Source organism: Bufo gargarizans, chromosome 10, assembly GCF_014858855.1.
Source record: "Bufo gargarizans isolate SCDJY-AF-19 chromosome 10, ASM1485885v1, whole genome shotgun sequence".
Lineage (NCBI taxonomy): Eukaryota > Metazoa > Chordata > Amphibia > Anura > Bufonidae > Bufo > Bufo gargarizans.
Window position 1 is genome coordinate 40,255,834 of NC_058089.1, and position 72,089 is coordinate 40,327,922.

Here is a 72,089-nt window from a genome sequence, read left to right on the forward strand (position 1 = left end):
AATAAAATTTCTATGAACTCGCCATGCCCCTCATTGAATACCTTGGGGTGTCTTCTTTCCAAAGTGGGGTCACATGTGGGGTATTTATACTGCCCTGGCTTTTTAGGGGCCCGAAAGTGTGAGAAGAAGTCTGGGATCCAAATGTCTAAAAATGCCCTCCTAAAAGGAATTTGGGCACCTTTGCGCATCTAGGCTGCAAAAAAGTGTCACACATCTGGTATCGCCGTACTCAGGAGAAGTTGGGCAATGTGTTTTGGGGTGTCATTTTACATATACCCATGCTGGGTGAGAAAAATATCTTGGTCAAATGCCAAATTTGTATAAAAAAAATGGGAAAAGTTATCTTTTGCCAAGATATTTCTCTCACCCAGCATGGTTATATGTAAAATGACACCCCAAAACACATTCCCCAACTTCTCCTGAGTACGGCGATACCAGATGTGTGACACTTTTTTGCAGCCAAGGTGGGCAAAGGGGCACATATTCCAAAGAGCACCTTTCGGATTTCACAGGCCATTTTTTACAGATTTTGATTGCAAGGTACTTCTCACACATTTGGGCCCCTAAATTGCCAGGGCAGTATAACTACGCCACAAGTGACCCCATTTTGGAAAGAAGACACCCCAAGGTATTCCGTGAGGGGCCACTGGCGAGTTCCTAGAATTTTTTATTTTTTGTCACAAGTTAGCGGAAAATGATGATTTTTCTTTTTTTTTCTTTTTTCCTTACAAAGTCTCATATTCCACTAACTTGCGACAAAAAATAAAAAATTCTAGGAACTCGCCATGCCCCTCACGGAATACCTTGGGGTGTCTTCTTTCCAAAATGGGGTCACTTGTGGCGTAGTTATACTGCCCTGGCAATTTAGGGGCCCAAATGTGTGAGAAGAACTTTGCAATCAAAATGTGTAAAAAATGACCGGTGAAATCCAAAAGGTGCACTTTGGAATATGTGCCCCTTTGCCCACCTTGGCAGCAAAAAAGTGTCACACATCTGGAATCGCCGTACTCAGGAGAAGTTGGGGAATGTGTTTTGGGGTGTCATTTTACATATACCCATGCTGGGTGAGATAAATATCTTGGTCAAATGCCAACTTTGTATAAAAAAATTGGAAAAGTTGTCTTTTGCCAAGATATTTCTCTCATGTACCCTAATGATCCCTCCCCTATAAATAGGAGGGAGATCAGTAATACTGTCCACCACTGATGAAGGTGCAAGAGTGCACCGAAACGCGTTTGGTAAGAATAAAGACAGTATATGGGTCTATAACATCTGAACTATCCAAGAATATCCTGCAAAGAAAATCCCTAGCTGATAATCTATATGAGGACTTTCTACAAAGTAAAACCGCCAGCTGATAATCATCCGAACAGGCTGTAAAGCAGTGACGCAAACACGCAACTGACTGGAGCAACACAGCTGATCCTCCGGTCACATGAGACATCATCCCCTGCATCACGTGGGACACAGGAAGCGTAACCAGGAACCCAGGACGCCGCAGCGGAGAGAGAGGCCGAGGGAGCATCACACCACGTGTGCACCAACGCCATCTAGGACCGGACCATTGCCTGCACATCAGGACACTGTACACACAGAATCTCCCCTGAGACCCACAACTGATGGGGTAAGACTGTTTTATAGTATATACGGCCGCAAATACTTTTCCAGGATTCAAGCAGCAATACCCATAACACTAACAATTTTATTGTGCACATAATTTTATCTTATTTTGAGGAGTTCCTCTGTACAGACTGATCACCTGTACAAGCAGGTTAATATATAGTTCAACAGACTATTTTATATTGAGCTAATAAATCTACCTGTTATTATATATATGCTTCAAGATTACTGAATTGACAGATCCAGTACTGTGTATATATATTTGATATAATTTATATATTTTATATAATAAACCTTCCATACTATACCTGTATTGACAATTATCTATACACCCAGTCATCTGAGTGCCCTCCACTGTCTTATCTTCTCTATAGTATAAATATAATTGGCAATAGGTACTGCCATTTGGAGAGAGCACCAACCCGTGAACTGTGGACAGTAGAGCCTCTGTAACTTTTTATCTACTATTCTTTTCACTTTACTCCTGCCCAGCCTCTTCCTTTGCCCGCCCTCCAAGTCCGGACCCATCGATGAGGCAAGAGACTTGGAGGGCGGGCAAAGGAAGAGACTGGGGAGGAGTAAAGTGAGAAGAAGGCAGAGCAGCCTGGGCACCTACACACTGAACTCCGCCCCTGGTCATTTGCGAGTGCTCATTTGCATATGAATTAAACTTCGTTTTTCCTGCTGGTGCAAGTCTAAAGACAAAGATACCATTATAATCCTGTATAGGTGTGCTCCAGAGCCATGTAAGCGCTGTATATGGCCATATGGAGGCGACAGACTCCTTTTAAGGATCTCTTTCATTATTTTGCTGAGTGATTCCCAGAAGGGGGCCATTCATGGGCATGTATACCAAATATGTTTATATGTTCCTATCTCTTCCTTGCACCTCCAACATTTATCTGAAATCTCACTATTTATTCTGTGCATGAGAGTGGGAATTTTATACCATCTAGCTGTTATCTTGAATTGCATTTCTTGATATGTGTATGATTTAGAGACATTAAATATATTTTTTATTGCTTGTTCAGCTTGGGTATTGTTATGTGGAATCTAAAGTTCTTTATTCCATTTAGTTATGTATACAGGTAAGGTATCCTCATATCCGAGTATTTTATAAAGTTTGGATATTAAATGATTTTCTGAATTCTTTTTATGGAGCATGGATATTAAAGAGGATGCATTTTCTAAGGAACTGGAAGAGATAAACTTTGCAGAATATCTAAGAGTGTCTGATTTGCGCCTACAACAAATTCAGAAGTTCACAGAACAAGATGAAGTCTTGCAAGCATTAAAAACTACAGTTCTTACAGGATGGCCAGACCAGAAAGAAAAAATACCAGATTTGTATCAGGGACTACTGGGGCTTTAGAGATGTAATAAGCATACAAAATGGAATTCTGTTTTAAGGACACAGAGTCATCATACCAAAAAACATGCGCCCAGAAATGATAGCGAGGACTCATTCTAGCCACTTAGGAATAGAAGCATGCCTTCGCAAGGCCAAGGATGTCATCTTTTGGCCACACGTGGGCCCAGAGATTATAGAGGCAATAAAGAACTGTAATACTTGAAGTATATGCGTAAACAAACAAAAGAACCTCTGATGACTCACAAATTACCCACTCTACCCTGGAGCAAACTAGGCATGGACTTATTTTCCTTAACAGGACAAGATTACTTAAGAATTGTTGATTATTATTCAGATTTCTGGGAAATTGATTTAGTTTCTGATACCACCTCTAAAACAATTATAGATTGTTGCCAAGCACATTTTAGCAGACATGGAATCCCTGATTCTGTAATTACAGATAACGGACCACAGTTTGTCAGCTCAGAGTTTGCACGATTTTGTAGAGAGTGGGATTTTGAACATCTTACATCATCCCCATATCACAGTCAGTCCAACGGTAAAGCTGAAGCTACTGTAAAAATAGCAAAAACACTCATAAAGAAAGCTAAACGAGATGGCAAGGATATCTGGAAAGCGGTTCTTGACTGGAGAAATACCCCATCAGAAGGCACCAGCAGTAGTCCTGTACAACGGCTAATGTCAAGAAGGACCAGGACTTTACTTCCGACTGCTCAGAAACTGCTGTTTCCAAAGGTTATAAAAGGAGTGGTCGAGAATCTAACTGAAAGACGCAAAAAAGCAAAGGCATATTATGATAAAGGAGCCAAGGAACTTCCCGAACTAAGCATTGGTCAGCCAGTGCAAATACAACCATCGCCGTCGTCAACTGATGAAATTTGGCGACAAGGTATTTGTTTGGAGAAAGTTGCTCCACGATCTTATAAAGTGGAAGCAAATGGACAGTTGTACAGAAGGAACAGGAAGTTTCTGAGGACTGCGGATGACAAATCTGACATTGAAATAAGTGAAGTGATTACACCAGGTACATCTCCTAGATGAGACAACTCCCAGAGAAACAGGGATGGATGATCATATGCAACAATGTGAAGCTCCTGCTACACCAAGACGTACTAGAACTAGGGTTATTAGGACACCAACAAGATATAAGGATTTTGTATGCTAGATACATTATAAAAAACATTGTCACCTTTGGAATGTATTGTGGTATCCAGTCATCTTATGTTATATATTACTTGATTTCACAAGAAAGGGAGGATGTTAGGAGTTATACATGTTAACATGTTTACTGCCACCTGTAGGCTATATAGATATGACAGTTTATAACCTTTGTTATATTGTTTGTCTCTAAATAAAGTTGTTGTTGAAATACCTCACATCGCCTCAGGAAACAAGCAGTATGTGTGCACAGGCCTAAACATACTGACTGACGGGTCTGCCCCCTCCAACTTCTGGGTCTCCAAATTGGGCACATGGCCTGAGCTTGCCCTCTACCCCTTGGAGGTGCTGGCCTGCCCTGCAGGCAGTGTATTGTCTGAACAGTGTGTTTAGCACGACTGGAGGGGGTTTTCACAGGTTATATTTCCCAATGTTTTGGGGTGTACCCTAATTTAAACAAAAGAAAAAAAAATGTAAACCAAAAACCAGTGTTGGCTACATCCACCGCCGCTTCCACCTACACCGCCACATCCACCGCCTCCTCAACCTCCTACTCCATATGGATCTCGTCCTCCTAGATCAAGATTATTATTTTTTTTTATGTATTTTATGTTATTTTAAGTAATTTCCCTATCCACATTTGTTTGCAGAACACTTGCCATGCTCTTAAACACATTTTGCTGACATTTGCAGCCCTCTAGCCCTTTCCTTGACTTTTTTAGAGCCATTTTAGTGCCTTAAAAGTTCGGGGTTAAGTTTGAGTCAAGTTCGGGTGCCGAACTCGAACTTTTTTGTGAAGTTCAGCCGAACCCGTCGAACCCGAGCATCTAGGTGTCCGCTCAACTCTACTTTTTATACATATGAGTTTTATATGAAATGATGTATGTGTTGGAAGTGATGCTGCTTTGATGAATTATTAGAGGTGATGATTTATTTATGGCATACACATTTTTATTTTTTATTTGGATCCAAGTTCATATTTAAAATATTAGTTTTTAATGCGGCTCCGAATGTTATGAATGCATGTTAACCTCCTCCCGACCGCCTAACGCAGGGATGCGTCCTGCGGGCGGCCTGGGTTATTCCTCCTAGACGCATCGGCGCGTCATCTCGCGTGCGTTCACAGCAACGCTAAGCTGAGAAGTTGATCTACAGCCTGCCAGCAGCGATCATTCGCTGGCAGGCTGTAGATGCAATTTTTTTAACCCCAAAAAGGTATATTAGACGCTGTTTTGTTAACAGCGTCTAATATACCTGCTACCCGGTCCTCTGGTGGTCCCTTTTGCTTGGATCGACCACTAGAGGACACAGGCAGCTCAGTAATAAGTAGCACCAATCACCACACTACACTCCCCCCCCCCCCCCGGTCACTTATTAACCCCTGATCACCCCATATAGACTCCCTGATCTCCCCTGTCATTGATCACTCCCCTGTAAGGCTTCATTCAGAAGTCCGTATGTGTTTTGCGGATACACCGGCAATGTGCTTTCCGCATTTTGCGGATCTGCACATTGCCGGAACTATATAGAAAATGCCTTTTCTTGTCCGCAATTAGAATAGGACATGTTCTATAGGCTCTACAAAAAACGCAGTGTTCGCCCGATCAGGCCTGATCTTGTGCGCACACAGTGACCGATTTTTTTTTTCTGATCACTGCAAAAACACCGTAAAATCGCTGCAGCGCTATAAAGATCACTTTTGAGGGGCATGGCGAGTTCATAAAATATTATTTTTTTTTTGGGCCGGAGCAAAAAGCGCAGCATGCTACGGTATTTTCTCCGGCCAAAAAACGTTCCAGTCCGGAACTGAAGACATCCTGATGCATCCTGAACGGATTTCACTCCATTCAGAAGGCATTAGGATAAAACTGATCAGAATTCTTCCGGCATAGAGCCCCGACAACTCTATGCCGGAAGAAAAGAACGCAGGTGTGAAAGAGCCCTTACAAAGTCTTGTGTTCCACTAACTTGTGACAAAAAATAAAGTCTTACATGAACTCACCATACCCCTCACGGAATCCAAATGCGTAAAAATGCCCTGTGAAATCCTAAAGAAATCCTAAAAATGGTTTGGGTAAAAGGTAAAAATGTGAATTTCTGCTTTTTGAAGCAGCTCTGACTTTCTGAGCACCTATCATGTTTCCTGAGGTTCTACAATGCCCAGACAGTAGAAAAACCCCACAAATGACCCCATTTCGGAAAGTAGACACCCTAAGGTATTCGCTGATGGGCATAGTGAGTTCATAGAACTTTTTATTTTTTGTCACAAGTTAGCGGAAAATGATGATTTTTTTTTTCCCTTACAAAGTCTCATATTTCACTAACTTGTGACAAAAAAGAAAAACTTCCATGAACTCACTATGCCCATCACGAAATACCTTGGGGTGTCTTCTTTCCAAAATGGGGTCACTTGTAGGGTAGTTATACTGCCCTGGCATTTTAGGGGCCCTAATGCATGAGAAGTAGTTTGAAATCAAAATGTGTAAAAAATGCCCTGTGAAATCTTAAAGGTGCTCTTTGTAATGTGGGCCCCTTTGCCCACCTAGGCTGCAAAAAAGTGTCACACATGTGGTATCGCCGTACTCAGGAGAAGTAGGGCAATGTGTTTTGGGGTGTATTTTTACATATACCCATGCTGGGTGAGAGAAATATCTCTGTAAATTGACAACTTTGTATAAAAAAATGTAAAAAGTTGTCATTTACAGAGATATTTCTCTCACCCAGCATGGGTATATGTAAAAATACACCCCAAAACACATTGCCCTACTTCTCATGAGTACAGCAATACCACATGTGGGACACTTTTTTGCAGCCTAGGTGCGCAAAGGGGCTCAAATTCCAATGAGTACCTTTTAGGAGGGCATTTTTAGACATTTGGATTCTAGACTTCTTCTCACGCTTTAGGGCCCCTAAAATGTTAGGGCAGTATAAATACCCCACATGTGACCCCATTTTGGAAAGAAGACACCCCAAGGTATTCCGTGAGGGGCATGGCGAGTTCATGTCAAATTTTATTTTTTGTCACAAGTTAGTGGAATTTTCCGCTAACTTGTGACAAAAAATAAAAACTTCCATGAACTCACTATGCCCATCAGCGAATACCTTAGGGTGTCTACTTTCCAAAATGGGGTCATTTGTTGCGTGTTTCCACTGTCTGTGCATTGTAGAACCTCAGGAAACATGACAGGTGCTCAGAAAGTCAAAGTGCGTAAATTCACATTTTTGCACCATAGATTGTAAACGCTATAACTTTTACCCAAACCAATAAATATACACTTATTGCATTTTTTTTTTAATCAGACATGTAGAACAATAACTTTAGAGAAAAATTTATAAAGAAATGTAGTTTTATTTGAAAAAATTTACAACAGAAAGTGAAAAATGTCTTTTTTTCTTGCAAAAATTTTGGTCAATTTTGATTAATATAAAAAAAAGTAAAAATGTCAGCAGCAATGAAATACCACCAAATGAAAGCTCTATTAGTGAGAAGAAAAGGAGGTAAAATTCATTTGGGTGGTAAGTTGCATGACCGAGCAATAAACGGTGAAAGGAGTGTAGTGCAGAAGTGTAAAAAGTGGCCTGGTCATTAAGGGGGTTTAAGCTAGGGGGGCTGAGGTGGTTAAGTAATCTTAAAGAAGGTATTTTGTGGATCCGTTGTTTATGGACTCGGCCATGTTCATACAGTAAACATAATGGCTGATTGAAGGCCAATGCGTCTTTACAGTAATATATAACCCAGGTTCTGCAGATACAGTGTGAAACGAGCCTAAAGGAAACAACCTCAAGTGTAAAATCGAGGAACAGCATCCAATCAGATTACTTCTTTCATTTTCCAACTTGCCTTGGAAATCTAATAGCTGTAATCTGATTGGCTGCTGCGCTACTCTGCCAGTGCTGCACAGTATGACTGGAATGGGATTTGCGCATGAGGCCTATAAAGTTTTTCTGTAAAAACTGGTTGTAAAGCGTGCGCCTAAGGGCTAGTGCGCATGCCCAGAAGTGACGTCGTCAGCGAGCACGCATGCGCAGTGGCAGAGAGCTTGTGTCGCGGGACAGACCAAGAAGATGGCGGCGGCTGTGGAAAAGATGTAAGTGAAGAAAACGGGAGTGACTTGAAGTGCGGGGTTTGTTTACAAGAAGGACGGAAAAGGCAGATAAAGAGACGCGCGGACGTTGATCGAATCGTTCTTTTGTACCGGGGCGCGAGGGGAGAAAGAAAAGAGGGTAAAGTAAGGAGGAAAGTAGCAGTGAATAGGCGGCGGAGAGGAGGGATGGCGGGGGGAGCGGGCTGTGTGCGGGGGTCCAGCCGCCTGTGGTCCATGCTATCACACACCATTACATGTATGTACAGTGCAGGTCTGCTCCGTGCCCCCTCTGCGGCTGCCTCCCCCGGCCCTGCTTTGTTCTCCATTCATCCGTTGTTTTCAGCGGAGCAGATGGGCTTGTGCCACATATTACCCGCCAGCTCTTCCCATTTCCCACTCTGTGATAAGTCAGGCTTTCCAGCTGTGTTCCACATTTAAAGGGGTTTTCCAAGATTTTTATCCTGATGGCCTAGCACTATTCTATGGGTAGGTCATCAGTATCTGATCAGTGGGGGTCCAACACCCGATCAGCTGTTTGAGAAGGCATGAGTGCTCCTGGGAGCTCTACGCCCCTCTCCCAGCCCATCTCCCAGCATCGTACATTGTATAGCGGAGGTGCTTGGTATGGCAGCTCGGCCTCGTTCACCTGATTGGTACAGAACTGCTCCTAGGCCACGTGACTGATGTACGCGATGTCACCAGCCGCAGGGCCCACTGCCTTCTCCGTCAGCTGATCGGCGGGGGTCCCCATACTGATGACCTATCCAGAGCCGCAGGGCCCACTGCCTTCTCCGTCAGCTGATCGGCGGGGGTCCCCATACTGATGACCTATCCAGAGCCGCAGGGCCCACTGCCTTCTCCGTCAGCTGATCGGCGGGGGTCCCCATACTGATGACCTATCCAGAGCCGCAGGGCCCACTGCCCTTCTCCGTCAGCTGATCGGCGGGGGTCCCCATACTGATGACCTATCCAGAGCCGCAGGGCCCACTGCCTTCTCCGTCAGCTGATCGGCGGGGGTCCCCATACTGATGACCTATCCAGAGCCGCAGGGCCCACTGCCTTCTCCGTCAGCTGATCGGCGGGGGTCCCCATACTGATGACCTATCCAGAGCCGCAGGGCCCACTGCCTTCTCCGTCAGCTGATCGGCGGGGGTCCCATACTGATGACCTATCCAGAGCCGCAGGGCCCACTGCCTTCTCCGTCAGCTGATCGGCGGGGGTCCCATACTGATGACCTATCCAGAGCCGCAGGGCCCACTGCCTTCTCCGTCAGCTGATCGGCGGGGGTCCCCATACTGATGACCTATCCAGAGCCGCAGGGCCCACTGCCTTCTCCGTCAGCTGATCGGCGGGGGTCCCCTATACTGATGACCTATCCAGAGCCGCAGGGCCCACTGCCTTCTCCGTCAGCTGATCGGCGGGGGTCCCCTATACTGATGACCTATCCAGAGCCGCAGGGCCCACTGCCTTCTCCGTCAGCTGATCGGCGGGGGTCCCCATACTGATGACCTATCCAGAGCCGCAGGGCCCACTGCCTTCTCCGTCAGCTGATCGGCGGGGGTCCCCATACTGATGACCTATCCAGAGCCGCAGGGCCCACTGCCTTCTCCGTCAGCTGATCGGCGGGGGTCCCTATACTGATGACCTATCCAGAGCCGCAGGGCCCACTGCCTTCTCCGTCAGCTGATCGGCGGGGGTCCCTATACTGATGACCTATCCAGAGCCGCAGGGCCCACTGCCTTCTCCGTCAGCTGATCGTCCGGGGTCCCCATACTGATGACCTATCCAGAGCCGCAGGGCCCACTGCCTTCTCCGTCAGCTGATCGGCGGGGGTCCCCATACTGATGACCTATCCAGAGCCGCAGGGCCCACTGCCTTCTCCGTCAGCTGATCGGCGGGGGTCCCCATACTGATGACCTATCCAGAGCCGCAGGGCCCACTGCCTTCTCCGTCAGCTGATCGGCGGGGGTCCCTATACTGATGACCTATCCAGAGCCGCAGGGCCCACTGCCTTCTCCGTCAGCTGATCGGCGGGGGTCCCTATACTGATGACCTATCCAGAGCCGCAGGGCCCACTGCCTTCTCCGTCAGCTGATCGGCGGGGGTCCCCATACTGATGACCTATCCAGAGCCGCAGGGCCCACTGCCTTCTCCGTCAGCTGATCGGCGGGGGTCCCCTATACTGATGACCTATCCAGAGCCTGCAGGGCCCACTGCCTTCTCCGTCAGCTGATCGGCGGGGGTCCCCTATACTGATGACCTATCCAGAGCCGCAGGGCCCACTGCCTTCTCCGTCAGCTGATCGGCCGGGGGTCCCTATACTGATGACCTATCCAGAGCCGCAGGGCCCACTGCCTTCTCCGTCAGCTGATCGGCCGGGGTCCCCTACACTGATGACCTATCCAGAGCCGCAGGGCCCACTGCCTGCTCCGTCAGCTGATCGGCGGGGGTCCCCATACTGATGACCTATCCAGAGGAGAGGTCATCAGTATAAAATCCTCAGAAAACCACTTTACGGTCCCCCGTATGCGGTCTTGTTAATCAGCCCCATCGTTTTCATTCTAGTGTCTGGGGAGCCCCCACTGACATGTTGGGAGAAGAATTGGACGCATTGAATTTTGTTCTCATGGGAGAGGTGTCTGCCAGCGCCGTCCTCCTCTCTCCCCATTGAAAACACGTAGGGGGGAGTCGGAGCTGTCAGCCGACCGCTGTAGGGTACGTCCACACATACTGGACATTGTGGCAGAAAAGCTGGCATCAGTTTTTTTGTGGTTTTGCAGCAGGGGAGCCGGCGGGCGGCAACATTAGTTGCAGAAAAGTTGCGCACTATATTTTGGTAATGACAGACTATGGTGTCGCAGTGCAACATACTGAGACGCGACGGTCGGAGTTGGATGCTTTGCAGCACGTCACATTGCGACACCAATGACTGTCATTACCAGAAAAGCTGCACAACACGTATTGCTGTGGGGCTAACCCTCGCCACTGTACACTGCTGCGGAAATCTGCGACTTCAGTCCCATGTGAACGCAGCCATAAAATGTGTGGGCATCTGTACTGAGAGTCCTAACCGGCACAACACGGACTATGGCTGCGGCTTATCTACTGTGAGAGCAAAGAATCGGGCATGTTGAGATCCAGTATGTCCAGCTCACTGTCTGCGGACCCCCATACGCTCAGGATAGGGGATAACTGTTAGATCCGTGTGGGTCCTACCGCAGGGACCCCCACTGATCACGAGAATGGGGACCCGTATTAATGTTGGTCATAGACATTAGATTGGTCATTCGATCAACAGCTGTTCCTCCCTGTTACTCACATGCATGCTCGGCCAACTGTGCATGTGCTGTGAATTGGCTGTGTGATGTCGGCCGCTGCCAGCAGCTTGTCTCCTGAGAACAAAAGGATTGGGCAGCGGAAGCTCCTCCAATGTACTCACCGTGTGCTGTCCGCATTTTTTGCAGACCCATTGAAATGAATGGGACCGCATCCTATCAGCAAAGAAAGGAACAGACACGAAAGCAGCTGCCACTAATGCTGCCTCTTCTGTGTCCGTATCTATATACAGGCTTAAATGCTTCTGGTCCGACCAGCCCCCTCTGATACTAATGGCTGGATGTTACTGACTTGGGATCTGTTCACACTAGCATCATTGCTACACTACTGCTGTGACAGGTCAGTAGAGGTTTCAATAGCGGCATAAATGGTGGTTCAGAGTTGCGGTTATTGCTGTCAAAGATTTCAGAAATCCTGAATGTGACCAGTATCTAAAGCTGGACATAAACGTCAGACTATGATCGGTCCGTTGTCCGTGGGATCTTTCTTTTTTGCATTTAGGAGAAAATACCCTCTACATGCAAAGCAATATTCGGTTAAATGCTGGCTTTTCTGCTGCACTTTAGCATGTAACGCTCTAGATGAAGAAGTAATATTTCAGTTTAATGAATTCATGTGCATTTAAGGTTTAGGGATCATTTAAAGTGTGAATGTGCCACTTATCACGACTCTAATGTAATACTCTTATATTTGCCTAGAATCGGAGAGCAGTATTATAAAGATGCCATGGAGCAGTGCCACAACTACAACGCACGCTTATGTGCAGAACGCAGCGTCCGTATGCCTTTCCTGGATTCCCAGACAGGTGTAGCCCAAAGCAACTGTTATATATGGATGGAGAAAAGACATCGGGGCCCAGGTATGACACATGCGCTGTAATGGGAGTGATTAGTTAAAGTTTTTTTTTCATCTAAGTGATCCACTTTAAAGGGGTTATCTGCTTTTGTTATATTGATGACTACGGCTGCAGTAAACGATTATTTTAGCAATTGAGTATTCTACTGATTATTATTACGATTAATCGAGTACTCTTTTATAAGAAAAAATTAATAGACTGTTTTCCTTTATAAAAACTCATCAGACCCCCTACCATCATTCCCCAACACACTTCGTTCCCCCCTGTGCGATCAGCTCAAGTACATCCGCTCCCCCCTCCTGTGCCATCAGCTCCGCTCCCCCCCCCCCCCTCCTGTGCCATCAGCTCCGCTCCCCCCCCCCCCCCCTCCTGTGCCAATATCCGATCGACGGGACGCTGACATCCGGCACCCCCGCCAATAAGCAGTTTGAAGTGGCAGCATCCCCCTTAGGCTGCTTTCACACGAGCGTGACGTATTAGGTCTGAATGCATTCTGGGTGCGTTCAGTGAAACTTGCACCATTTTGCAAGCAAGTTCAGTCAGTTTTGTCTGCGATTGCATTTAGTTTTTCCGCGCGGTTGTAATGCGTTTTGATGCGTTTTTCACGCGCGTGATACACCGACTGTTTACAAACAACATCTTTTAGCAACCATCAGTGAAAAATGCATCGCACTTGCTTCCAGGTGTGATGCGTTTTTCACTGAAGCCCCATTCACTTCTATGGGGCCAGGGCTGCGTGAAAAACGCAAAATATAGAACATGCTGTTTTTCACGCAACGCAGAACTGATGCGTGAAAAAAAACCTCATGTACACAGACCCATTGAAATTAATGGGTCTGGATTAAGTGCGGGTGCTATGCGTTCACGTCACGCATTGTACCCGCACTGAAAACTGGGGGGCAAGGAGTGGGACCGAGTAACGAAATAATGGAGACAAGTATGTAAGTGCTCACTGTGGAGGGTGTTACACAATGCTTTTGGAAAGTCTTCAGACCCTTAGTTGATGCACCGTTGGAAGTGGTTACAGCCTCCATTCTTCTTAGGTATGATGCCACAAGGTTTTCACCCGTGGATTTGGGGATTTTCTGCCATTTTTCTCTGCAGAAGCTCTCAAGCTGTTTCAGGTTGGATGTGGTCTCTCCAGAAATGTTCAATTGGATTCAAGTCAGGGCTCTGGCCTTGAATGCTCAGCCATTCACTGAGTTGTCCCTACGCCAGTCCTGTTTTGTCTTGTCTGTGCACATAGGATCATTGTCTTGTTGGAAGATGAACTTTCAACCCAGTCTGAGGTCCAGACCACTCTGGACCAGGTTTTCTTGTTTCTCAGAGTCTGACTGTCCTTTTAAAGGACTCCTTTAGCTGCTATTTTTGATATATCTTCTACTGAGGAGAGGCATGCTCCTGTCTGCACACCGGATCTTTGGAGCTCAGCCAGAGTGACCATTGGGTTCTTGGTCACTTCTCTTACCAAGTCCTTTCTCCCTTGATTACTTGGTTTGATGGGGCATCCAGCTAAAGGAAGAGTCCTGGTTGTTCCAAACGTCTTCCATTAGGCCTCATGCACATGGCTATTGCCTGGCCATGCCCGTATTGCAGCCCGCAGACAGCACCCATTCACTTGGCTCCCCACTAGAGTTGTTGCGATAGCAAATTTTTGATTCGGTTTCGATACCATAAAAAACTATTGCGATACTCGATACCACGCAAAAAAATAAACCAAAAAAGCCACGTGCATTCCGCATTTTAAAAAATGGTGAATCGCACAGTTTTTATAAAAAAAATTTGTGTTCCACTTCCAGCACTCACCGAATAGATTTTTTTTAAAATATATTAATAGTTTGGACTTTTCGGACGTGGCAATATGTAATGTTTATTTATTGTTTATACATTTTATATGTGAAATTGGGAAAGGGGGTGATTCATACTTAATATTTTGGTGGGTTTTTTTTTTTTAACTTTTTTTTTTTTTTTCTTGCTTTTTTTTTTTTTCATACTTTTTATTTAATAACTATTTCCCCCCTTAGGGGCCAGAACCTGGGATCTTTCATCCCTTGTCCTATTCACCCTGATAGATCCCTCAGGGTGAATAGGACTTCACACTGTCCCTGCTGCTCGGTGCACACAGCATCAGGGAGGTTACCATGGCAGCCAGGGCTTCAGTAGCGTCCTGGCTGCCATGGTAACTGATCGGAGCCCCAGGATTACACTGCTGGGGCTCCGATCAGAAGCTGCCACTGCACCACCAATGAGGGGGAGGGGAGAGGACCCTGTGGCCACTGCCACCAATGATTTTAATAACTGGGGAGAGGCCAGTGTGCCAATGATTTTAAAGGGGGGGAGGGGGGGGGGCGCACTGCGCCACCAATGATAATTACCCCTTAATACAGGAGGTGGGTACTGGCAGATCAGCGGCAGTTAAACTCTCGGGTGCCGCACCTGAGGGGTTAACTGCCACTGATCGCAGCTCCCTGTCAGGGGCAGGGTGCCGGCAATGCGATTCTGCTGCCGGCACCGCCTCCTGTATTATGTGTTAAATACTTCTTTATATGAGTCCAGTCTAAGTATTAGGCTACACAGAGCGGAGCCCAGGGATGTCCCAGCACTTACTATTATTCCTGGGCACTGCTCCGTTCGCCCGCAGTGCCCCATTACTGTCTCCTCTCCTGATCCACATGCTAATTACTATCGGAGCAATGGGAAGGATACATCAGCTTCTCTAGTGGGCGTTCCTTCTCCCTGCGCTGCGATTGGACAGCGCTACAGCCAGGGAGAAGGAACGCCCACTAGAGAAGCTGATTTCTCCTTCCCATTGCTCCGATAGTAATTAGCATGTGGATCAGGAGAGGAGACAGTAATGGGGCACAGCGGGTGAACGGAGCGGCGCCCAGGAATAATAAGTGCTTGGCGCCGCTCTGTGTAGGAAAAGTCGTATCATTGGCGGCGCAGTGCGTCCTCCCCTACTCCGCCCCTCTCTCCGTTCATTGGTGGCAGCAGCACAGGGGGAGGGAGAGACTGCTTCCTTCTCCCCTGTGCTGCCGAGAGGACATGAGCGTGCTGACAGCAGCGCGCTCATGTTCAGAGATACTAGACAGCGCAGCCAGTATCGAAAAAAATGGAAATCCTGGTATCATATCGATACCGGGACAAAAAAAAATATAGAACGGATCATGACCCATGCAAGTTAAATGGATCTGCATCCATCTGCGGAAACCGCACAGATGTTGCCGGTGCATTGGGGACCTCAATGCATGGAACCGCCAGGCAACGGCCTTGTGCATGAGCCCTTATGGAGAGTTATGGAAGCCACTGTGCATTTACCACAGGTGGTCTCCAATGTGTAGAAACATCAGCATAGGGTCTGAATACTTATGTCTATATGAAATTTTAGCTTTTACCAAAACTCTTTAAAATTCTGCTTTCACTTTCTCATTATTGAGTGCTAGTTGATGGAAGGAATTTTATTTTATTTTTTTACTTTTAGCACAAGGCAACATAACAAAACATGTGAAGAAAGTCAGAGGGTCTGAAGACTTTCTGAATGCACTGTATGTTATCATGGTTACATTTTTTTATCAGTGTTTGTGGTTAAAATACCCATTTTATTTCAAAGAGGTTTGTGATGAAACCCTATTCCATATATGTTTGCGCTCATCATCTAGTTCAGGAGCAGTGGTATTAGATAGGAAAGTGCATTTGTCACTACTTTGTGTGATTGGATGAGCAATTCCGTTATGGGAAATAGCTGCCATTATTTTGTTATAATGGGAACAAAATACATCTGAGAGAGCAAAATTTTCCCTGTAGGTCAATGGCTAACTGTGGTGCCCTAGTGGACCCAGGGGGCGACAGCAGTAACAGGGGTTGATACCAGGGTCAAAACACGTACGGTATAACTTGGCACCAGGGTAATATTCCCTTCCAGTTTTCTCTGTGACTCAGCAACATCTGCCCTAGATATTAAAGGGGTGATCCCATGACTAATGTAAAATATTAAAATCAGACACCATGCAGTACAGGAAAATCTTTTTTTTTTTTTTTTTTTTTTTAAGGCTACATGCACACGAATGTTGTTTTTTCCTGTGTCCGTTCCGTGTTTTTTTTTTTTTGCTGATAGGATGCGGACCCATTCATTTTAATGGGTCCGTGTAGTGTCCGCATCAGTATGTCCTTTCCGTAGCCCTGCAAAAAAATGTCCTATTCTTGTCTCTTTTAGGCATTTGTTACAATGGAGCCGCAAAAAAAAAACTGATGTCATACGCAATTTGCGGACCGCAAAACACATACGGTCCTATGCATGTAGCCTAACAAAGCTAGAACCAGCCCTGGACCTCACATGGTTCCAGAGATCTCCACATTCATTGCTCTGCTAGATTTATATCAAGCTGACAGCTCAATGGGAGTGTCCTTTCTGCTGCAGCTAAGGGGGCGTGTCCATGTTCTCCCTATCACAGCTCAGGAGGCAGTTGAAGGATGAAACTGAGCATGTGCGGCCATCTCAGTGAGCGGATCAAAGAAATAAGAAAAAAAAAAAACACAGGTGGCGCTATACTGATACATTTTATTGAACAACTCTGGCCATGCTTAAATTTTTATTACACGCAATTACAAAATAATTAAGATCCAGGTGCTGGTTTGAAAACTGTAGAATATTTTTCGTGGGAAAACCCCTTTAAGAGAATTGTTAATTTGTTTAATTTTTCCTAATCAGTTGGATAATTTCTGAACTGTTTGTTACCTGTTGGATATTAAAATGGCAAATGCAATTTTGATCTGATGCATATTTTTTTTTTTCCTAGGTTCAGCACCAGGGCAGCTGTATACATACCCTTCTCGTCGCTGGCGCAAAAAGAGGAGGGCACACCCTCCTGAAGATCCTAGGCTTTCTTTCCCTTCTCTTAAACCAGGTATTTTTTCATTCTTGCTTAGTTGATGAATCGGGATTGCTTCCATGCTGACGTGGTAAAATCTGAGTTACATGCAGATCTAGCTGCAGATTTGCCATGAATCTCCTCCTGTGCATCGCCCCAGGTGACTCTCTGAAACATGACATGCTGAGGATACAGTGTGTTCATATATTTTTTTTTGTATAGGTTTATTTTTTGCGCATTGACTGGATGAGATTTGGTAAAATGTTGACCACTTTGCTGATAACTATAATATGCTTTAGATTTTCCACCCGTGATTCTGCAGCATATGTGCATTTGTTTACTTGGCGTTTGGTGCATGCACCTAGAAAGGCACATATGTAAAATATATACCTAGTTACCCATTCACCCGACGCAGGCCAAAAGAATGTCCATGACATATACCTCCGACAGAAGGCTTAGACCCAATGTGAACAGCGCCTCACATGGTTACATGCTGTCATTTTAAGTAACAGCAGCAACATCCCACAGGGGGAGTCTTGGGGCTTTTCCAGGGATTGTCCATCTTGTTCACATCGTGTTTACTCCTGGATGGGGTGTGGACATGGTCGCCTGCGCTGCTGCAGCCCACGACTGGCTTTGGTGATGTGGCATATCATTTCAAACTTTTGGGAACCAAAACGTTTCACTATTCATGTTCTATAATAGCAGAATTTCCATTAATTGTTCATTTCTTCTCCTAGGTACTCTTCCTTTTTATGGATGCATTTTTTTTTTGTAAATGTACTTTATTGCATATTTTTGGAAGGAGACAACTACCAAACAGCTGTCAAAAATAGAAGTTGATTATAATCGGTGTATTCCTTGTGTTAGACGTTATTTCTCACTCCTGTCATTGGGTTACCCAACAACTAACGGTTTAGACTTCTGTCATTAGGAGGCGAAAGGTTTATTCTCCTCGTACACAGTCTATGCCCCCTGCAGAGTGCGAGCTCATCTGTTTTAACTTTAAAGGGGTTGTCCGGTTTATGATATTGATGACCTACCCACAGGATAGTTCATCAATATCAGATCGGCGGGGGACTGAATCCCAGCAACCCCGCTGATCGGATGTATGAATAGACCACAGTGGACGTACGAGTGCTGCCTTCTATTCTGTGTGCCTGCTCGCATTCAGCATTTCAGTAGTAGTTACAGCTCCCTCGTCTCATTCGTAGTGTAACTATTACTGCTCCTTCCCATTCTAAATGAATGGGAAGGAGAAGCAGTAATTCCACTGCTCGCCACTAAAAGGCCGACAGTGGTATGGCTTTACTAGTAAAATGGGACACAAACTTTAAAATCGGATATATTAGTAAGGAGAATATCTGCATATTTAAAACAAATTCCTTAACATTAGCTATAAAGTGGACAACCCAACATTTTGCGGTTTCAGGGGCCTATACCATAGTTGTTGTGTCTTCCAGTAAACTCCCCAAATCCCTTCAGTTCCAGTAACCGTATTTATTCAAACTGCAGGATTACACAAATTTAATTTACGGCCAGTGGTGTGGACCCAATATTAAAGCTAATGAATGTGTCGTCTTTATATATATATATATATATATATATATATATATATATAATATATATATACACGGTAAATGAAAATGTGAAATATCTTAATTATTTATGGTTGATGCAAACACAAGACCCATCCAAAAAGGCGTGGAAAACTGTGGAATTAAGTTTTGAGACCACAATGTATGTTCTAATTTTAAATTTTTCCCCTCATTTCTCATGTAGACCCTGAGCAACTTCTGAAGAAAGAGGGCTTTATACCACAAGATGGCAGCAGCCTGGAAGCTCTTCTGCGATCAGACCCTATTGAGAAGAGAATTATTCCTGACCCTCGAGATGACGACAGCCTCACAGAGTTCCCCTCTGTTGCAGGTCGAGCACGGAAGGTACAGACCTACGACGGGAGGCAGCGTTACGTAGCGATTGGAGTTATCACTGTAAAGTCAGGGAGGTGACAGCTTAGATCCACGAGGCACAGCTTAATACTCTATCAGCAGTTGACTCACTTTGATACATTTCGATTTCATGCATGTACGTATTACAACAGACATTTTTGTCATTTACAGTCAGTTATGTTGATTATTTCTGACACATTATAACGTTGGAGCTGGGCTCTAGTTCTACCTTTGTAGTCATTACTAAGGCTATTTTCACAGCCTGACGGAATTCAGATGCCAACGGAATGCCCGACGGCCCCATTAAAGGGGTTGTCCGGGTTAAGAGCTGAACCTGAACATGCCAAGAATTTCACCCACACAGCCCCCCCTGATCTGAGCATTTTGTGAGAAACTAGCCTGAGAAGTACTGGCACAGTTTGGTGATATACTGCCTTGTCAGACTGATCTGTGTGATCGTTGTGCATTTCAGTCCTCAGTTTTTGTGAAGTAGGTAGCCGTTTCTTGCAGAATTCTGAATACCCTCGGTTTGCATAGAAGATTCCATATTTCTAGCTGTACCATCATGTGGATCACACATAGAAATAATACAGTGAACGTATTTTGCTTGTTACCACAATAAAAGCTGTTAGCTGAGAGCTTAAAGGTTGTGTGTACCCTCACGGGCACTTTTATTAATGATTGTATCTTACTCTTTTTGGGCTAAAAATCGTGTTTTCAATTGGTCTTTATTAAAAGACTGATCTGGTATGTCACAAAGAGTTATCTGTGAATTGTACTTTTCTTATCTCACTTTGTGCCCTCCTCTAATAAACCTCATCTCTAAATTACTAAAAGGTCATAAACACTTTTCTCGCCCATCTTCCTTGGGGGACCCAGGAGACCTTGGGTATAGCTCAGCTCCCTAGGAGGCGTGACACTGAAAACTGTTAAGCCCCTCCTCCAGCAGCTATACCCTCAGCCTGGAGAGAGAGACTGCCAGTTTTTTGCTTAGTGTCCAAGGAGGCAAGACACTCCCTGCTCTGCAGGGCTGTTTTCTCCTTGTTTAAATTCTTTTTTTTTTTCTTTTTCTTCCAGACCATCAGGGACAACAGAGACGCACTAGACCTCTCTGTTTCTCCTGGGGTTTCACCCGCACTGCTGCCTCCGCCACAGAAGGCAAGGTGGACCAGGACAGCCTAGCTCCCTGCATCCCGCCAGCGCAAGGGTCCCCCGCATGCCAAGTCCCTTTTCCAGCGTCCTGCCACTACGGTGCCAGTAGCTGAAGGGGCGACCCTGCGTGCCTGACCCCCATACTGGACCCTTCTGTCCCTGCTGGACCTAGGCTGGCCCCTGGGGTGCCGCAGGGCGGCAATCTGCTCCCTACTCCCTTTCCTGGCCTCCATAGGACTTTATTCCCACCGCTCCTGAAGGCAGCTGCAGAATGCTGCAACACAGGTTCAGCTGCACTGCCTCCCTTCTCCTTGCGAGGAAAGCTGCAACATGGCCCGGAGGCCCGCACCTAGCTGCCCCTGACGGAGGGGTTATGCCGGCGTCCCTGTCACGTCTTAGGGAGCTGCCTCTATCCTCACGGGCACCCGGTCTCGGGGTCCCCCCATCCCCTTACCGGTGCGCTGCTCACGGCCAGGGGCCCGCTCCTGACGGCCGAGGCGCAGGGCCCTCGATTCCGGCGGTGCATTCTGGTCGGCCGGGCACCTCAAAAATTTAGGCCCCGACTTCGCGGCCTACTAGGCCGCAAAATTACGGCCTCGGTTGGAGGGGGCGGGAATTTCTCTAGGCTCGAGTTCTTCCCGCCAGGAGGTTCCCCCGCCCCCAGGGGATCGCTGCGCCACCTCCCCCCCCCCCCCCCCAGGCCGGATCCCTGTTAACCTTTTGTGTACTGGCCGGCTCCCATCTAGAGGAGACCCTCTAAGATCTGGGCTTCCTCATGAGCCTGTATGGCTGGCCCCTTTCCTGCCTCTGAGAGGCTATGCCCCTGTATGGTGGCCCCCTTCCTGCCTCAGAGAGGCTGTGTTTAAAAAAAAAAAAAGGAGAGAGAAATAACGGAATTCTTGTTGGCTGATCTCAGTAGTGCTGGCCGTATGCATGCCTGCATGCCCCCCTTCCATAGGCGGCATGTCGCGCTCCCCGCCCGTGGCGCTGGCCAGGTGCATGTTCCCCTTCTAGGCGGACCCTTGCCCTCTTCCAGGATACGGCGCTGGCCATGTGCATGCCGCCTTTTCTATAGGCAGAATTAGTCACCCTCTCCAGTTACGGTGCTGGCCATGTACATGACCCACCTTCCTAGGCGGAATAGTGCACTCTCCCTGGCTGCGGGTTGGCCTTGTGCATGACCCCCTTCTATAGGCGGCATACTGCACTCTCACTGGATACGGTGCTGGCCATGTGCATGACCCCCTTCCATAGGCAGAACGCTGCACTCTCGCTGGATTCGCTGCCGGCCATATGCATGACCTCCTTCCATAGGCGGAATGCTGCACTCTCACTGAATTCTCTGCCGGCCATGGGCATGCCTCCTTTTCCTCAGGCGGCATACATACATTCTCACTGACTGGGGTTGTTCTCTCGCTGGTAAGTTGCTGGTCATGTGCATGACCCCCCATCCATGGTGGGGTTCTTGCACTCTCGCTGGATACGATGCTGGCCATGAGCATTGCCCTCTTCCATGGGTGGAATGCTTGCACTCCCATTGGATACGGTGCTGGCCTTGTGCATGACCACCCCTCATTCCATGGGCGGAATTTTGCACCCTCACTAGACTCATGGCTGTCCTTGTATATGCTGTGCTGGACTCGTACATTTCCCCCTTCATTGGCGGAGTAGTTGCACTCTCACGGAATTCGGTGTTGGGTGGATTATTGCACAATCACTTAATGCTAGGATAACCCTGTGCATGTCCCCCTTTCACTAGGCGGACCTCTTGCTGGATACTGTGCATGGTTCCCTCCCTTCTGGGCGGAATATGGTATGTCCTACTTCTCTGAAGTTGGTACTGGCCTTGGGCATCGCCCCCTTTTGGGGCGGGCCTTTGCACTCTTGCTAACTGCAGTGTTTGCCAGGTACATTTCCCCCCTTTCTGGGCGGACTGCCTGCGTTCCATCGCATGCCGTACTAGTCTTGTGCATAACTCCCTTTCAGGCTGCACTTTGCACTTCCGTAGATACTGTAGGACTCTGTGGCTGGCCCCCTTCGCTGAGTGACTATTTTGCAGTGAGCGGACGTTCTTGTGCGCTCTGCGTTTGGGCTGTGTATGCCTTCTCCTCCCGTAGGTGGGTTGGCCTTCTCGCTGCTTACTGGGCTGCTCGTACGTATGCCTTCCTTCCTCCTGCGACATACTCGTCTCTCTTGGGATGCGATGCTTGCCGCAAGCCTTGCACTCTTCTCTGAAGAGATCATTCTGCTTCCACCTGACACGGACGGGCTCTACTTGCTCTCTACTGCACCGAGCTAGGCAGTACTCGTTCTCGGGTTTGGATTGTATATTGCGGTTCCGTTGTGACTGTATCCACCATGTTTGTTGGCCACCTGGGGAGTGTTCGTGGTTCCTAGATGCATACCCATTCGTCCTCCCGCGGCATTGCTTCCCTGCGCAAGCGGTCACATGGATGAGGGTGCTGTCTGCAGCGCCCCTCGAATTCTACATTGGCTCTGGCGGGACTACGGTTCCCTCGCCTACTACCATTTCCTCCTCTTCGGATGCAGTGTTGTATGAGTCCTTCCTATTGGCCCCTTTGCACTTCAGTTCTGCTCTGCTACTAGGTTCGGGCCGCTCTTCTCGGGAAGGTCACCCAACTCTTGGGTGCTCGATTTATCCATGTCCGGGGGACCTCCACTTTGGGTTCTTCAGGGTATTCGCCTTCTGCGAGGCGGTGACATGGGCATCTCAGAGTAGCGGGTGTTCTGCCTTTGAGCTGTCCTACTATGACTTCCCTGTTACCCACTCCTCCTTTCTGTTGGAGGGTGTTATGCCAGCCTCTGTCTCGACGGCTCTGTTTTTGGCTACCGCTTGGGGCTTATCACTCCGATGTGGCTTCTGCCCCGGCCAGGCTCCAGAGGCTGTTCCTTCACTGCCCTCCCCTCTGGGGAGAACATGGTTGTTCACTTGGATGGTTCCGGTGTTCCTTGTGGCCTCGTACAGTCTCCCTCGTTCACACTGGCTGTACTAGCTGTGCGCCTTTTTACTGAGTCTACCGCGTTCTGTCCTCCCGCTTGGGTGCAGATTGCGTTTTCCATTCTAGGCGATGGTCCTGCTGTAGACTTACCTTCTCGGTAACTTGGGAGGACTACACTTCGGTCAAGATTGTCCTTAGATCTCTCACACCGGGACTATAGAACCCGTTCCTCTGGTGGCAATATCGACATGGACTTTAGCCTGTCTTGTTTTGGCATCTGTCGGATGCTGGGTGGACCCTTTCGGTTCCTTCCGTCTGTCCTTCTGCTCCACCACTCCGGGTGGATACGGGACGACGTTGCTCGGGGGCCGACGGGACCAGTTTTGCCGGACTCTTCTGCCCGTGGTACTGGTCTGCGCCTGATCACATTGTTTTTTTTCCTGCTTGCCCAGGTGATTCCAGCGGGCACGCTAGTGTTCACTCCTGGCCATGCTTCGTCCAGGTTCTATTATCGGACTTAGAGTTCCTACCTAGGGTTCTGTGGGAAGCTGGGCATTCCCCCACTCTGCCTTTCTCTCCCCATGGTTCTGTCCTTCTCCAGTCCGGCCTGGACTTGGGACTGGGACTCTGTTCCTTGAAGGGTCAAGTGTCGGTGCTGTCCAGCGTTTCCTTGCCCCTCTTGGGCCTGTCAAGACCTTCTTCCACGGAGTGGCTCATTGGTTCCTCTGTACCGTCCCCCGGTACCGCCCTGGGAACTACATACTGAGCTCTCGGCGCTCCAAGCTTTCCCTTGGAGCCGTTACAGAAGTTCTCTCTACTCCTTCTGTCCTGTACGGTTGTGTTTTTGTAACCATCATGTCTCTGACGGGTGTCTGAATGGCGGCCCTTCTTGTTCCGAGCCTTCTGTCCTTCCCCAGCTGTTCTCCATCCCGTCCCTTCCTTCCTTCTGAAGGTGGTATCTGCCTTTCATCTCAACGAGACTATCGTCCTCCCCTTCCCACTTCCGGGAACGGACACTTCACCGATTGGACGTTGTTCGGGCCTTGCAGTTTTACTTGGAGATCACCGGCTCTTGTCGACGCTCGGACTCTTGTGTTTCCAGGAGGTCCGCGCAAAGGTTTGATGGCCTCCAGGGTGGCTTTCCCCCGCTTTATCAGAATGGCTATTGCTGAGGTTACCGCACCAAGGGCAGGGTTACGCCTTCGGTGTCACCGTTCATTTCACCAGAGTGGTCGGTGCATCCTGGGATGGAGACATTGGGCAAGGCGGCCACCAGTCTTCCTTGCATGCCTTACCAAGTTCTACAGGGTGCATACTCGGGCTTCGGCGGATGCTGCTTTGGGCCGCCTGGGTTTGCAGGCGGTGGTTCCTTGATGCCTTTGGGTGCTTCGCCTTGGAGCTGTGGTCCCCCCCCCCCCCTCTTGGACTGCTCTCGGACATCCCAAGGTCTTCTGTGTCCTCCAAGGAAAATGGGCGAGAAAAATAGATTTTTGTATAACTTGCCAGTAAAATCTTTCTCGCTCTTCCTTGGGGGCACAGCACCCACCCATTCATTGTTTTTTCTACACGGTTTCCGGACTTGGTTTAACCCGTTGGGTAGTTGGCTTGTTGGACATTGCCTTTTCTCACTACTTGGACACACAACTGGCAGTCTCTCTCTCCAGGCTGAGGGTAAAGCTGCTGGAGGAGGGGCTTAACAGTTTTCACTTAGTGTCACGCCTCCTAGGGAGCTGAGCTATACCCAAGGTCTCCTGTGTCCCCCAAGGAAGAGCGAGAAAGAGGTTTTACTGGTAGGTTATACAAAAATCTTGTTATTTAAAGCCTGTATTACCAGCCTGATGTGGCAGACAATTGTTGGGACGTAACTGCTACCTAGCGGAGAAGACAGCTGTTATTACATGCAGCAATCTCCTCCACGGCATGGGGAGGAGCGATTGCTATGCCATCGTACGTCCCAATGTTATATACTGGTTTGCTGGCAGCTGATTGGCATAAGACACCACGATTTGCTGCCTGCAAGCTGATATTTGCATTGCCCGATGAAGAACCGTTTTTCTGGTTCCTCGGGCAGTCGGTGGCAGTATTGCACTGCAAGATGATCGCTAACGAGCATTCATACGAACTATCCTTAGCGGTCGTCTCCTGAAAAATCGTCAGGTGAAATACTGGCTTAAGTTACATTCTTATCATTGAGATAAGAAGTGAGCTTTAATAAGTGTTTATAAGATCAGAGATAAGTAGTTGATAGCTCCCTGCCGGATGGACTATGGAGAAAATTCAGAACCAACTACTAGAGTATCTCAGCCCTTTACAGAGAAAAGGGCTGACTTATTTTAATAAAGACCAACTAAAAAAAATATTTTTTAGCTCAAAATGAGTACAATGCAATAATAAAAACAGTCGGCCCCAAAGGTGCACATAGCCTTTAAAGTGAACCATTACATTTGTTTGCAGAAGTTGAGCTGCTGAAACCTTTTAGCAGATGTCAACTAAGGCAGCCAGACAGTTCCCCTGCATTGGCAGCTTTGCCCTCTGGGTAATTGAGGTGAGCTCCTCGCCATCACGGGCACATGGCCTGATAGTACAGCCCCTTTCAGTTGTACTTACATTGTTATGTAGATCTTGCTTTATTTCAAGCTCTGCACAGAGCGCTGTGACATGGCTGGACTTCACATAACCCCTTGGGAAATCACATGCTCATTTGAGAATGAAGTCTCTCTCCAGTACGCATCACATCTGCTAAACCTCAGAGACCCTGCATCACAGGGAACACACAATTCTTGGCATTCAGCCTCTTGATATGATACATATCAGCAGGAAATCAAGAGTATATTGCATCACATTGTGACATTTTAGTCTTGAAATATGAAATAAATGTGTGTGTGTGTGTGTGTGTGTGTATATATATATATATATATATATATATGTGTGTGTGTATATGTGTAAAATAAAAAAAAATTAATATATATATATATATATATATATATATATATATATATATATATATTAGTATCCATGAACTAACACCTTTAATATTAGCTGAACTATACCTTATCTTAACGGGTACTTATGTGTCCCAAATATTGACTAGATCTGTGTCCCAGATATGGCCTAACATTAGGATATCCTACCTGTATCAGATTGGAAGATGTCAAACTATCGGCATCCCTGCCAGTTGGGGGTTGTGGTGTCTTCATTGTCTACTTTGGTCCTTCTACCTGCACGCTGTCTACTTAGTGGTGGAAGTGCAGGTGATTGCACTAGTAGACAATGTGCAGATAGATGAGTCCATGGAAATATTGAAGCCATAGCTGCACTTCCATGAGCGCTGTGGCACTTTCAAACAGCTGATATGTAGGGGTGCCTAGAGTCAGACTCGGCCTCACTGATTTGTTTTTGATGGCCTATCCTAAGCACAGGCCATCAATTGTTCCGACCTGCAAAACCACTTCTTAAATTTTTTATTTTCTTCTGTTGCTCCTCTGCAGCAAATGAGTCATTCAAATATGTTTATATTAATCCCTTAGCGTATATTGGATCCTGATGATTTTTTAGATGACCTTGATGATGAAGATTATGAAGAGGATACACCCAAAAGACGGGGAAAGGGAAAAGCTAAGGTAAAAAAAAGACTTTATATGTGTTTCGCTTTCATCTTAAAGCCTCATGCACACGTCCATGGAACACGGACCTTGTGATACCGGCCTGGATTTCTTCTGAGTGCAGGAGCGCACGGCGTCATTGGTTGATATGACGCCGTGCGCTTCCTGCTGCTGCCGCCGCAGTACCGTAATACACTGGTATAGATCAGGTCGGTATCACACGGTCCGTGTTCCACGAACGTGTGCATGAGGCCTAACTTTTGTTTTGATCGTGTTGCGTTTTGGGCCTGGAAGTCTGAGCTGTAATGCAGCATATATGATTTTCTAGTTCTACTTCTCTTGAAAGATATTCAAAATTGACCACTTGAGTAGAAACTGTAGACATGGAGACGGAATACAACTTTGTCTCCAAGCCTTCCACATTTGGTGTGAGAGCCTCTAATCTATTGTTCTCTGAATCCTATAGCAAGGCTCCTATTCCCCTGGAAATTGGATTTTTAGTTTAGTTTTTAAAACATTTTTATTGACTTGCAGAAAGAACGACACCGTACAAATAGGCAATCGACAGGTGCACATACACAAGATGAATCTGAATCAGTTACAACACATATTACAATCTGTTGTCATTAAAGCACTTACCATAAACATTAAAGTGCTTTTATTCTAATGGACATGTTTCTACGTAAGTAAATGAACGATAACAACATATCGCTGAGTACAGATAATAGTGATTCTTTAAAAGAAACTAAGAGTACATGATGTTTAGGCAGGTTATATAACGGAGTACTCTGAATTTCTTCCAATTCCCCCATATCCCTTCAAACACAGAAGCGGTGTTCAACTCCCAATGAGCCAATTGTTCCATTCTGTAGGCCTGATCACACTTGGGAAGCCATTGTGAGATCGCCGGGGTGGCCGTATCTTTCCAGTGTGTTGCGACAATTAGGCGCGCTGTGCAGCCGTGCGTCTTGTCTGTTATTAGTGGTTACTGGAATCGTACCTAAAAGGCAGACCTGAGGTGTGAGACATATATTTTATCGTGGCAAATCTTAGACACTGTCTCACAGACACTTGTCCAAAAAGGGACAATCAAGGGACACGTCCACCAAATGTGTAGGAAGGAGCCTGTACTATGGAGGTATCTCCAGCACAACTGGCGAGGTTGTAGGAAAAAGCCTGTGTAATCTCTCCGGTGTATAATACCATCTAGTGAGCATTTTTATAATAATTCTCTTGGAGACGTACACATCTGGACACGTTAGGGGTTAGCCGCCGTGAAGGGTGTATGCAAATCATCCAAAATATATAACCTCCTCCCTCCTAATGAAATGCTTAGGAGACCGACGTTTATTAAGAAGTGGGAGGATATCTTCTTCATGGGCTCTCCCCTACCCATAATCATATGTTCGAAATCTGTGTTCCCCGGCACCTTAATTTTCTTCAGAGCTCGGAGGAGATGGAGCTGATGTATGCTGGAGAGATTGGAAATAGGATTTTTAATGCAGTATCTTTCAAGGGAAAAGAATCTGAGAAATAAATAAATTTCAAAGCTAGCGCCTAGGTTATTGTTAGGCCTGTTTCACACTGGCGTTTACTCGTTCTGGCAGTGGAACAGCCTGCTAGATCAATACTACAGTGTGCTGCCGGAAGTCTGCCTGGCCCCATTCATTATAATGGGGGAGCGGTGTAGATCTGGCCTCAGCACGGCAAATATGCTGAGAGGCGGTTGGATGCAGCAGTAATTGTCCGACCACCTCTGCATATTTGCCGTGCTGCGGCCAGATCTTTGCCGCTCCCCATTATAGTGAATGTGGCCGGGCGGACTTCCGGCAGCACACGGGTGTACACTGTTGTACGGATCCAGCAGGCTGTTCCCCTGTCGGAACAAGATAAACCCCAGTGTGAAAGAAGCTTTAGATAATAGCTAGAGGTTGGCAAACTATTAATGGTTACATTATATTTTGTCATGTTCTTATCTGCAAGGAGTTTATCTTTTCATTTTTAGGGAAAAGGTTTGGGCAACGCCAGGAAGAAGCTTGATGCTGCAGCTCTGGACGACCGGGATAAGCCATATGCCTGTGACAGTGAGTCTGATTTCCTGTGTTTTTTTGCATATTTTAAATTTTGTCCTATGTTGGTTTTAGCTGTTTATTACTCAGGACTTCATTTGATAGAAAACCTGCTTTCATAGGGCTTTCTCTCTGCATTTATTCTCTTTTGAGCTTTATTTCCTAAAGCTGTATCACTTGTATGAAAGTTAAACTGTAAAATCAAGTTGCCCTAACTTTTGAGAACTTTAAATTTGCACATTCATTTTACCTTGGAGCCCCCTCCTGTTTTTTTTTTTTTTGTTTACTTTCCAAGACTAGTTTTGTCAACTAATTATAATGTGAAAAGTAAGCTGACAAGTTAACCCTTTTTAGGAAGGCTGTGTCGAAGGGTACAACTAAACTGCGCAGTCGTGTCACGGTGAGCGCGGCACTTCCCTGTAACAGCTGATCGGTGGGGTTGCCAGGACCTCGGACACCCACTGAGCTAATGATGACCTAATCATGATCAATACCTGAATAAACCCTTTAATGCCATCAGTACAGCCGTGGTCAGGCAGGAACACACAGCATTATCATTGTCATATTACGGGAGCAGTGTTCAGTCTGGGAAATACTGCTGTCACACAGAGCATATTTCCCACACTGAAAAATGCTTGTGTAAAATTGCCCTAAGACGTTTTTTATATGCTCCTATTATTGTGTGTGGGTTATACAATTAGTTTCAGCAAGGGAGATGGTACTGAAGCCTAAAAGGTCACTTTGGAGCAGCATTATTCCTAAAACGACATTAGGGGGCACTTGGGAGTAAGAATGAAGCATAACTGTAGTGTTGGATCATATTTTTCCTTCTAAAGGAAAATGAATTTCTTTTGCAGATTTTATTAGTTGTCTCAACTGTACAGTCCCTTTCTGAATTGCAGCTGCTGGTTTGATAGGCTGATCACTGCTTGTCCGGATTGATAAACCGTCGGTAATCAGCTCTTATCTCTGTGCAAAGGGAAATATAGCATTACATAAAATAATTTAAATCAACGGCCGTCCATGTAACGTGTGTGTGTATATCTCTCTATCTATCTCTATTATACACACATACTACTTTCACACTGGCGGTTTGGTATCCGTTTGTGAGAATTGTTATGGGCTCTCACAAGCGTCCAAAACGAATCAGTTTTGCCCTTAATGCATTCTGAATAGATAAGGATCCTCTCGGATTGCTTCAGTTTGGCTGTTTTCCTCCGTTCCACCTCCATTACGCTTTGGAGGCAGACACTAAAACACTGCTTACAGCGTTTTGGAGTCCATCTGACGAAACTGATCCAAACGCATCCGTCCTGGCACACAATGTAAGTCAATGGGGACGGATCCGTTTTCACTGACACAATATGGCACAATAGAAAACTGATCCGTGCTTCATTTACTTTCAATGGTGCTCAAGACGGATCCGTTTTGGCTATGTTACAGAAAATACAAACGGATCCGTTCTGAACGGATGCAGACGGTTGTATTATCTGAACGGATCCGCACCAAACGCAAGTGTGAAAGTAGCCTTAGACATTAAGCAATTTTTTGTGCAGCATTTAGAATACTGACCTCATACGTAGCCTCTGTCATATAACAGAAGTTACTTGGAAAGTAAATGTAAGTATATACTCGGTAATGAAATAAGGTCACTTTACGTACCAGACATCCTAAAGACATCTGCAGATGCTGTTTCTTCCCATTTTCTCTGCTCTGCTTATTGGCTTTTGCTATATCTGGTAATTAAAGGAAACTAATTTGATTATTGAATATTATCTAAAAATGGTCTCTTGAGTTTGTATGATTGCTACGTAGGTGGAACGCATTCAAATCACGCATTTCAGGCAGGCAAAAACTACAAAGGAACTTGTGCAGCTTTGCTGCCTTTGCACATTCTCGTGGAGCCTGTATCAAAAGAAGGTAATCCAGCTTCCAGGATGGCAGTAGTAAACGTGATAATCTTCATTTCATGGGTGCAGAATAAAATCCAACGTGTACATCTACGCGTTTCGGATTGTCAGGTTCTGATCCTTACTCATGACCAAGTAAGGATCAGAACCTTACTTGGTCATGAGTAAGGATCAGAACCTGACAATCCGAAACGCGTAGATGTACACGTTGGATTTTATTCTGCACCCATGAAATGAAGATTATCACGTTTACTACTGCCATCCTGGAAGCTGGATTACCTTCTTTTGTTGCTTTCGTCCACGCCTGGTTCCTGGCGTTTTTTCTGGGCTTCCGCTGGTGGTGATTCAGGTGAGCTCCGCCACACTATATTGCATCCTCCCGTGGAGCCTGTATGGTTCCTTTAGCACAGAGCAACACAGTCTCTCTGCACTGCTGGGTAGTGGGCAGGCTCTGTCAAATTTCAAGTGTATGGAGATATTAACCTATAGGAGCATGTTCCTAGGAGAGAATATCTTTGTACATATGGAGATTGATGAGCATGCCATGATTTTTTTTAAAATCTGTAGAGGGTTGGATACCACATCAGTAAGAGAGCCCTGAGCTGAGAGGAGCGCGGGCACAGGCAGGAGTCAGCTAAACCCTGGCAGAGCACATCGGTACAGGGCACTGATGTGCTGTGCCAGAATTAGCTTGTAGGACAGCGATCTGTGCTCCCTCCTGTGCAGCGTTCTTCACAGAAGTAGAAATCCTTACAGTGCTGACAAGCCAGCGCTGTACAGGAATAAGGATTTTAAGAAGTAGTACTATCATGAACTATGGGTACCTTTTTTTTAAGTTGCCAAACAACATGATTCATTAGTAAAGCGTTTAAAAGCAACTTGTATAAAAGTTTAGTTACTCTTTCAAGGGGTTGTCATTTCAGCAAGTGGCGTTTGTCATGTAGAGAAAGGTAATAAAAGTCACTAATGTAATGTTATCCATATTGCTTTGCTGGCTGGATTCATTTTTCCATCACATTATGCACCGCTCGTTTCCCTGGTTATGACCACCATGCAATCCATCAGTAGTGGCCGTGCTTGCACACTAGGAAAAAGCAGCAGTCTCTGTTGGCTGGGACTATGGGAGCACGCATAGACTGGTCCTTTTTTCTATAGTGTGCAAGCACAGCCACCTCTGATAAATTGCAGGGTGCTTGTAACCATAAAAAATGAATCCAGCCAGCGAAGGAAGCAATATAGATAAAAATACATTAGTAACTTTCTCTACATGATAAATGTTAATTGCTGAAGTGAGACAACCCCTTTAAGGAGAAGTCAGGGCCAGACGTGATCACGTTTACGCTGCCCGGCTCTGTCAGAGTGCAGAGAGAGCATAGTCTCTAGGTGTAAAGGCAACGCCCCCGTTGCTCCTAGAGTCTCATTTGAATAGATTAAAACATTTTTCTGAGCAATGCGGGCACATATGAACATGGAACCATATGAACATGTAACGGGTCACTCGGTGTCATAGGTACAGAGCTGCTGACAGATGCCCTTTAATGTTGCCTGTTATTTGAATGATAGGAAGCAATCACATTAGTGCCCAAGTTAAGTAATTTATTCAAGTGTATTATATTGAAAGTGGACAGTTTGATGCACTACCTATCAGTCTCAAAGACATGAGGACAGACAGTTTAGAAAATTTCCCCATTGTGTTCAGGTGCTAAAAATATTTTTTTCCCATACAAATTGGTAATATACAGTGTATGGTGTGTATATATTCAGTGTTTGTTTCCTACATTTCCAAAGCAAGGTTCCCTTTACCAGCTCATTAGTGGTAAATGCCCTGTTCATTCCCGATAATTGTGTTCTCATCAGAGGAGGTGAGAGCTGCATTTACATGTACGGGAAATGGGGACCGCAATTGTGACCGCTTGTCCCTGTAGAGAAGCATTGTTTCTGGGTAGCACGGTACGGTATAGAAAGGATTATTTAAGTTTCTGCACCAGTGATGCCCTCACTTTATGAATGAGCATTTGCTTGATCATCGGCGGCATCTTTACACAGGGCAGTTATTGGGAAGCAGTGTTCCCAATCATTGTCCTGATGATCATTTGGTGATCTGCACATCTTCTCTGCAGTACTACTTGTGTATTACTGCATTTAATAGTCTAGAAACATGGTGATTAGATTCCCTTTAACCATTGTTTGTTCCCATACAGTTGGTATATTCATGATTGCTACTTTTAGTTTTTTTTTTTGCTGATTGATTTATTAAATTTTTCATGTTCCTATCTATTTAAAGGAAATACCTATAATTAGGTACTTTCATACTAGGCCTAATAATATGTTGAGACTTCCTGTTCTGTACAGGTAACTTTACATTAGCCATCACATTATAATTTTTTACACTCAATAAAACCACTGAGATATGGGACAGGTATATTGCGGACATGCTAGCGGCGATCTAGCCGTGCATGTCCGCATCTCTATAGGATAAAAAGAGGTGACAGATTCCCTTTAACCCGTTTGCTACCATTGCAGTACATGTACGGCGCTAGAGCAATGTGTATACATGGCGCCCGCTCTCTAGTGCAGCAGGCGCCATGGCCGACAGATCTCTGCTGTTTCAAACAGCAGAGACCTGCGGCTAATCACCATGACCGGCAATTATGCCGATCGCTGTAATTAAAGGCTTTAGATGACGTGATCAAGTGAGATCATGGCATCTAAGTGTGCAAAAACCTGGAAGCTGATGCTCTGTGCCCCCCACCGGATGTTTTTATCTGTGCGACGGGGAGATGCAGCTCCAAGCATCCGGAGGGACGCGGGTGCCAGGGAGCAAGATAAGAACAATGTGTGTGAGGGACCTGGGTATTAGGTGTTGGGGGGGGGGGGGGGTGGATTTTGGGGGTTGGATACCCCCTTTAACAATTGACCCCTATGTGTATATGTATTTAATGGAAATGTGTGTGTTGTTTTTTTTTTTTTTTTTTTTTTTAGTTTATGCAAACCTGCCTTAGAGAATTCCTTTAGCATTAATTTAGGAATCTGTAGATTTTTTTTGTTACACAAATGTGTATATTAGACCAAAAGATGAAATGTGATGTAAACATAGCCTAAGATCTAGCCGCCCTGTCATGTGTTATTCTAAGAAGCCATTATGCTGGTTTCACAGATTATTTTTAGTGTTTTTTATTTTTATTTTTTTTTCCCAGTGAAAATACGGTGTCTCCAGATGTTGGCTCTACGGCTACTTTCACACTGGCGTTTTTGTTTCTGTTTGTGAGATCTGTTCTGGGCTCTCACAAGCGGTGCAAAACAGATTAGTTTTGCCCTAATGCATTCTGAATGGAAAAGGATCCGATCACAATGCATCAGTTTGCCTCCGTTCCGTCTCCATTCTGCTCTGGAGGCGGACACCCAAACGCTGCTTGCAGTGCTTTGGTATCCGTCTTACGAAACTGAGCCAAACGGATCCGTCCTGACACAATGTAAGTCAATGGGGACGGATCCGTTTTCACTGACACAATTTGGCACAATAGAAAATGGATCAGTCTCCTATTGACTTTCAATGGTGTTCAAGATTGATCCATTTTGGCTATGTTAAAGATAATAAAAAACGGATCCGATCTGAACGGATGCATGCGGTTGTATTATCTGAACGGATGCGTTTGTGCAGATCTATGACGGATCCGCACCAAACGCGAGTGTGAAAGTAACCTTAGTCAGTTAATGAAATGCAGTACAAACATGCATTTTTGAAAATTGCAGCATGCTCTGGCTGTTTTTTGGCTCGTTTTTTTTTTTTGCATTGTTGTGCCATAGTCTATGAGCTATGCAAGGCTTTTCATAGTGTGAGCACAAGTAGGAGCTCTGTTTAGCACATCGCTGCTCCTGCCTGTGCCCGTTCCACTAAAGCCTGGCATGGCACATCTACACCAGGCTTCAGTAGAGCGGAGTTGGCACCGGCAGGCGCAGCCAAGTGTGTTCCTGCCTGTCCATCGCCCCACAGTGGAATCTGTATATCGCTGACATGTCAGCAGGGTACAGATTCCAAAGCGTGATAGACATCTACATTTTAGGGGGGAAATAAAGTATATTTCATTACATGTCATTTAGAGTAGTTTTAGGTGTTTTTTTTGGCCAGGCAAAAATGATATATAAAGGAGTCTGACACTATGAACTCTTCCCTCCCTTGTATGACCTCCAGGTCATGGGTTTGGTTTTACACCAGCATCCGGTTTCTCTTATTTTCTCAGTTGTTTGCTAGGACGTGGACGGTGCATGAGGTGAGGTATCTCCACTTTGAAAGAATAATTCCTGTTTGTGCTCAAACATCCAGAAACTGACATACATACAACAGCTGCGAAACAGGGGGCACCATCTGTGTTACCGCATGCAGCTGTATAAAAATCTGTCACACGAGAAGCAGTGACATGCCTTCCCAGCGTGTCTGCACCATCTAGTCTGTTGGATCCAAACAACAAAATCTGGACACAATTAAAGTATTAGGAAGGAAGGCTGAGTATAGTTTAGCTTTTACACTGAATTGATCCAGTCGAAGCATCAAAATCATCAATTGGTGAAGCAAGCAATATGTTGGCCCTATTAATATGATTACTATATTTAGTGGGATATATTGCTCTGCTTTAGAGCCATGTGCTAAGAGCCCAAGTTTAGTGTGCAGAAATGTTCTAATTGATTCGTCCCAGCATGTATATGAATACATCACATGCGCTATTCCGCATGGCATCTGTGTGGCCCCGGTGGGGCCTTTGGCACAGGTGTCAGTTATCCCTGACTATTTGATTATAATTTGGCTAGATTTTTTAAAAATTGTCAGAGGGGGCTGTGTAAATGAAGGGGACAGGGATAAATAAAACTCTTTAAATGTCTTGCACTGCTGCGCCGCTCCCTGCCATACTACATTTATCCTTCATGCTGTCCACTGCAGGCAGTTTCTGGCCTCAGCGGTCACCGCTTCCTGCACATTAGTGACCAGTAAAGGATGAAAGGCATGTGACTGGAATCCCCTTTATAGGGAATCTGTCACCAGTTTTATAGTGTCCTAAGGGCACCATAAACTAGTGACAGATCTCCTTGGCAAAATACTGTCTCTTTCTTTAGTGAGCCATTTTACTAAAGTCTTGTGCCAAACAGCTTGAGCGTATAATTTGAACGAGCCCCCATTTTTATGAGCTCCTGGCTTTCCCCGCCCACCTGCTGCTGATTCATATGGATCAAAAAGCTGTCAATCAGAGGCAGGTGGGCGGGGAGAGCCGTGAGCTCATGAATATGGGGACTCGGTATGTCCTGGCAGCATAAGGGCTCATGCACACAAACGTGTTTTCTTTCCGTGTCCGTTCCGTTTTTTTTTCTTTTTGGTTTGTTTTTTACAGAACCATTCATTTCAACGGGTCCGCAAAAAAAAAAAGGAAGTTACTCCGTGTGCATTCCATTTCCGTATGTCCGTTCCGCAAAATAATGGAACATGTCCTGTTATTGTCCGCATTATGATCGAGGATAGGATTGTTCTATTAGGGGCTAGCTGTTCTATTCTGCAAAGTACGAAATGCACACGGATGTCATCTGTTTATTTCTTGCGGTTCAGTTTTTTTTTTGCGGACGGCAAAATACACACATTCATGTGCATGAGCCCTTAAACCGCTGACAGATTCCCTTTAACTTTACAAGCAGGAAGGTAATGTGAGGACTGGAAACTGGGATCCCCAACTGAACATGAGCTCAAGCATACAAATGCATCCTTGCATCATGATTTTCAAGCAGAAATGGATATGCATGAACGGTCTTATTTCCATCAATACATGAAAAGCTGAATATTTGGAAACACTTTGAGGGTAAGGCCATATAGGCCAACGTTGACATGGCTGCTCCACTACTGAAAACGGTAGCAAACGGCAGCCACTTTGAGTTTTAAAGTTGATTTAAGTGGCCTCATGATATTTATTTTGCCAGAAAACTGCTGTTTCACCCTCAAAACCACATAGTTAGTACAAATGGCTGCCCAGTTTTGTGGGTGCAGCTCCTGTTTCCTGGTAAAATCACGCAGCCACTTTACAGTCGGTGTTGCTGTGGTTTTGGTTCAGATTGAATTAGAGGTTGTAAAGGCAGTATATTTTGCTGACCTATCCTCAGGGGTCCGACACCAGGCACCCCGCCGATCATCTGTTTGAAGAGGAGACTGCGCTCCATGTGAGCGCTGCTTCCTCTTCATTACACTATGCGTAGTCTTCCTTTCAGTGGAGGCGTAATGTAATTACAAGTACTCGTTCCATTCAAGTGATTAATTACACTGCACTTCTGAGATGACAGGCAGTGTAATGAAGCGGAAATAGCGCTCACATGGGGCGCTGCCCTCTCTTTAAAACAGCTGATTGGCGAGGGTGCCGGTTGTCGGACCCCTGAAGATCTAAGTGAATCGGGTTCGGATTGCTCTAACCTGATTCTTTTAAAAACTACCATAAGAATATGGGCTCAGTCCTACTGTAAAATGTCTGGCCTCCGCAGAGGTCTATCCGAAGTTTCATTAGATAACGTCTCGCATCATGTGTCACTTTGTTTATTTGCATGAATTACTGTATAAACATACAAAGTTGAACTCTGCTTTATTAATGAGACATGAAGCCAAGTTCGGCTTAGTATTACAGCAATCCGAACCTGATTCACTCAATATATACAGCCTGCACAACCCCTTTAAGAAATCCTTGGACTTGGTACAGGTATAGTCAAGTTGTCATTTCATGCAGGTTTGTTCTTTCCTATAAACATGTTATATTTTTGTCATTGATTCAGATGTGTGTTGAAAGCTTCATGTAATGTGACTGTAGGTAAATTTCTTCACAAATCATCCTTGAAATGGTTATCTCTGTAGTTTGGAAACATCAGGAGAGTAATAGAATCATACATTTACTTTTTATGTTTACCTGGTTTTGGATATGTAGATGTGCCCAAACATATTTATATGTCTAAATGTGATCCAGAAGCAATCCCTGCTAAGCACCCATTAGGAATAAGAGTCTGACTGGCAGAACAATGAGCTCAGCTGTATCCAGGTTAGATTTTACATTTCTGCGGCAGACAGATTTTCTTAAGGGCCTTAGGGCTGTATTACATAAGTCGATCAGGCAGACGATTGTTGAGAGGGAAGCGTACCTTCCCGGCAATCGCTTGCTCGTCAGCGGAGGAGACCACTGCTATTACATGCAGCGATCTCCTCCACAGCATGGGGCAGAGTGATTGCTAATGCATTGCTCGTCTCCATACTGAATTATTGTTTGCCGACAGCAGATTGTGTAAACTTGTTGAAAGATTCCGATTGAAATGCCCGTTTATTTGGTAATTGGCGGCAGTATTAGGGCCCTTGCACACAACCGTATGCTTTGAGACATACGATCCGTGAGCAGGCCATATGTCCCGGAGTGGCATTGATCGTGCTCACAGGAGCACACAGCATCATAGATTACAATGATGCTGTGGACGTCGGGCCGCCTGCGGTGCTATTGTCCTGAATTCATATGATTTTATGAGTGCAGGACAATAGCCCCGCGGTTGGCCCAACCTGCACAGCATCATTATAACCTATAACTGTATGGTCCGCTAACAGACTGTATGTCTTAGAGGGCATACAGTTGTGTGCAAGGGCCCTTACACTGCCAGATCACTGCTAACGAGCGTTCCTTAAAACGCTTGTTAGTGGTTATCAGCCCAACAATCCAGGCTCCATTCTCTGTCCGTATAAAGGGTCCGCATCCGTTCCACAAATTGCAGAAGGGGTGCCAACTCTCTATGGGGACGGAATGGATGCGGAGAGCACACTATGTGCTCTCCGCATTCGCATTTCCGGAGCGCACCCCGGTTCTTCCAGTCTGCGGCTCCGGAAAAAAAATGGAACATGTCCTATTCTTGTCCACAATTGCGGACAAGAATAGGCAGTTCTATGGTGGTGCCGGCCGGATGTATTGCAGACCCGCAATGCACTACGGACATCTGAATGGACCCTTAAAGGGACTCTGTCACCACTTTCTAACCCCCACTTTTAAAACTATTGTTCTGTCCATGGAGCCCTTGTGATTACAATGGTGTTGTTATATGCGAAATCTGCTGGCTCGTTTTGATAAAAAAACACTTTTATCTAACCTGTCAATCATGTGGATAAGGTGCCCAGGGCGTTTCTCCTGGTCTGAACATGCCGCCGCCGCCGTTGGTGCCCAGGTCCTCCTCTGCCTTGAATTAGCGCCGCCTGAATGTGAAGAAATACGCCTCCGGCTCTCCCTCAGTCCCCCCTCCTTCTCTTCTAAGATCCCGCGCGTGCGGCAGTGTTCGCGTTATCGGGAGGTTGAGCGAAGTGCGCATGCGCATTTCGCTCAATGAGGCTGAATCGAAAAGTCCGCACGGGCGCATCAGGCACAGGCCTGTGCGCACGCGCGAGATTTTAGAAAAGGAGGGGGGACTGAAGGAGAGCCGGAGGCGTATTTCTTCACATTCAGGCGGCGCTGAAAGGATCAGAGGAGGAGCTGGGCACCAACGGCGGCGGCGGGCAGCATGTTCAGACCAGGAGAAACGCCCTGGGCACCTTCTCCACATGATTGACAGGTTTAGATAAAAGTGTTTTTTATCAAAACGAGCCAGCAGATTTCGCATATAACACCACCATTGTAATCACAAGGGCTCCATGGACAGAACAATAGTTTTAAAAGTGGGGGTTAGAAAGTGGTGACAGAGTCCCTTTAATATGTATATTTGGTGCAAGTTTTTTTCTTAGCCAAAAGTGAGATTTTCAGCCAAACCAGAAGTGGATCCGAGTAAAAAGGAAAAGTGTGAAGGAAACGCTTGTACACCTTCTCCTCTTTTGTAAACACCCCGTGTTTGGCTCGTGTGATTCCAGACTTGGGCCTCTTTACACGTCAGAGTTCGGTCAGTGATTTGTGGCTCTAAGCACAGAACAGGAGAAGCCCTTTCCCTTATACCTTATGTCTGTGGAGGCTCCAATCCTGCTTTTGGCTCACAGTCACTGATGGAAATCACTGACTGAACACTGATATGTGAATAAGGTTTTATATGCTTTCCTAGGGCCTTAGCCACATCTTGGATTTTGGCTTAAAACAATATATAATCTGTTCATCCCCAAACATTTGGATTCCTATTTAGGAACTAAAAATAAAAAAACTGCACTGAGTTGAGAATTTGCATATTTATTCTTTCTTGAATCGCAGTGTTTTCACATTGCTCGCATCAACTGATATTTTAATATTTTAAATTGGTGCCCCTTTAAAAAAGAAATCTTTGCTTCAGTTGCTCTTTCTGCTCTTTGTGTAGGTAGCATACTCACCCTTTTCTCTCTATTTCTTTCTTTCCTTGTTTCAGACAGTTACAAACTAAAGCAAACTTCGAAATTCTCCGAAAGAGGTAGTTAAACTTGCTCGCTTGTGGCGCTAGTTTGCCATCTTCCCCACTCTGCCCATCTTCCTTGGCGTTGCAGCTTAGCATGCTTTGTCTCTTCTCAGCGATGCTAGTCACCATTATGGTGCTGTCTGTAAACTTGTGCCCATCTGTCTTTCATACCCCATTTTATTAGTATGCTTCTGTCTTGGCACCTTGACTTCTTGTAACCTTGGGGTGGTTATTGTGCTGATGCTTTTGTGGTCCAAGTTCTTGCTATCTTTCTTGGGTTTCCTGCACAATAACCTGCCACCTCCCTGATAAATATGAAGTTTGGCGCTCTGTGTGTGCAATTCTGCTTTGTAAGCCTAGTCTGCATTTCCCTTTTATCTTCTTTTGCCATACACCAGCGTATAATTATAGGCTCCTTTCAAAGGGGCACTTCCATCAGAAAGTTGGAGGTTTGTTTTTTATTTCAGCTGTACAGTGCTATTGATTATTGTATACAAATTATTATCCTTCTGTAGCAGTTAACACTAATTATTAAACCTCCTATATAGTTATCTAATCCTTCATCTTCCCACACATTACTGCTGATGTGAGGGAATATGTTATCTTGGGGGTAATCTCATGATAATTGTAGGTGTAGGATTGATATAACAGTATGACAGCTTTATTGGGCCTAGATAAAGATGCCCATAATGTGTGATACTCTTGAGTCACTATCAGAGGCACTCTCTATGGTTGCAGTGATAGTCTGACTCAAAGTTAAAGGAGTTTTCTGGTAGGAAATTATTGACGACCTTTCCTCAGGATAGGCAATCTGTATTTGATTGGGTTCTGGCACTGCCACAGACTGTAAGCATGTGGCTGTCTGGGTCTGAGCTGCACCTAGTACATGCGGCCGATGAATGTGGCATCACTGACTTAGGAAGAGGCTGTAGAGCTCCTGTCAGTTCCATGTCCTCGTCACTCAGCTGATCAGGGGGTTTGCCGGGAGTTGGACTCCCTCTGTTCGATGATGATTATCTGTCCTGAGGATAGACCATCAGTATAAGCTCTCGAAAAAACCCAAAGTCTTAACTGTGATTTCCGCTTCTGGTAAAGCCAGCTCTGCTGATGAATAGCCACAAGTTTTGTGGGAATAAAGTAATCGGTTCCCATGAACACTGACACATTAAATTGCATGTTTGCCTCGCACGTCATTATGGATTATTTTATTACTCTGGTTCAGATAAACCTCTATTGAAGCACATTCAGCATCCGCTGAGGCTCATTGCCCTTGGTCATGTTGTAAAATGTACACAAGTTGACCAGTGGTATAGCCTTTTATTCATAAAATGTCAGAGGTTTAATAGTTTTAGTGACAAGTCATTGAGGAGATTTATTACTGTTTTAGGCCTCATACACATGACTGTATCCGTTTTGTGGTCTGCAAAATATGGATGCAGACCCCTTGTCTTCAACATGTCTGTGGTCCGCATTTTAGTGACCTATTCGAACCATGTGTTTTCTGCTTCTGTATGTCCGTTTCATAATATGAAGAACATCACCTATACTAGTCCACAAAATGCACACACATTGAAGTAAAAAAAATGTAGATGCAACACTGACCTCATTGGTATTTTGCGGATCTGTGATCTGCGGACCGCAAAACGGATACGGTCATGTGCATGGGACCTGAAAGGGACACTTCCCTTAGAAAGGGTAAACTTTTTGTATTATTATAGCATTTTTCTTTTTCATTCTGGCAGGTAGTATGAACCCATTGCAAATTTAAAACAAAATATTGTCCTTCGGTAGCATGTAAAACTCCTTTAGAGACAGGTAATCCCTTGTCAGTTTACTACAAGGGATTACAAGTTAGGCTACTTTCACACTAGCGTTTTGCTTTTCCGTTTGCGAGATCTGTTCAGGGCTCTCACAAGCGTCCCAAACGGATCAGTTTTGCTCTAATGCATTTTGAATGGATAAGGATCCGCTCAGAATGCATCAGTTTGCCTCCGATTATTCTCCATTCCACTCTGGAGGCGGACACCAAAACTCTGCCTGCAGCGTTGTGCTGTCCGCTTGACGAAACTGAGCCAAACGGATCCGTCAATGCACACAATGTAAGTTAATGGGGACGGATCCGTTTTATCTGGCACAATAGAAAACGCATCAGTCTCCCATTGACTTTCAGTGGAGTTCATGACTGATTTGTCTTGGCTATGTTACATATAATACAAACGGATCCGTTCGTGACAGATGCATGCTGTTGTATTATTGTTACGGATCCGTTTTTGCAGATACATGATCCGCCCAAAACGCGAGTGTGAAAGTAGCCTTCATCCTCATTAATAGTAGGTGTAGACTTTGGATAGCTGTCTGACAGCTCTATTGTTCTCCTGCTAGTCCTAGATAAAGATGCCCACAGAAGAGCACTGCACTGATCAGTGCAATGGGTGATGCTCTAATTTAGGCACCCGCACCCTTCCCTCTATGGACGAATTGAATGGTCTAAGAAAGTCAAGTGATGCTGTTTTCCGTACTAAAAGTCCAAAAAAAGGAGGAAGTTAAGAGCCAGAACAGGAAGTACATGTACAATACATGACTTACATTAGAGTATTCTCGTATTGGATGTTAATCGTTTTTTTTAATGGAAGTGTCCCTTTTAAATTTAGGCAGCTTAGAACTAGACGAGGCAGGCACAAGATGTGCTACACTTATGGTGGCTCACACTTTAGGCCCTTTCCCTTTTTACGTCACCTTTTGGTTGGCTTACATCAGCCTAATATTTAGTGCTGCTGTTTTGGTGCCTTTTAGCCACATCGGTTTTCTAGACATTTTCCACTGTATACACAGATCTGGCGCACAGCATGCACACTAGTTTTCGCCACATATTGAGCCACTTTAGTTTAGTCAATTCAGCCAATGTTCTCTACTGGGCAAGCAGCCATTTAGTTCAGTTCAGCTAAGACAGGCATCCTCAAACTGCGGCCCTCCAGCTGTTGCAAAACTACAACTCCCAGCATGCTCGAACAGCCTACAGGTATCAGCCTACAGCAGGGCATTGTGGGAGTTGTAGTTTTACAACAGCTGGAGGGCGGCAGTTTGAGGATGCCTGAGCTAAAAGGTCCTGTATCTTTCCCTTATTTTGGTGGTACTGGATCTGCGCCTTAGACAGGACTGGACGACTATTATGCTCTATCACAGCCGCCTGAGAGAGAGCAATATGCTTTATATTTTATTGCTTTCTCCTGCAATTATAGTTATAATAAGGGCACGTTTTTAGTCATGCAGAATTAGGCTACATTCATACGGCTGTGTCTGTTTTTCGGTCAGCAAACCACATTTCCGCAAAATGCAGATACAGAGACAATTTCTGCAGGCCCCATTGTCAAAACGCCTACTCCTGTCCACAAAATAGACAGATGCCCAACCTGTGGTCCTCCAGCTGTTGCAAATCTACAGCTCCCAGCCTACAGCATTGCATGATGGGAGTTGTAGTTTTACAACAGCTGGAAGGCAGCAGGTTGGGCATCTCTGGAATAGAACGTGTTCTATAATTTGCCACACGGATGCAGACAGCACTCAGATGACATCCCTGTGCTGCCCTCATTTTTTGCCGCCCCATAAAAATGAATGGATCCACATGCAATCCGCAAAAAAAATGCGGATCAGACAGACCGAAAATACAGTCGTTTGAATGAGGCCTTAACTGTATTGAGATGATGTCATTGTCATGAGGTGTCAGGTATTTTGGGTTTGCTTTTGATATTATAACTGAGTTAAATGGTTTATCCCATGAAAAACATTTATCACCTATCAGTGGAGTAAGTGGTGAATATTGGATCACGGAGGAGTTGGATTGCTGGGAAACACAGCTTTCCTTAGAACGAGGGGTCCCCGAGTCCTATCTCTGAATGGAGTGGTGATGTGCAAGGCTGTGCATCATTCCATTCACTTCTGTGATGGTCATAGACATCGTCATCCTGAGAATAGGTGATAAATACCTGTGGGATAGCCCTTTTAGGGTATGTTCACACAGCTGACTTTGCTGCTGGTGTTTCAGATACCGCCTAAAATTTCGGTGGTGGGCGTGGGTTGTGTTCGCCTTACATTCTTTCCAGTAGGCGGCTGTGCTACAGATTGCACCATGGCAGTTTAAAGACACAACTGTACAAGGAAAGGGCATGTCCTTTCTGTCGTGGTATTTGGATGGAAGCCATGTTTGGGTGTCCAATCACAGTTTACCTTCATTCAATGGGGCTAAACTGTGAGAGGGTCTAAAAACTGCAGCAGATTGTGCCTTTGCAAAATCTGCTGTGTGAACGTACCCTTAAAAAAGATCTGTGACCACAGAATGCAGTGCTTAATAGAGCAGGAGGAGCTGAGCAGATTGATAGTTTTGATTCAGTTGGAGATTCAGTAAAACTTGTAATTTATACATATAAATCTCAGCTTTTTCTAATTTCATTGTTCACATGGGAGGTGTGATCAGTGACTGATAGCATTCGCTGTGTAAGTGTGTATACAGAGATGGCTGTCAATCTTTGATCACACCTCCCAAGTGAACAATGAAATAAGAAAAAGCAGAGATTTATATGTATTAGAAGTATATCAAACGATATATCAATCTGCTCTATAACACGGTGCCTGCAGATTGCACTTTGTTTCATGGTGACAGGTCTTTAATATAATTCCAACCACTCATGACCTATTATGTCTTGTCCATGATGAAGCTTTTGGCTTTATTCCTCTGTTTTGTCCTCTGTATGGATTGAGCTGATCCACGTGTTTCTTTTTATTGCTTTTGGCCTCTCAAAAGTGGTTTTGACTTTGATCCTCAGTTTCATATTCCACATTTACTTTCTTCGCTGCCAGTACATGTGGTTTACTCTCCTTGTTTTCTACTTTTTCTTGCTTGGTAAATACAGGTTGTCGGAAACGTGCACAATTGATCACTTTATACATGCACACGACCATGTCTGTTTTGCAGGCTGCAGCCCACGGATCTGCACAATACAGATACCTTTCGTGCGCAATCTTCTACTTTCTCAGTCTCATAGAAATGGCTATTTTTGTCCATTTTCTGCACTGAAGCCAGACTAGATTAATTGGAGATTCTGCTGCTCACATCCATGGACTGTTTGGAAAGAGACACGTGGGTGTTTTCATCACCCTTTATATACTTTGGAGATGGAAGTACTAAGCGCCTCTCCCCACCCCAGTTCTAAGGATATGCCATAAACGTCTTTCATTGCAATACCCATTTCAATGATTAGTAAAGACAAACCTATATTGTACAGAGGTTTTTTTTGTGCATCTCCTGCCTTGGTATCATGGTCCTAGATTATAACCTTCAGCTTTTCTGCCAGTCCACTCACAGCTTTGCTATTTCATATTAACCAGTTGACTATTGGATCCGTTTCGAAAATCCAGCAGTCTGTTTCGCTGCCTCTCACTTTTTGCTGACTTTTTAATCTACCACCTTCTTGTGATGTTTGCTTCTTCTTTCTTGCACATCTCTCCAACACTACTACTACTACTTAATTTCTATTTCTCACAGTCTGTGGAAAACGTTACAAAAACCGACCCGGTCTGAGCTATCACTATGCACACTCCCATCTGGTGGATGAAGAAGGGGCAGGAGCAGAGGACAAAGAAGACTCTCAGCCGCCCACACCCATTATGCATAGACCGGAGGAGCAAAAGAGTAAGTCAAGTATGTATCCACCATCGTTCCATTTCTCAGATGTTCTATGCTCATTTTACGTATTGCTTTGCCTCTCATTGACTGATCTGGCCATTTTTATACTCTTCATAAGAATCTCGCATTCATCTTCTTGCAGAGTTTAACTTGACTAAGGGCTATTTGTTCCCAAAGACTGGCGCAATCTTTGGTACACATCAAACGCTCGTATGAACGCTCGTCCTCAATAATTGGCCTGTGTAAATTTACTATGCGGCACCACAAATCCTTGCTTGTCGGCAGCACATCTCCCTTTGTAAACCAGAGAAGGTGCTGCTAACAATATGCAAAGTGAATAATAATGATCATCTGATCCCCTTTCACTTTGCATCGGATCATGTGAAAGGCTTATTAAACAAGTGCTGATTGACTTGTATGTTTTGGCTTTTCCAGGCGGGTAGAATAGGCCCAGTGTACACAACTGCTGAAATTCGTAGTGGAAAATGTAAACTGATACTTCCTTTTGTTCTCTCATTATTCCTGTTTAGCCAAGAAGGGCCCGGATGGTCTTGCATTGCCCAACAATTACTGTGACTTTTGCCTTGGAGATTCGAAGATCAACAAGAAAACGAGCCAGCCAGAAGAGCTGGTATCATGCTCAGACTGCGGTCGCTCGGGTATGAGAGGCAGGGTAAAGAGGGTGATACAATGAGCAGTATGGGAGCTCAACGCTACCTGATTTCCAAGAAACCTGGGTGGTATAGAATGACTGTTAAAGTTTACATAATGGGAAGATGTACTGATCTCAGTCGAAATGCATGCCTTCCCCACTTCCCAATACATATTGGGAGCCCATCATTCCCTCTTCCCCCCCTCCATGAAAGTATTAGAGAACAGTTAGTGCTTCTTCTATTGCCTCTCCATGTTGCTAGCTGACACTTTAGAGACACTTTAATTGTGGTGCAATAAAGTAACATGTAACTGTGATTAAATTATTGAAAAATGCCAGATGTCATTGTACTTTATAATGAAATGCAATCTAATATAACTATGCAAATAAATGTGAATTCAGTGCAACCGACGGAGCAGTCTGCATGAAAAGAAATCTGTGTGGGTTAATGTTTTGCAACCAAAGTTGTCTCTCGCTGGAAGAGAATGTAACAAACTAGAATGCTGTAAGGATGGGTGACATCGCATTTATCATTTCAACATTTCTGTCATAGAGTTGATCTATTTATTTCTCAGTTTAGGGTTAATAAACTGTGTAATGGCATGGCCACCATCTGTGTTATTTGTTTTAGATGTACGCAGCACATGTACAGTATTTGCATGTAGCGGTCAGTGTTAAATATCCCTCGAGGCATACTTTCCTGCCCGATCTGTCATTGCACATGGAGAGAAGCAGTTGCATGCTGGGCAGTACTGTTGGTGAGGAAACCACACGACATCTAGTGTGTGTTGTGCATGGGTGCTACACGTTCAAGATACTCGCTGGTCGATGTACGACGGCTCGCATGTCTCCAAACCCAGAATCATACCAGACAGAAAAGTATGTCTGGAGGGACACTTTAATGCATTCCATGGGAAGGTAAATAGGTTCCGGTTTAAAGTGAATGTCTATCCTTAAGAACACAATTTTTTGTTCTTTTGTGTTGTGCTTTTTAAAAAAAAAATAAAAATCTAAACTCCACATCTAAGGCATAGACATTAGTTAAAAAAATATATAATGTTCTAGCTGCCTTCAGACCATTCTAAAGTGGGCTTAGTAGTGTAATGTAAAGGGTATGCTGATAACTCCTGGTCTCCCTCTAGTGGTGGCTGCGGGCAACCTGAGTGTTATCGTTCACATTAGTCTATGTAGGTGATCTGAAGCACAGAATATTGCCTCTTGCACACGACTGTGGTTTGGTTCCGCATCCGAGCTGCATTTTTTGTGGCTCGGATGCGGACCCATTCACTTCAGTGGGGCCACAAAAGATGCGGACAACAATCCGTGTACTGTCCGCATCCGTTGCTCCGTTCTGTGGCGTCGCAAAAATTATAGATCATGTCCTATTCTTGCAAAACACTGCACGTTCGTGTGCAAGAGGCCTAGCGTTGTTGCAGTCGCTGTTAGGTGAGGTATATTGGAGTGGATCACCGCAAGATTAAACTTTTTTTTTTTTTTTTTATAGCGAGTGAGAGACTTTACTTAAAGGACTTTTTGCTAATTGTGAGCACTGGTTTAGTGGAGAGACTATTGCGTCATTTTTCATGTCATTCGAGCTTGGTTATTTTTGTACAGAAAAAATGGGGCAACACTCAACTGTTCTATGAAGAGCAGAGACCTCATGATAGATGGGTTAACCTGTCCTGTATGGGGTATGATGGATTTCTTGAGTACCCCAAGTCTTGGGTTAAACGGCAACCTTGGATCGCACCTAATGCTAGTAAATGTGGTCCCTTTGTGACCCGCAAAGTGCCGTGACCTGACAGTCTGCAGAAATACAACACTGCTGGATTTCGGCATACCTGCATTCACTATCATTAGCTGCGACTGGCAGGTCCCCATGTAGCCCTTGCTATAGTCGCCATCATCTTTTTATAACATTTTTATTTTCTATTGTATTGTGGTATAACATTCTGCATGGTTGAGTAAGAGCTACCATCACTGAAGAATAGTCACTAGCTATAGGGCTTAATCTGCTCCTGGGTCCATTATATAAGCCTGTCCTCAAGCTACACTGTGGCAAAAATTGCAAGCCAATGAAGTGTTTGCACATTTAAAAAAAAATATATATTTTGGACCCTACTCTGAGCCCCATTTTTCTTGCGGTCATAGGGCACCCCTCCTGTTTGCAGTTTACACCGGTGATGATGGCTGCAGTGAAGACGTACCGCTGGCAGTGCATTGAGTGCAAGTGCTGCAACATTTGTGGGACTTCGGAAAATGATGTGAGTAAATGCTTTGCTACGCAACATTTTCATTGTCTTTTATTTAAAAAGCGTCTTCCTCCAGCTTCTGTGTGGACCAGACTGTAGATCAGGCGATTCACCTGCTTTCTAAAAGAGAGTTGTCTGGAGGAAATGAAACTTTTCTTTTATGCTTGTTTTATTGTGTGTATGCGTCGTGGCCTAGAAGTGTTCTGAGCCTTTTGTTTTCTTAGGACCAGTTGCTGTTCTGTGATGACTGCGATAGAGGATATCATATGTACTGTCTGTCACCTCCTATGGCAGAGCCTCCCGAGGGTAAGTACACAAAAGGTTTGCCTTTTGACATTGCTATACTTGAATGCCATAACTATTGTTTCCACTGTAATAGGATACCTAGTAAACATTGCTTTCCCTTGTATTTTTAGGAAGCTGGAGTTGTCATTTGTGCCTGGCTCTTCTTAAAGACAAAGCATCTATTTATCAGAACCAAAATTCCTGACATTTTACCCAAATAGACAATACAGGGTGAGGAACACCGCAGAGCTTGTGGACCTGATCATACACCACTTTGTGGAATAAAATGGATTTAAAAAAATGATTTTTTTTTTTGTTTAACCACAATTGTGTATATGTATGTGTGCGCACATAAATATGCACAGTGTGTCGTCCAACTGTCGCCATTCTTTGAACATATTTTTGGTTATTAGTAGACTAAACACATTCACAGTCTGCCTGAGATTCCTCCAGTCTGTGCAGGCCTACAAGGACTGAGAAAAAGCATGTTGAAAGTTGAGGGGGTGACACCCGAGTCCTAATATAGATTTTAGAGGTGTGAAATACAGGCTCAAACAGATACATGTACAGTATATAGATCCTCAACTTGGGCTTTAAGGGGTACTTAAACACATACCGTATGGTGTTTTCCTTCCCTAGGACAAACTGGTATATATGGGGGGAGAGAACACTTGTGTATGATTATTTGCAACTAACTTATCAGTACTATTAAAAGCTGTCAGCCTCTTCCCAACATATACAACCTTCCAGTGCCATATCTGCTGCATCTCCTGGGCCTGGAAGCTATACTCTATCTCTAACTAAATGCTTTCAGCATTGGAAGACGTTGCAATATTCATTATTTTTCTAGAGTATACATATATATTTTTTTAAATACCTGGATTAAAGGGGAAGTGGCTGATGGGCGTTTAGATCTAAATTCCCATTTCAGTATCCAGTTATCAGTATAGCATAGAAAATTTTAACTTAAAAAAAAATAATCATTGTATTTAGTAAACTAGATATATATATATTTTTTCTTATGGTGAGCAAGTTATGATTTGTCCTCATGTCAAAATGTTTGAAAAATGTTGCTTCATGTTGCATGTTCACCAGAATAAGTGGCATCTAGCACAAGATCGTGGGCTCTTAGTGGGCAAGTGTCACATTAGACCTTTCATCCCATTCCATTGAAATAAAGGGAATCTATTGTGAAAACTGTTTTTTGAAACGTCCGTTTACTTTAGTGTTTTGAATTTTAGTTTTGATTTTTGGCCTATAAAAAGTATTTTCTAAAGCAAATTCAAGCATGTTCTCATTGACTTTCACTGTAAGTACTAGTGGTAAGCACCCTAAAGGAAACTGAAAGAATTACTGGTTTTAATGTGTCTGGTTTTAATGGGTCCATCTTGGATGCATTATCCTAAAGTCCTCCATAAGCTCCTATATTGGAGGTCAGGGGGTTTTCCACATGTCCCCGATGACAGCTGTGATGGTTCATCTGTGAAAATTGGTTTCTAGAGCATCTCCTAGCAACCATCCGTGAAACCCATGGACCGAACATGTCTGACTTCTGTGTTGTGTCTGAGGTTTTCAGTGACCCACAGACTATAATGTGGGCATGTTTTCACAGGGTCACCACATTCAGGTCTGTGAAAAGCTACTGATACACACAAGTCAAAGTGTATGGAGAACACGGGCAGTGCACATACGTGATTCACTGATGTGTGAAAGAGGCCAAAAACTGGAGCTGTAGGATGAACACTCTGAGGGTGGGTTCATACCCTGGTTTACATTGCCAGTTAACCTTTAGAGTTTGTAGATTGTCTTTCGTTCTCCCTTTATATTAGAGCATGTCTTAGAGGGAACGCTTTGGAAAAAAAGATTCACCTACTAATGACATGCGGGAATAAGTTCCTTCAGGATGTAGGATTAACGTGCTTTTTACACCTTTTTGTTTTTTCAGATGATGTAGTGACCCCAGTACACAGTCTTAGGCTACTTTCACACTCGTGTTTGGTGCGGATCCGTCATGCATCTGCAAAGACAGATCCGTTTAGATAATACAACCGCATGCATCCGTTCAGAACGGATCCGTTTGTATTATCTTTAACATAGCCAAGACGGATCTGTCTTGGAACACCACTGAAAGTCAATGGTGGACTGATCCGTTTTCTATTGTTCCAGATTGTGTCATAGAAAACAGATCCGTCCCTATTGACTTACATTGTGTGTCAGGACGGATCCGTTTGACTTAGTTTCGTCAGACGGACACCAAAACACTGCAAGCAGCTTTTTGGTGTCCGCCTCCAAAGCGGAATGGAGACTGATCAGAGGCAAACTGATGCATTCTGAGCGGATCCTTTTCCATTCAGAATGCATTAGGGCAAAACTGATCCGTTTTGGACGCTTGTGAGAGCCCTGAACGGATCTCGCAAACGGAAAGCCAAAACGCCAGTGTTCACTTATTGTAGCTAAGGCTGCTCTCAAAGTACTTTTTCACTGCTTCTTTTTGTCATCTCACACATGAGGCTTTGATCACACAGCAAAATACACGTGCTGAAGGCTACAGTGGCAGATCAGAAGGTAATCGGTCTTTCAGAACAGGTATTTTTGGCAGTGAAAGGGCCACCAAAAACGCATCAATGTATTTGACCCCTTTCCCATTGAATTCAATGAGGGATACAACAGTGACATACCACTTCTAAAGCATTTTTTTTAAATGGTGGCCTATAAATGTGAGCGCTATGGCTCATATTTTCCATTGACATCAGTGGGAAGCTGTTTGATGGTGTCTTGAAGGTACATCACACAGTGTGAAACGCCTAACATGGGTCAGCAACCTCCGGCACTCCAGTAGATGTGAAACTCCCAGTATGCCCCATTTACTTTTGTGAGTTATAAAAATAGTCAAGCAAGTGTGCAGGCTACGAGTTGTGGTTTTACAGGACTGTAATGCTGGAGTATGCTGACTCCGGGCCTAACGCATACTCTTCTACCCCTAATCCTTCACTAAAGGTCCCTTTACACGGGGCGATGTAACAGCAGATTGTCGGGAGGGAAGCCTTCCTTCCTGACAATCTGCCGGCTGCTAGCGGAGGAGACAGCTGTATTTACATTCACTGATCTCCTCCAGAGCCATCGCTCTTCCCATACTGACTCATTGTTTCCCTGCAGCAGATCGTGTTTACACAGCACAATCTGCCACCGGGAAACGAGGATTTTTGTGTTCATTCATCAGGTAATCTGTGGTGCATTTAGGCCTCTTGCACACGGCCGTTGCCCGGCCTGCAATACACGGGGCACAGGCTGTGTGCATTACGGAGGCGGACCCATTCACTTGAACTGCACTACAGAGTGCTTCCTTGGTGTTCTGTGCTTCTGTTCCGCAAAAATATAGAACTTGTTCTATCTTTTTGCGGAACGGACGGATCGCGGACCCCATTCAAGTGAATAGGTCCGCGATCCACATGTGGCTGCCCCACAGTCGGTGGCCGTGCGTTGGGGACTGCAATTTGTGGTCCGCAGCATGGGCCCAGCCAGCACACGGCTGTATGAAAAAGGTCTTGCACCGCCAGATCATCGCTAACAAGCGTTACTATGAGCACACATTTGCGATGATCTAGGACAGTGATGCCCAACCATTTTTCATCTGAGGGCCGCACTAGACTTGGTATAAATTTTGTGGGCCGGAACGGAACCAGGTAGCTTTGCCAGAAAGAAATGCAAATGCTGTGATGGGGCACGTGTGAGCATTACTACTGTGAGGAGGGCACATATCTGGAATAACTACTGTGAGGAGGGCACATATCAGGGTATAACTACTGTGAGGGGGCATGTGTGAACATTATTTAAGGAAGAATCCCAGCAGTCGTGTCATCAATCAATCGGTATTTATTTCAACAAAGAAATGTCCACAATCCTGGACGCGTTTCGGCTAGCATGCCTTCATCAACAGGTACAGATATACATAATGACCTGGTTTATATAAGAGAATATACTCCTCCCCTTATGAGAACCTCACCTACTCCTATTATCCACCCAGATGATGGGAGGGGTCCATAATTAACAAAGAAACACCCATCATTAACACTATAAATGGGTCTGTGTCTCAGACTGAGTTTCACAATCACATATATATAAAGAAACAATTCAAAACATATGCATGTATTTATAGAGGTCATTATGTATATCTGTACCTGTTGATGAAGGCATGCTAGCCGAAACGCGTCCAGGATTGTGGACATTTCTTTGTTGAAATAAATACCGATTGATTGATTGAAGACACGACTGCTGGGATTCTTCCTTGAATATTCGTGGATTTTTTCCTATCCCGTGCAACGTGCAAAATTGAGTGAGTGCCGACTATTTTCTCTTGTGTGAACATTATGTCTGAAGAGGGCACATATCTTGGCATTATTACTGTGAGGGGGCATGTGTGAGCATTACGTCTGAAGAGGGCACATATCTTGGCATTATTACTGTGAGGGGGCACATATCTGGGCATAACTACTGTGAGGGGGCATGTGTGAGCATTACGTCTGTGAAGAGGGCACATATCTTGGCATTATTACTGTGAGGGGGCATGTGATGTATACATGTATGTGATGATCACACACTGCACTACATACATTACACACATGTATACATCACATACTGCGCTGTCACCTTCTGCGGGTCTACCTTGATGTCTGGTCTTTAGGCTTCAGTCAGATCCTCCACTGCCATGCTTGCGCCGTGTGCTTGACACCACCAGGATCAGGCCCCTCCTCCTTTCATCTCCCGCCGGCTTCTCCTACAGCAGGGCGCTCTATTGCTCCAGTGCCCGCCCAATCTTAACAATCAGGGGCGCAGCTAGAAATGACTGGGCCCCATATCAAAAAAATTTATCGGGCCCCCCCCTCCCGAATCTCCCACCCCCACATACCTATCAGAGCTCACACCCCTCCAGGACCTCCCACCCCAACATCCTCACACCCCTCCCTAGATCCCCTTCAGTGTCGTCCACAGATATCCCCCTTTAGTGTCGTCCACAGATATCCCCCTTCAGTGTCGTCCACAGATATCCCCCCCACCCAGAGCCGCTTCCTAGCTAATTTATTCACTACACTTGCCTCTGTGAAATTGAAGAGAAGCGCCGTAATCTTGCACTGGCAGAGGCCAGGAAGACGGTGCATGCGCACTTCGATGCATCTGCCAGTGCGCCTGTGCGAGATTACGGCGCTTCTCTTCAATTTCACAGAGGCAAGTGCAATGAATAAGTTAGCTGGGCGGGGAGATTGCAGGCACAGGCAGCATCGCTTTCCTGCCTGTGCTGTTCGCAGCGCGCACTGCGCTGGCCACATGACACGGCTTTGCGGGCCGCAGGTTGGGCATCACTGATCTAGGAGATTCTCGCCCCGTGTAATTGGCCCTTTACAGATGCTCAATGTGGGTTTGTTAAAAATATCAGCAAGCTTTCTGTTTTGGAGAACTGATGCTTTAGCGCAGTGGTCTCCAGCTGTAAATCCTAGGACATGGTAGGATTTGTAGTGCAACTAGAGAGCCACAGTTTGTTAGAGCATTACTTTGTTGTTGTTTTTTGGAAGCTGCATTGTCTATATACATCCTTTAAAAATGTACTTTATAGGCTGTGAGATGTGCAATAATTAAATACCTAGGTAATTTAAAAGAACTACCAGGTAGGTACTAGTATTACACAGGAGACAAAAATGATGTTGCTATGGATTTCTTACATTTTGGCGGCCCCTGGAATTACAAGAGCCAGGAAAGAATCTGGCAGGAAAGACTGAGCACTAAACATGGTAGCACATTGGGAGAGCCTGAGCTCCAATACTAACTGGATTATGTGACTGACATGTAACTTACTTTAATACATTAAACTCAGTTACTAAGTTACAGGAAACAGGTCAGTTTTAATCTGAGTGGCTTTACTTTATTAAGAATTAAATGCTCTGAGCTGGGTTCTCTATCTTTTTTCCAATTGCTGCTGGTTTTAAATCCCAAAAATGAAAAATTAATCGTAGTGGATTTATCTGTATTACATAATCTGGAAGGAAGTGGCCAGCAGAAAATGTGTATAACATCTCTGCATCTAAATCATTGTTGAAGCCACTAATTGTGGACATTTATGGTAACAGTGCTATTTTAAGACTTTAATAATTAAGTGAAGGCTACTTGGCCCTGTGTTAATTTAACCACTTGGTTTCTTATTTTTAAGTGGCACAAATCCTTCAAATGACTAGTCTAACTTCTTGGTGAGAGGTGTTATCAGTATGTATAATGAGAAACTTCTGCTGGGAGTCGCACCGTTTCTGGTCTTCTTTTTCAAAACTGAAGTTAAAATTCCCAGCTCTTGTTTGTACTTGTGAAGAAAAAACTATTCTTGAGAGTATATAGGACTTTCAAACATACAGAAGGAATCCTTTGAAGGGAACATGTCACCATGAAATGCAGTGAAACCTAGGTTCCAATCCGACCATGGACAACATCTGCATGGAGTTTGTATGTTCTCTGTGTGTTAGCATGCGTTTACTCCGGGTATTCTGGTTTCCTCCCACACTCCAAAGACATACTGGTAGGGAACTTAGATTGTGAGACCCTTTGGGGACAGTGTGATGCTAATGTCTATAAAGTGCTGTGGAATATATATATGAGTGCATAAAATTAATCTGTAGGCAGCACGTTATAGAGCGGGAGGAGCTGATATGAATATTAAATATTCCATAAAACGTGTAATTTATACATTTAAATCTCTGCTCTTTCTGACTTGAGTTGTACACGGGAGGTGTTATCAGTGATTGGCATTCTCTGTGTAAGTGTGTATACAGAGAGCTGTCAGTCACTGTTAGCTGTACACGGAGCAATCTTAAGTTCAGAAAAAGAGATATAAATGTGTAAGTTTCACATTTTCATGAATCTTTTTCCTCAAAACTAGATATCAATCTGCTCTAGAACATGTGACCTGCATTTTGTGACTACAGAGTCTCTTCAAGGGGATTTGTCACTCCATACCTTCCAACGAAACCTCCCTGTATAGATGTGAGCTTCTCCGCTGATTCCAGTACACTTTGTGCCATCTTGATCTGTGGCCTCTATTCAGAGAAATAGTTTATGCTAATGAGCCCCTTGGTACAATGAGGGTGTTGCAGTTGCACCCAGAGGCTCTGATCCTTTTGCTTGCCAGCTGCACACCAACCACTTTGCCTGAAAGGGACAGACAGTGTAAATGGAATTGTGCCTGGGCCTGAATTCTCGCGGCAGTGTGTTCGGCTCATGTGGAGTATGGGGCTGGAGATCACCAGGCAGATGGTATTCTTCCCAGCGATCTCTAGCCCCGTACTGCGTGTGAGCTTAAAGCACTGCTGCACAATTACATCTACGCTGCCTATCAGTCAAAACGGTAGGTGAGGCTGGCAGGGAAAAGGAGCAGAGCTTCTGGGTGCAACATCAGTGCCCTAGCTGTACCAAGAGGCTCACTGGCATAAACCAACATGGGTTACTTCTCTGAATAGAAGCCTTGGATCAAGATGGCACAAAGTGTCCTGGAATCGGCAGAAAAGTGCACATCTGTTCAGGGAGAAGGCTTTGTTGGAAGGTATGGGGTGACAAATTTGCTTTAAGACGACCTCTGTGTTCAACTATCATTGACTTAACAGCTTTCTGTGTATACACACTTACACAGAGAATGCTATCAATCATTGGTAAGATGACTCCATATCCAACTGAAGTCAGAAAGAGCAGAGATATTAATGTAAATTAAGACTTTTCCTGAATCTAAGAAAAATGTGATTGAAGATCCTTTTCAGGGCTAAACTACTCTCCATCAGGAATACACAACACCTGGGGGGAAGGGGGTGATTTATAATGCTCTGCACGCCAGAATTCTGTCTTCAAAGTTGGAAAATAGAGCATTGTGACTTTTTGGGCTTATTTGTGCAACTTTTTTCAATAGTTTGCATTTTTACACCACTCCAGCTTTGAAAAGTGGGTGGCAAAGTGGGTGTGGTTAGCATCTTCTGCTGAATTGACTCCTTAAGGACGAAGCCTATTTTGGCCTTAAAGGCGCAACCCAATTTTTCAAATTGAACATGTTGCTATATGGGGTAATAACTTTGGAACACTGCTACATATCCAAGCAATTCTGACAGTTTTTTTTTTTTAATGACTTATTGTACTTTATGTTAGTGGCAAATTTGGGTTGCTACGCTTTGTGTTTTTATGTAAAGAAAAAAATAACAAAAATGTATGCTTTTAAGACAGGTAGTTATGCCACACAAAAAGTACTTTTTTTTTTGTTTTGTTTAGGGGTGGTGGCGTTAGAGGACTTATAAGTTTACTAGGGATTTTACAAATTTAAGAATTTTTCCAAATCCTATTTATTTAGGGACCAATTCAGTTTTGAAGTGGCTTTAAGAGGCCTATATATTAGAAACCCCGTAAATAACCCCATTTTAAAAATTGTATCCCTCAAGGTATTCAAAATGGCTTTTAGAAAGCCCAACTTTAGGTGTTTCACATAAATAGTGCAAAATACAGGTGAAATTTAAAAATTTGTTTTTTTTTTCATATTTAATCCATTTTTTGGAGCACAACAGGTAATATAATTTAACTGCTGCTCTAACTTATTACCTTGATTCTGCAGTCTTTAGAAATATCCCATTTGTGACTCTAGAGTTCTGCTAAAGAGTGACTGGAATATCAGCCTCAGAATTAAAGGAACATTTTGTGGATTTTGGTTCTCCATTATATTAGGAAGTTTTTTTATTGTTAAGTCTCTTTTTTATTGTACGCAAGGACAAAGCAAGAGAAACAAAGCATTATAGACATTAAATGCCACCTCCTTCCAGTTTAGGGTAGGAGCTTCTGTGGTTTAACAGTATTGCATTACAACGCAATCCACAAATCAAGGCACAGTTTGAGACATAATAATCTGGAGAATCCTCCCAAATTAACAGGCATTGTGAGACTAAGTTTCCCTGTGAGATTGTGGGTGATCTTAGAAGATATTCCCTGACTTGAAAACATGTTAACTCTTTAACTGGAGAAGGCGTGTCATCTCGAGTCTTATATTGTGCAGTCACTTATATTGGAGAAAAAGGAGACATAAAATGCATGTTATATGAGCCAAATATGCTGGAAATTAATGTAACAAGCACTCGTGTCGGACACCTATTTTACACATTAATAGTAAGGCAAGTATAGTGCTTTTGGAATCGTGGCTCAGAAATAGAAGCAAAAAGAAATCAACAAACAAAAACAAAAAACTAGACAAAGGCAGACAATAGACCAGGGGAGGGAAGAGGGAGAGGGACTCCTGGAGAGAATATCTGAGATGTCGTCAGGTGTAATCACCTGTATCTAACCAGGTTTGAAAACGAGAGGAGCTCCTAAATTGTAGCCAGGACTCCCAGGTCTGCGTGTAGATTTGGGTTTGGTTATGGGCCTCAGCCCCTAACCCCTCCATTCGGACCAATGCGTCCAAGGCATGTACCCACGTGACTCTCCGCAAACTGTCAGATGATTTCCACGGGCGCGGTATAATCTGCCTCGTAGACTGAACAAATGTTTTAAGAGCCCCTTTTTTGACATGCAGAAATCTGCCTGGATAAACAAAGTAAAGCAATCAGAGAGGATGGTGATATAGAAGTCCGGTATAGAGCATTGTAAAGAGCAAAGATATCCTGCCACGGGGGGGGGGGGGGGGGTGACCCCTGAGCAGTCCCACCAGATGTGGAGCATAGATCAAACTGCCGCTTGGCATCGCCAGCAGGTGTTGGGGACCGATGGATAGAATTGATGTAGTTTGACCGGAGTCCTATACCAACGTGTGAGAATTTTATAATTCAACTCTTGCAGACGACAAGATGTAGTCAATTTATGTGTAAATAAGAGGGAGCGGTTCCATTGTTCAGCAGATAAAGAGTCCGCTCGTTCACTCTCCCAACCAGAGACAAATCCAACATCTCACAACTGGTCAGTTAATGAAATATCCCCCATCTACCCGGCACCAAGCAGACCATAAATCAAAGATATACTATGACAGGGACCCGTGGTAGCCACACAAAGCTTTTCAAAAGGAGCGGACAATTGTAGTCCGGGAGCCAGAGATCCTATAAAGCTGCGGAGTTGGAGGTAATGAAACCAACGACTTGGAGAATTGAGAAAGATGTGTGGTAGATCACTAAGGGGTTGAAGCCCTGATTCTTAAAAAATTTCTTATTAGGATCTGGGGAGGCGGAGAGGCCTGGAATGATGGCATGTTTCTAACAGAGGAGGGTAGATCAGGATGAGCGGCAATAGCTGTCAGCAGGCCTGGTGCAGAGATTAGATTTATTTTGGAGGCAAATCTTCCCCAAGACTTTGCCAGTGTTTGAAGTAATGGAGAGCGAAGAGTATGGAGGACGTTTTTTTTGTGTGGTACCCGAAAGCCAGAAGATCCCTGGCACAAGATGCGGGGCAAGGGTATGCTCTATGTCTACCCAGAGTTTCAAGGTACGATTATGAATTAGGTCCAACACACAGTTTGCAATGGAGGCTCTATAGTATGCATGAAACTCTTCGCTCTAGATAAAATTTTATAACTCGCTCTAGCCCTGGAGCCATTCCAAATAAACCGAGAGGCTATTGACCGAAGTTGGGTAAAGAATCTGTTAGGGATATTACAGGGGACTGTCTGGAACAGGTAGAGGATTTTTGGGTAGAATGTCCATCTATAGGGCATTGATTCTACCAAACCAAGAAATCTGGAGGGGGGATCATTTCTGGAGGCTAGATTCAACGGTTCTAAGTAACGGTTTGTAGTTAAGTTTAAAAAGGTGATTAGGGTTAGCAGGGAGATTAATGCCTAGATGGCGGATCGAGTCTGTGGCCATTTTAAACGAGAAGGTTTCTTTGATGTGGGTAACTTCCTGATGAGCAAGTGAGACGTTTAAAATTTCGGATTTCTGGATGTTTATTTTGAAATTGCTAAGCCTGCCGAATCTCTCAAATTCCCGAAGGGAGCACTATTCTAGGGGAGGAAAGATATAGAAGCAAGTCGTCTGCAAAAAGGGACAGTTTGTGTTCCTTGGCCCCAACCGTAACCCCCTTTACAGATTGATTGCTCCGTAGTGCATTAGCCAAAGATTCCATGGTAAGGATGTAAAGGAAGAGGGAGAGGGGGCAGCCCTGGCGTGTTCCGTTTTTTATAGCGAAAGGCGTTGAAAGAAGGCCATTGACTCGAACCTGAGCTGAAGGAGAGGAGTATAGTGCAATGATACGAGTAATCATTCTAGAGCCGAGACTTACACACTCTAGTGTTTGGGCCAGAAAACTCCAATTAACTCTATCAAAAGCCTTCTCTGCATCCACAGAAAGCAGACACAGAGGAGACTTGGTAGACCTAGCTATAATGCCCAAGGACTTCAGGGTGCCATCACGTGCTTCCCTACAAGGGACAAAACCCACTTGTTCTTGATGGATACACTTCGGTATATGGGGATGTAACCGCAGGGCTATTAGTTTGGCATAAATTTTTAAGTTCACATTTAAAAGGGATATTGGCCTATAGTTGGCGCAATGTGAAAAGTTTTTATCAGGTTTGGGTATGACTGCTATATGTGCCTGTAGGGATTGGGGTGGGAATGGGATATCAGATGATATAGAGTTAAAAGTCTGGAGGAGAATAGGAGATATTTCTTCAGTGAGAAAATTATAAAAACGTGGGGTTAGGCCATCTGGTCCTGGACTCTTCCCGTTTTTAAGGTCTTTCATAACTCCTCTGAGTTCCGAGGAGGAAAAATCCTCTTCTAATGTCAATAAGTCCTCAGTGGGAATATGTGTGGGACCAAATTGCCGTAGATAGTCGCTGGTGTCTAGTGTATAGGAGCCAGAGGTCGTGTCTCTCCCAGTGTTAAGATCGTAGAGGCTACTGTAATAAGTCCGAAATTCTGATGAGATTCCAGAGGGGGTATGTACAATGCCCTTATTTGGTGTGTTGATCGAGGTAACCTGCGTCTGTGGGAGCAGAGGGTGTAGGGCCCTAGCAAGCCACTTTCCGCTTTTATGTCCATATTCAAAAAACCCAAATCTAACCTTATCACGGAGGCATAAAGTTCTCTGATCAAGGATTCTTTACAGTCTGCCACTCTTCACGATCTCTGGTAGGAGGTACCAAGAGGGGCCTAGGCCACTCAGGGAGATCCACTGGAGGTAGTTCAAATGTGGCCAGAAATTTGGGCAAGTTGGCGAGAGATTTAAAGATAGCAGATCTCCCATCTTTTCTTGCATCTGTATAAAATCGCATTGTCCCTAAGTATGGACAGGAGAGGTTTCAAAGCTTTCCTGAGCTGCAAAGTGCGTCTTGCGAGATTCGGGAGGATTTGAATGGAGTTTAGGTCCATATTAGAACCAGCTGAACTTCGGGCCGCCCTACGGTTAGATTCCTTTTCCTTGTAAAAATGAATGCGGCATATGATGCCTCTAGGACGATTCGGATCAGACGATTTTGGGCCAGTCCAGGGAAGTGAGGATCTGCTCCTGTTTGTTTTCTATTTCCTCTACTCTCTGCCCTACATGTTTGATATCTTGGTGTAAGGCCGCCATGTCCTTTTTGTGGGAGGCTTCCATCCTACTAAGCAAGGCGTCCACTTCTGTGGTAGTGGGGAGAGATTTTAAATGCATTTTCTAATCCCACTCATCGACTTAAGAGTGGGTGGTAGGTGATCTGATTAATATAGTGGTGAATTAATATAGTGGTGCAGTGAACATTTTTACTTCACAGTTGCTGTAACTGACTATATGGGCTTATGCCAGGGCTCAGAAGGGAAGGAGTGCCATTTGGCTTTTAAAACCCAGGTTTTACTGTAATGGGTTTGGGTGCTTAACAAACGTGTAGAACCCTGAGGTACCAGCACAGTGGAAATCCAAAGAACCATGTTTTTAAAACTGCACACCCAAGAAATTCAGGTAGGGGTGTACTGAAAATGTAATTTTGAAATTTATTTCAATAGTACACTGGTTTAGTCACAAATTTCTCTTATTTTTTTGCAAGGGTTAAAAGGAGTAAAAGCATAACCTGACTTGTTACACAATTTCTCCTGAGTACAGAAACATCCCAATGTGTTCATATACTGCTCTCTGGGGAAACTACAGATCAGAAGGGAAGGAGCGGCAACTGGATTTTGAAACCTGTAATTTGCTGAAATGGTTTTAAGAGCCATAACGTTTTAAATTGGTTTGTTGACTGAGCTCTGTGAGGGGTTGTTTTTTTGCAGGACAAGCTGTAGTTTTATTGGTACTATTTTAGGTAAAATGTATTTTACTACATTTGGCAATTTTGGTAGATATAACATTTTTTATTGCCTTCATGCCATTTTTTTGGGGTGGCAAAAACAGCAGTTCCATGTTTTGTTTTGTTTTAACTCGTTCACCGTACAGCATAAGTAACATAATCAATCCTTTTATGGATCTGGTCAGTACTGACACAGCTAAACACATTTTTTTTTAACCAATTATAAATGAGCAGATACAGGAAAAATTTCAATTTCACATTTCTTTGACAATTCTTTGGTCCGATCACTATTTCAATTAACTGCAGTGGTCATCTTTGCAGTGTATTGTAACTGTTAGTTTTACACTGACACTAGACTCGCAGACCCTGGCTGGTTGCCATGGCAACTGAGACCCTATGATCACATTGCTGGGGCCCAATGGGGGACAGAGGGAGATAGCTCCCTCTGTAAACACCTTAGATGCTTCAGCTGCCACAGACCACAACATCTAAGGGGTTAAATGTCCAGCATCAGCCTTAGCACAGATCTCGGCCCTGTGCATCAGGGTGTCAGCTGTATGTTACAGCTGGCACCCACTGCTGATGGGGGTGGCTCTTTTCCTGAGCTGCTACCATGTCCATGCCATGATTGTTCAGCATGATGCATTTAGCTTTTCTGGTGTGGGAAGGGATTAAAGGGGTTGTCTGGTTTTATCTACCTGTGCCCCTAAACATAAAAATAAACAAAATCTCATATCTGCAGTCCCACCGTTGCTCCAGTCCTGGCCTCTTCCAGTTTCATGGAACCAAGAAGAGACTGGGTCCTGTGACTGCTGCGGCTAGTCACAGGCCTCGGTGGTCACATTGGCTTGAACAGTACCTCTCAGCTGTGATGTTAATATTCAAGCCACTGAGGCCTTTTGATTAACTGTAGTGGTCACAGGATGAGCCAAGAATGAAGCAGCAGTGGGACCGCGGACAAGTAAATCTGCTTTGTCATGCTTGAGGCAGAAGCCCGGAACATAAAGTTTGGCTCCAAAGCCAGACACCTCCTTTAGGGCTGTTTCACACGTGACTGTGCAGTCTGGGAATCATGCTCCATGTGTGAGCGTGATTCTCCATTCTGGACACTGCTCGTCTTGCAGGAGCATACGGCATTCTAATGATTTATAATGCTATGTGCCTCTGCTTGACATGCTACAAAATTAGGGCTCATGCACATGAACGTATGCCCTCCGAGACATGCGGGCCGTATATCCCGGACTGGCATACATCGTGTGCACGGGAGCGCACAGCATCATAGGTTACTTTGATGTTGTGTGTATCGGGCCGCCCACGGGGCTATTATCCCACACTCATAAGATCATATGCGTGCAGGACAATAGTCCCGCTGGTGGCCTGATGCGCACAGCATCATAGTAACCTATGATGCTGTGCGCTCCCGTGAGTACAATGTATGCTGCTCCGGGACATACGGCCCGCTCACGGACCGTATGTCTCGGAGGACATGCGGTCATGTGCATTAGCCCTTATAGTGATAGCTTTATGGCCGTATGATCCTGTAAAAGGAAGGTCATGCAGAGGCACATGGCATTATAAATTAGTATAATGCCATTCGCCACTGCAAGACGAGCAGCGGATCACGCTCACACACGGAACTGCACACGGTCATCTGAATGAGACCTTAATTGTAATCATACTTTTGCACACGACCGTTCCGTTTTTTGCGGTCCGCAAACCGCGTATCCGCAAAAAACTGTGCTTTTCACAATTTGCGGAACAAAACGGGCGACCCATTGTAGACATGCCTATTCTTGTCTGCAAAACGGACAAGAATAGGACATGTTTTTGTTTTGTTTTTGTTTTTTTGCGGGGCCACGGAACGGAGCAACGGATGTGGACAGCACACGGAGAATGGGTCCGCATCCGAGCCTCAAAAACTGCGGCTCGGATGTGGACCCGAACAACGGTCGTGTGCATGATGCGGCCAGCCACTGCCACCAATACAAACACGTAGTGGCCCGATGTGGGAGTTTTAGGGAGGGAAGGAGAGGAGAAAATAGGAAGGCAGGGGGAGGGAAACTGACAGTGGTCCTCGTGGTGCTGGTAGCTAATAAGTTATAGGACCTTTGATGATGTCATCACCATGTGACCAGAAACATCCACTTATTACCGGTCATATGGTCATGACATCATCAAAGGTCCTTTAACTTATCATCAAAAAAGATCTTGCTGGAGTTTTATAGGTATGTGCTTTATGCTGTGTGCCTATATTAATGTGAGGCATGTGGTCTTATTACTGTAGGACCTCCATGTTCCTCAAATTAATAGCAAGTTATGTATTACCTCATAATGGGCAACATGGGGTTAATGATGGTGTCACTTATGATTAATTATCATTTGCCTTCAATTAACCGAATTATATGCAGCGAGCTGCTGAGGTGAGCCGTTTCCATCCATGGCGAGTGGCAGCTATATAATACAGCAGACACCTGGCCGCAATGACAGGGAACAGCGATCAAACCAAAACCAATCCATTAACCCCTCAGATGCCACGTTCAACAGCGATCGCAGCATCCCTCGGTCTTCCACAGGGCTTTGAGGGGCTACCATGACAGGCGGGGCACTTCTAAAGCTTCCCAGGCCTGCCATGGTAAGCTGCCTGCTAAGTTGTGCACGAGGCACAGCTCAGCATGGAGCGCGTCAGAATCTAATTAACCATAATAGGTCTGTATTATGGTGAATGGGACAAGGGATAAAAAAAATCCCCTGTTCTAGCTCCCTAAGAGGGCTAAAAGGTAAGTTTAAAAAAAAAAAAATCTTAAACGTATACATATAAAATATATAAACAATAAAAAATGTCAAAAGAAATGTCTGAACTATTAAAATATTATTATTTTTTTCCTGTGTGGTGAATACTGTAACAAAAAAACAAAAATGCAATTTGCCATTTTTTTGTCACCTTGACCCCCCCCCCCCCCAAAAAAAAAGTTGCACACAGTTTTTGCCGCTCGGGTGTGAACCCATTCACTTCAATGGGGGCCGCAAAAGATGCGAATAGCACTCCGTGTGCTGTCCACATCCTTTGCTCCGTTCTGTGGCCCCACAAAAAATCGTTAATTTCTAACGATAATTTGTTTTCCCTTAACCCCATCTGTGCTGCTGTTAGGACTAACTGCCCCTCGTGGACTGGTAGGACCGACGGAATTTTTAATGAGCCCAAAGAATAACCAATGAACAAACTCCAGCTCCCCTAAAGGGAGGGGTTCGCCCCCCCAGCCCACCGTGTCTATAACAAGAAAGTACTTAGGGCGGGAAAATTTGTGTGCTGCTGTTAGGACTAAGGGAAAACAAATTATCGTTAGAAATTAACGATTCCCTTACGTCCTACCAGCAGCACAGATGGGAAGATAGCAAGAAGAATCCCCTAGGGAGGATCCTTATGCCTGGCAGAAGTAAGAACTGTCTGCCCAAAGGCCGAAAACTCTGCTACCTTAGCATCTATTCTATAATGAGAAATGAAGGTTGTTTCATAGCTCCAGGAAGCCGCCTTACAGATCAACTCTAAGGGGAGAAGACTTCTCTCCGTGACAGAGGTAGCTACGGCCCTAGTAGAATGGGCCCTCACAAACTCCGGAGGATCTAAGGATTGGGAGGTGAAAGCTTCCCTAATGGCTTCCTTAACCCAGCGACTAATAGTAGTTTTAGACTTACCGGCAAACAGGATGAAAAGGTTCTCATCTATCCTGAATTCTCTGGATCTATCCACATAGATCTGGAGGCATCTCGAGATGTCCAGTGGATGTCTAACTGGAACATCAGAGGAAGAGGCGGAGAATAATACAGGTAGAGAAATTACCTGGTTAATATTTTGAAAAGTTGGAACCTTAGGTTTAAAATAAGGTAGACATTTCAGAAGGACTCTGTCCTGTAAAAAAATGATGTATGGATGTAAAGCGGAGAAAGCTTGCAGCTCAGAAATTCTTTTGGCTGAGGGTATAGCCAGAAGAAAAACCACTTTAAGAGTTAAAAACTTAAAGCTTGCCTCCTCCAAAGGTTCAAAGGGGGGAGATGCTAACCCCTTGAGAACTACTGACAAATCCCATTGTGGAATTGGGTTTAAGTATTGTAGTCTTCAATCTTTCTGCTCCCTTAAGGAGGCATTTGATGAGCGGGTCCCGAAAATATGGTCTGTTGAGACAGGCCGAGATGGCAAAGACTTGAACCTTCAGGGTAGATGGGGAGAGACCTCTGTCTAACCCAACCTGGAGGAACTGTAATATCGCAGGGAGGGGCGGATCTGCAGACGCCACATGGTTGGAGCTACACCATGATGTGAAGATCCTCATGATCCGGGAGTAGGCCTTCTTGGTAGACTCTGCTCTGGAATGCGACAGGGTTCTCAGGACCGACTCAGAGAGCCCATCCACTCTGGGAAGGGACTGATCAACCTCCAGGCTGTCAGGTTGAATCTGGGCAGAGATGAGTGTCCCACGACACCAGGGTCTGCTCCGGGGGAGTCTCCAATATTGTCCCCGACTCATCTGAATGAGCTGGGTAAACCAGGATCTCCTGGGCCAAAATGGTATGATGGCTATTACCGAGGCCTGATCCTGACGGATTTTCATCAATACCCTCGGTATCATGGAAAAAGGAGGGAAGATGTTAGCCAGTCTGAACCTCCACGGTATCATCAGAGCGTCTATCACCATGGGGTTGTCCTCCCTGTATAGGGAACAGAACCTCTGCACCTTGGCGTTGAACCCGGTTGCCATGAGATCCACCTCTGGCATGCCCCATCTGAGGACTAGCTGCCTGAAGATCTCCGGATGCAGTGGCCACTCCATGGTCGGTAAGCCACGACTTAGGCGATCCGCAATGATGTTGAGGGAGCCTCGGATGTGAGTGGCAGATAGATGGGGTAGGTTCAGCTCTGCCCACCGCAAGATTACCTCGATCTCTGAAAGAAGGGGCAAGGATCTTGTGCCTCCCTGCTTGTTTATGTAAAGCACTGCAGTCATGTTGTCTGACTGGACTTTCACTGCTTTGCCCCGGATTTGAGGGGCGAAGTGGAGGAGGGCTAACCGGATAGCACGCATCTCGTGGAGATTCGAAGAAAGATGCCACTTCTGAGGAGACCAAGATCCCCGAACTGGGGATCCGTCTAAATGGGCGCCTCAGCCTACAAGGGGCGCGTCTGTTGTCAATATGAGCCAAACTGGTTGGGTCATAGACTTCCCTGCTGGTAGATGGAACCACCATCTGAGGGAATACCGGGTTTGGTTGGATAGGGAGCACAGGGAATCTAGCCCTGCAGGGCTGCCGTTCCATTTGTCTAAAACCTCTGATTGAAGAGGACGGAGGTGCCATAAAGCCCAAGGGACTGCATCCGCAGCCGCTGACATGAGCCCCAGCATCTTCATGTGAGTCCGGATGGAGACTCGTCGTGGGACGGAGAGGAACCTTGCCAGGTCCCGAATCCGCGCTCTTCTTTCTGGCGTCAACTGGAGGGACATCTCCAGAGAGTCGACCACGAATCCTAAATAATGGATTGAAGTCGAAGGGCTCACGTTCGAATTCTGCCAGTTGATGATCCAGCCTAGGCGGAGCAGAAAGGAAATTGCGACATGAAGATGATGAGTAAGTATTGGGATCGAAGAGGCTAGAAGAAGCCAATCGTTCAGGTAGAGAACAATGGTCAGTCCCTGGAGTCTCAGAGCTGCCGACACTACCACCTTGGTGAAGATAAGAGGGGCAGAAGAGATTCCGAAGGGAGGGTGGCAAATTGAAAAAGCCTGCGCACTCCTGAATACTGGACCGCGATCCTGGGAAATTTCCGAGAGGAAGGAAGGATCGGGATGTGGAGGTAAGCATCCTTGAGGTCCAGAGTAGCCATCACGTCCCCAATTTAACTGAGGATGTGGCTGACTGACCTTATGGTTTCCATCCGGAACCTGGTTCTCCTTACGAATCGATTGAGGAATCTCAAATCTATGATCATCCGGAGATCTCCTGTCTTCTTGGGTACCAGAAATACTGGAGAATAAATCCCTAGACCCCTCTCCCCTGCCGGTACCTCCTCCAGGGCTCCCTTGGAAATGTAGTCCTGAATATAGGACTCTAAGATCTTCTGTCTGGTCGGCAGAAAACTTCGAGTGTACCAACGAGCCAATATTTTAAATGAGTTTTCCTGTAATCGTATACACATGGAGAAACCGTGAGAATGGGACAGAATGCTGCCAACATAATGTTAGATAAATGTTTAAAATGTTGTTTTTTTTGTTTTTTTGCTACACCGTGTGAATATAGAACCAACACAAGGAAAAAAGAAAACCCCAACAGGGAGGGAATATAAGGGTGCTGTCATGGGCTCTGGAAAATCTAATTACCGGTAAGTAATCATAATTTTTCCCTTCACCCATGACAGCACCATAAGAGAATTCCCAAAGGAAAAAATCAGGGTGGGAGAGTAGAAAGGAGAACCTTTTCCCCAAAGGAGGAACCTGAAGGAGAAGAATTCAGATCCAGGCGGTAGTTTTTAAAAAATGTAGAGGAAGACGACCAGGTGGCGGCTCTGCAAATATCCTCTATGGGGACAGAGGATCTTTCCGCCCAGGAAGTGGCCACCACCCTGGTAGAGTGTGCCTTCAGCCCCGCAGGAGGAGAAACACCAGAGGAAAGATAAGACAAAGAGATAGCAGAGACAATCCATCTAGCAATGGAGCTTTTGGAGGCCGCGCTACCCTTATTCACGCCTTGAAAGAGAACAAAGAGCGAAGAAGATCTGCGCCAATCTTTTGTGCAAGATAAATAGTTAACACCATCCTGACGTCAAAGCAATGAAGGGATCTTTCATTTTCTGACCTGGGATTCTTAAAAAGGGTAGGAAGAATAATCTCCTGAGATCTATGAAATTTGGTGACGACTTTTGGAAGGTAAGCCGGATCAGGATGTATCACCGCTTTGTCCTCTAAGATTGTGGTACAAGGAGGATTGATAGAGATGGCCTGGATCTCATTCACTCTGCGGGCAGTAGTTAAAGCTATTAGCAAACATAACTTCAAGGTGAGGTTCTTGACAGAACTGGGCTCAATTGGTTCAAATGGGGGACGAGTTAGGGCTTTTAAGATTAGGTTCAACTCCCAAGGGAGAGGTCTAACTGGCGCTATTGGGGTAGAACACTCTACTGCCCTAAAGAATCTTGAAACCCACGGGCATCCCGCAATGTTCTGATTAAATAGGGCTGAGACATGAACTTTTAAGGTATTACTTGCAAGCCCCAGGTTCAGACCCTTTTGAAGAAATTCCAATATTAAATGGATTGGCGCTGAAGATGGAATTTCATTTATCTGGATATGCCCAAAATCGAAAAATTTCTGCCACACCCTAGCATAAATGGCAACAGTTACTTTCTTTCTACTCTTGAGGAGGGTAGAGATTAGGGATGAGCGCTTTCTTGGCGCTTTTTCAAAGGCTGCAAAGCAGCCAATCAACAAGCGTCATACTACTTTACCCAAGAGGCCGTCACAGCCATGCCTACTATTGGCATGGCTGTGATTGGCCAGTGCAGCATGTGACCCAGCCTCTATTTAAGCTGGAGTCACGTAGCGCCGCACGTCACTCTGCTCTGATCAGTGTAGGGAGAGGTTGCAGCTGCGACGTTAGGGCAAGATTAGGCAGTGATTAACTCCTCCAAAAGACTTCATTCAGTGATCGATCTGCAGTTGTGGATCATTGAACTGCTGCTATTCAATTGCTCACTGTTTTTAGGCTGCCCAGAGCGTTTTTCATTCACTTTTTTCTGGTGTGATCAGCGGCCATTTTGTGCCTTGTGGTGCGCCAGCACAAGCTGCCACCAAGTACATTTAACCCTCAATAGTGTGGTTATTTTTTGGCTAAATCCTACATCAGGGTCAAGCTGTCACACCAAGTGTGTTTAACCATCAATAGTGTGGTTATTTTTTGGCCATATACTACATCAGGGGCAAGCTGAGCCTGTCACCAAGTGCATTTAACCCCCAATAGTGTGGTTGTTTTTTGGCTATATCCTACATCGGTCAAGCTGTCACACCAAGTGCATTTAACCATCAATAGTGTGGTTATTTTTTCGCCATATACTACATCAGGGGCAAGCTGAGCCTGTCATCAAGTGCATTTAACCCTCAATAGTGTGCTTGTTTTTTGGCTATATCCTACATCAGGGTCAAGCTGTCACACCAAGTGCATTTAACCATCAATAGTGTGGTTATTTTTTGGCCATATACTACATCAGGGGCAAGTTGAGCCTGTCACCAAGTGCATTTAACCCTCAATAGTGTGGTTGTTTTTTGGCTATATTCTACATCAGGGTCAACCTGTCACACCAAGTGCATTTAACCATCAATAGTGTGGTTATTTTTTGGCCATATACTACATCAGGGGCAAGCTGAGCCTGTCACCAAGTCCATTTAACCCTCAATAGTGTGGTTGTTTTTTGGCTATATCCTACATCAGGGTCAAGCTGTCACACCAAGTGCATTTAACCATAAATAGTGTGCTTATTTTTTGGCTATATCCTACATCAGGGGCTTGGCTGTGCTTGCTATTTTATTGAAGGGTGAAATACAATTGCCAAAATAGCAGTACCCTAAATCTGGTGTTTCAGCTGTGGCCAGCCAATTGTAATACTGTCTGCTGTCTGGCAAAGGATATATTTTTGTTCAGGGTTGAAATACAATTCCCAACTTAGCAGTTTCCTAAATTAGTGGTTTCTGCTGTATCAGGGCTACTTTAAATCTATTCATTAAAAGGGTATATAAGATTCAAGGTGCAGATAGGGTCATTCTCAATAACTTCACACACGCTACTGTGCATATCCAAGTCTAATTCTGTCCGTAAACGTATACCTGTCACCCAGCGCCTAAATAATAGGCCTCAAATTTATAGTCAGCTAAATCTGTGGTTATTGCTGTGGCTGGGCAAGTTATTTTGTGTCCGTCAAAGCACAGTTTTTGTTCTGGGTTGAAATACAATTCCCAATTTAGCAATTCTCTAAATTAGTGGTTTCTGCTGTATCAGGCCTACTTTAAATCTATCCCTAAAAGGGTATATTAGATTCAAGGTGCAGATAGGGTCATTCTCAATAACTTCACACACACGCTACTGTGCATATCCAAGTCTAATTCTGTCCGTAAACGTATACCTGTCACCCAGTGCCTAAATAATAGGCCTCAAATTTATAGTCAGCTAAATCTGTGGTTATTACTGTGGCTGGGCAAGTTATTTTGTGTCCGTCAAAGCACAGTTTTTGTTCAGGGTTGAAATACAATTCCCAATTTAGCAATTCTCTAAATTAGCGGTTTCTGCTGTATCAGGCCTACTTTAAATCTATCCCTAAAAGGGTATATTAGATTCAAGGTGCAGATAGGGTCATTATTAGGGATGAGCGAACTCGAACTGTATAGTTCGGGTTCGTACCGAATTTTGGGGTGTCCGTGACACGGACCCGAACCCGGACATTTTCGTAAAAGTCCGGGTTCGGGTTCGGTGTTCGTCGCTTTCTTGGCGCTTTTGTGACGCTTTCTTGGCGCTTTTTGAAAGGCTGCAAAGCAGCCAATCAACAAGCGTCATACTACTTGCCCCAAGAGGCCATCACAGCCATGCCTACTATTGGCATG

The 72,089-nt window shown here is 44.9% G+C and overlaps 1 protein-coding gene across 6 annotated transcripts; it reads left to right on the top strand.

Annotated features, from left to right (window-relative positions):
- Positions 1-8,166: 8,166 nt before the first annotated feature.
- Positions 8,167-50,488, top strand: DPF2 (double PHD fingers 2). Of its 6 annotated transcripts, none has more exons than XM_044269566.1 (12): positions 8,167-8,238; positions 12,270-12,430; positions 17,224-17,331; positions 19,078-19,238; positions 26,887-26,979; positions 28,967-29,045; positions 40,307-40,348; positions 45,873-46,028; positions 46,544-46,672; positions 48,817-48,929; positions 49,142-49,223; positions 49,334-50,488. In XM_044269566.1, the coding sequence occupies exons 1-12, from the start codon at positions 8,216-8,218 to the stop codon at positions 49,405-49,407; spliced, it is 1,221 nt and encodes a 406-aa protein (XP_044125501.1). In that variant the 5' UTR covers positions 8,167-8,215; the 3' UTR covers positions 49,408-50,488. The 6 variants fall into 6 exon arrangements, with proteins under 6 accessions (XP_044125501.1, XP_044125502.1, XP_044125503.1 ...); XM_044269567.1 differs by having other exon boundaries at positions 45,873-46,019; XM_044269570.1 differs by having other exon boundaries at positions 8,237-8,374.
- Positions 50,489-72,089: the final 21,601 nt, after the last annotated feature.

Excerpts from the sequence above, each read along its gene's own strand:
- DPF2 (XM_044269566.1), top strand. The coding sequence starts at position 8,216 with ATGGCGGCGGCTGTGGAAAAGAT. Across the intron at positions 40,349-45,872 it reads TTCGAAATTCTCCGAAAGAG|TCTGTGGAAAACGTTACAAA; the intron begins GTAGTTAAACTT and ends TATTTCTCACAG. Across the intron at positions 46,029-46,543 it reads GGAGCAAAAGAGTAAGTCAA|CCAAGAAGGGCCCGGATGGT; the intron begins GTATGTATCCAC and ends ATTCCTGTTTAG.